Source organism: Barbus barbus (assembly GCF_936440315.1).
Source record: "Barbus barbus genome assembly, chromosome: 13".
Lineage (NCBI taxonomy): Eukaryota > Metazoa > Chordata > Actinopteri > Cypriniformes > Cyprinidae > Barbus > Barbus barbus.
The window spans coordinates 8357146-8429234 of record NC_136741.1 but is presented as its reverse complement, the minus strand read 5'-3'; positions in this window follow the sequence as shown (position 1 = coordinate 8429234).

Genomic DNA, 72089 nt, shown 5'->3' with positions numbered 1-72089 from the left:
TTTCCAGAAGGACAACAATTCACTAAAAATGTTTTTTTTTTTATTGGTCTTATGAAGTATTCTAATTTGTTGAGATAGTGAATTGGTGGGTTTTTGTTAAATGTGAGCCTAAATAATCACAATTAAAAGAACCAAAGACTTAAACTACTTCAGTCTGTGTGCACTGAATTTATTTAATACACAAGTTTCACAATTTGAATTACTGAAATAAATGAACTTTTCCACGACATTCTAATTTATTGAGATGTACCTGTATGTTTTGAAACAAACTACATGTTAATACTGGTCATACAGTAATGACCCAGTAAGTGATTTATTTTTTTGGTTGTGTTGCTAAAACTAGATTAAACTTTAAGACACTCTTAATTATAGATTTTACCCTGGACCAGGGCATAGTTTTTGAGGAGAAATTATTGGCCTGGGAGGAACATACAGTTGGACTTTATTATGTCTTTGTTATTGTGCCAGACATCGTGTCTAGTGGTACAAGCTGTGGCCACAGCTGTACGAACCTGCCCTGTATGGAGCTTCAGTAACCAATCAGGGCATGATGTAACCCAGGCATTATAATGACCGCGTGCAAATCACACAGACTAGCCATGAGGTCATGTCTCAACGCTCTTTCTGTCTCACTCTCACTCTCCCTTTCCCTCCCTTTAATGTATCCTTTCAATAAAAATGTGGTGAGGAAAACATTCATGGTGAATAAAATAGATCAGCCTACACTCTTCCTGGTGCGAGCGGAGAGAGGGGGGCAGAGAAAGACACAGATTCGTGGCTTCACTCAAAACCAGCCTCTGCTCATCTCTGCCTGTTCAACTGCTCCAGGAGTGACTGTGTGACTCTTCCGCTAATTGCATCTGTGCTAAATTTAGCACATGTGACAAGAAATCCTTTTGATTGGGGGAGTAAAAATCTTAAAAACATACCCTGCCTGCCAGGAAACTGTAGCAGCCCCTCAGTGTGTTTCTCTTTATCACTGTCTCTCTTCCTTTTTGTTTCTCTCTCTCTCCATCTGCCTATCACCTGGGAATAAATGTACTATTTCATATGTCAGACTTGTCAATCAAAAGGAGTTGTGGGAAGTCATTTGGTGATGGTGGAGACTGTTCTCTCTAGCAGCAGTAATCTCTCTCTTTATGAGGTTGTTTATTAGCCTATCAGCATGGGTTGTACCCCACCTCCTGTCAGTCAAAGTCTGCATACCAGCACAAATCAATCAGTTTTTAAGGAGTTTAGTAGCCTCTGCAAAGCTCTCAAATTTGACTGACCTCAAACATTTTTTCCAAAACAGAGTAAATATAGTATCTTCTTCCTGTTCCTCCTACTTTTAAATGGCTTGGAAAACTGCTTAAACTATTTATTTCTTCTTGAACTTTTGTGACTCTATTCAGTTAGTGTCACATATGTACATGAAAAATGTTGACACGTAGATGTGTTTTTGAAAGGCTATACAAATTTTGGTGACTACAGTGGTGTTAGGTGTCAAATTGACCCCCCATTGGTTTCTATACAGTTCATTAAAAATCAACACCATGAAAAAAGTAAAGAGACAGGTTAAAAAAAAAATAGAAATTGTTTATTGTAGACTGAGGCCCAGCCTCCCTAAAATACACAAACATGTGTCTGATTATCCTCTGTGGTCGGCTACACAGACGTGCCATGCTATGCACATGACTAAAATTTGCTTTGTTACTAGTGTTCTAACACTGTCCTTACCAGACACGACATGCCAATCAATAAAAACTCACCATCTAATTCTGTTTTTGTGGTCACAACAAGTGGTAGGACATTTTGTTTATTTATTGATTTCTGTTCTAAAGTGTCATTCTTGGTAGCCCCAATGTAATCCCACTGGTCCAAAATTGCATTTGTTTATATATCAACTTGAGGTCATTTATTCTAAATAAAAATGATGAAAACATTTGAAAAGTGGATATATAGTGCCTAATGGGTATTTCATAAAGTGTTTTTAACAAAACTGAAATTAGATGTGGTGTTGATCAGGCTGGCACATTGACTGACGTACGCCATATTTGCTGATCAGCAGGTTCAATGTGGTTAGGGGTCGGTAGGTGTAGGGGTGGGCTTTGGGGAGAGGAACAAGTAAGGTCCTAAAAAGTAGTATTTTGGTATTATTCCAAATTGTTTTGTGATGTACTACAATACACCATTTCTTGTTCTTTGTGCCTTTTAGAATTTGATTTGCAAGCTAATTGCTAGTTTTGTTTATTTTCTAGGCCATATCCAACCCTGCTCCTGGAGACTTTATTTCCAACCCTGCTCCAACACATCTGCCTGTAATTATCAGGTAAACCTGAACACCTTAATTAATCTTTTCACTAGTTATTGTGCCACATCCAACAGCCATATCACCCTGCAGCCCAAGACTGGTTGCCCACTGAACCTAAGCATGGTTGAGCCAGGTCAGTACCTGGATGGGAGACCTCCGGTGAAAACTAGGTTGCTGTTGGAAGAGTTGTTAGTGAGGCCAGCAGGGGGTGCTCACCCTGTGGTCTGTGTGGGTCCTAACGCCCTGGTATAGTGACGGGGACAATATGCTGTCAAAAAGAGCACCGTCTTTCGGATGAGATATTAAACCGAGGTCCTGACTCTCTGTGGTCATTAAAAATCCCATGGCACTTCTCGTAAAGAGTAGGGGTGTAACCCCGGTGTCCTGGATAAATTCCCTCTACTGGCCCTTGTCTATCATGGCCTCCTAATAATCCCCATCCACTTGATTGGCTCTATCTCTCTCTCCTGTCCACCTGTAGCTGGTGTGTGGTGTGTGGAACGCACTGGCACTGTTGTACTGTGGCTGCCGTCGCATCATCCAAGTGGATGCTGCACATTGGTGGTGGTTGAGGAGAGACCCCCCCCTCATGATTGTAAAGCTCTTTAGGTGTACAGCAATACACAATAAAGCGCTATATAAATGCATCATTCATTCATTCACATGACGTATTTTCAGTGATGACAGACTTGTGGACGAAAACATGTCTTGTTGTGTCTGGTTAGGACACGCTTCGGTTTCGAGTTCTTATGTAAAATCATTAGTTTTTCAAAAACAAATAATTATCTTTCAATAATGGCATAATCAATTGGGCATTAATCAATTTGTTTTTAGGACAACAGCCAGTTTTTTCCAGTGCTAGTGGTGATGTTGGTATTTCATTTTTGTCGCTGGTGATGGTAAATTGTAAAAGCGTGTCATGATTATTTATACTCTCTTTGGGATATTATTATTATTATTAACTCTCGTTCTCACATGCCAACCATATCAATTTGATGTCACATACACAATGACCATTTCCAGAGTGAGAAATCAGCTTCTAAACACGCCATCCCCAAAGTCTCTCTTTCACACCCTGTCTGATTCATTCATTAAAAAATGAGTGTGAAAGGGAGAAAACATAGAGAAAAAAAAGACAGAAAACATCAAACCCATGTGTGTCAACCTCAGTACAGACCTCTGGGGGAATCACCTCTTCAGTGCCTTCAGAGCGACTCTGAGGACATCAAACACTCCAATCACCAACCAGATGAAAAAGAGCCCCGCTAATCACAAAACTTGTCATTTCTCACAAGTGTCAAAATCAAGGTCCTCACTTGAAACAGCATGGAAATAACACTGCACTGATTTCCTAAGCGCAAAAAGGAGTGGAAAGCTGTTGCACTCTGTGATGTGTCATATCAAGTCTGACACTATAATGTAAATAATGTTGGGCTCTGAGACTATCTGCAGTGATTAATTAAAAATCATAAGGGATGAAATTTTGTTTATGGCAAATGTTTGCTGTCTTTATTTCTAGAAAACAGTAATAGGGCATTTTATGTCATCTTTTAGGACACGCGTGTGTGTGTGTGTGCTTGTTTATGCTACATTGTGGTCGCTACAATGCTACAGTCTCCACGAGGGAAAAAAATTATAAAAAATAGTAAATGATGTTTATCTGAAAGTGTAGCAATGCAAACAGGTTTTCTGTAAGGGGTAGGTTTAGGGTTAGTTTAAAAATATAGTTTGGTCAGTAAGAAGTCTATGAAAAATCCCCACAATTGACAGAAACCAACATTACTCTGAGCTTTATAAATAAATACATAAATAAATACCCCCTCATGCAGAATTGATCATGTATTGATACATGTATTCATGTATTGATGTATTGATACATGTACAAGGCTCAATTCGTGCACTGCTCTTGTTTAGCTTGCATGTACAGTACATAACAGTGTAAAGAAATACTCTTTGAGAGAAACAGTCTTTATCAGCGGAAGTTAAAAGTAGCTCGTAAGTGTATTTACTTATCTTATTAGTGTTTAGCGCAGTTGTCGTTGCTAGGAAAGGCTTGTTTTGTTTACTGTGTGGAGACGTGCTGATATCGCGTTTGGTCTTGTTCTGTATCGCGTATCTTGTCAGTGTCTGCACTTGCTTGGTCATTTGTTGTGAAAAAATAAGGAAAGTGTGTTCAGCTAAATTCAATTAGTATTTTGTTAGATGGGTATAAAAAAGCTTAGTTTACCGCGGCAGTTGTCGTGTGAAGACCGAAGATTGTAAAGACCATCGACTCCACCGGGCAGGGACACCGACAGAGGATATAAGTATCACTTTTTATTTCTCCTCTTTTCTACTACTTGTTTCACTTCTGTTTGAGTTTTTATAACCATTTCTTACTATGTGTAAGTAAGTTGTTGTTTTTAGCATGTGTGTTTGGCAGTGTTATTTCTTAGAATTACTGATAAACTATACTGTCGTGATTTGTATTTTTAATATATTTTAATTTTAGTTAAACGACGTCTGAATTTATTATGTCTCTATAGGTCTTTTATTAAGTTTTATTTTTATTTAATTTGAGTTATTTTAATACTTCAACAAACTAAATGGAAATGAAATTATATATGTCTATATATATATATATATATATATATATATATTGAATTTATAAATGTGTATGTATATATATTTATGTATGTATGTATGTCACAGTACTTCACAGTACTTTACACACATGCATTTGCACTACTCATATTTTGCACAGTCTGCACATTGTTAAAGTTATTACACTATAAACTGTATAAAGTTGTTACTATACAAAGCACAGTAAACTATTTCTATAAAATATTGCACTACTGCTATTTTGCATAGAATACATTGTTCTATCAATATTTTGCACACTCATCCAGCTGTATTTATTTATTACCACTGTTCTCACGTCTCTGCTGTTCATAATGTATATATATAATCCTACATTGCTCTGTTCATAATGTACATACAATCCCTACATTGCATTCCTATTTATATTCTGTATATACTCTGCTCAAAACTGTATATAGCAATTCCACTGTACATTCTGTAAATCATATCTTCATTTACTCTGCACTTATATGTATATAAAACACTATATTCTTGCACTTCTGGTTAGATGCTAACTGCATTTCATTAGCTCTGTACTTGTACTCTGCATAAATGACAATAAAGTTGAATCTAATCTAATCTAATCTAATGTGTGTGTGGTTGTACATATACATATATATAGTTTTTTTGTGTGTTTGTCTTAGTGTTATGTTACAATCATTATTATACTCTTATGCCTTTTGTTCTTTAATATTTTGAATTGTTTTTAGCTTTATTTCTTTTTTTTTCATTTAAATGTTAAGTTTTGAAATTTTGTTGTATGCATTTGTCATTTTTATTTAATTTCTTTATTTTTAAAATGTGTATAGGTAATATTTATAAAGTTTTAGCTTTTAGTTTTGGATCTGTTTTTAGTTGGTTTAATACTATAATTGATTGCTTCTGTTGTCCTCATTTGTAAGTCACTTTGGATAAAAGCGTCTGCTAAATGACTAAATAATAATAATAATAATAATGTGCTCCCACTAAGTCAGATAATGAGGAAGAACCAAATTGCTAACAATTGCAGCTATGATACCCAGATTTAGCTAGCCTTATCTCCAAATGACTACAGCCCCATTGACTCCCTCTGCCAATATATTGATGAAATTAAGCGTTAGATGTGCCAAAACTTTCTTCAGTTAAACAAGGAGAAAACTGAAGTCATTGCATTTGGAAACAAAGATGAAGTTCTCCAGGTGAATGCATACCTTGACTCTAGGGGTCAAACAACTAAAAATCAAGTCAAAAATCTTGGGGTGATTCTGGAGACAGACCTTAGTTTCAGAAGTCATGTCAAAGCAGTAACTAAATCAGCATACTATCATCTCAAAAACATTGCAAGAATTAGATGTTTTGTTTCCAGTCAAGACTTGGAGAAACTTGTTCATGCTTTTATCACCAGCAGGGTGGATTATTGTATTGATCTCCTCACCAGCCTTCCCAAGAAGCCCATTAGACAGCTGCAGCTCATCCAGAACGCTGCTGCTGAAAATCTGAGCACCAGTCCTCAGGTCCTTACACTGGCTTCCAGTTACATTTAGGATTGATTTTAAAGTACTTTTACTCATTTATAAGTCACTCAATGGCCCAGGACCTAAATATATTGCTGATATGCTCACTGAATATAAACCTAACAGACCACTCAGATCATTAGGATCGAGTCAGTTAGAAATACCAAGGGTTCACACAAAACAAGGGGAGTCTGCTTTTAGTTATTATGCCACCCACAGTTGGAACCGGCTTCCAGAAGAGATCAGATGTGCTAAAACATTAGCCACATTTAAATCAAGACTCAAAACTCATCTGTTTAGAAGTGCATTTGTTGAATGAGCAATATGTCCGAACTGACTGCACTGTATTTTATGTATAATCATATTCTCTTAACTGTTTTAAATTCATTTTAAATCAATTTCTATATCATTTTAAAATTTCTATATCATTTATTATTTTTAATTCCTTGTTTTTATTGCTGTGATTATTATTTTTAATGACTATTTCACTTTCTATTATGTAAAGCACTTTGAATTACCACTGTGTATGAAATGTGCTATATAAATAAACTTGCCTTGCCTGCCTTGCCTTGTCTTGTATCATGTACATACATTTTTACCAGGATTTGCTGAAGACACTCACTAAAATATAATTAATTGTAACAATATAGCTTTTAATCTTTAATCAAGTTTTTAATCATTTAAAATATAATAACATTTTGTATAATCACATTTTCTATTATATTTCTTTTGTACTGTTCAGAATAAGTTTTTTGTTTTATTTGTACATAAATATATATGTTACATTGAATGACGGTGGAGCATTATTTTGACCATATTTTGCCATTTTTATATTCCCAAAATAATTTTGAAACATTAAAGGAGACACTTCACTTGCATTTAATATGCTTTCTATGTATATAAAATCACACTTGTAAATTTAATTGGATGCAGACACCAAAGTGTGTGTGTGTGTGTGTGTGTGCGCACGCGCGCGTGTGTGTGTGTGTGTTGAAATATTTATGCCTAAATATTTATTTATATACTGATAATAAATATTATAATTTTTATGTTGTTTTCACTGTTCTTTTTTTAATGTTATTATTGTTATTTTTTATTTATTTATTTTTAGTTTGATTTAAATTGCTCTTGGAGCAAGCATCCTTTGCTTGACATGGTTTTACTAGGATGATGCATCCCTATGAATAAGCAAACGCTTCTTCACATCTCATCTAGAGAGGAAGAAGAATTTTAGGTTTTCTTTGCATTGCCTTTCAAGAAAGGAGGGAGGGATAAAATTGAGAAAGAAAATGAAAAAGAGAGAGCGAAAGAGCACTGCAGTAACCTTGCTGTTGGCTACAGAGCACCCTGCCCTGACACTACCTCATCTAACGCACTGAGGCACTGCCCTGCTTGACTCTCGCCGTGTGTGTGTCTGTATCTGTGTGTGTAGATGTGCATCAGCTACACTTAACCTTCATTCCAACTAGGATCTGCAAAACAGATCACACACAATATACTTCAAAGCATACCCCAGGTTTCCTCTTTCTTTTGAACACACACACACACACACACACACACGCTCGCTCCAGGACCCTTCACTGGCACCCTACACGAGCGAATCACAATAATCCATCAGTGGAAACCAGTGAAGTATGAAATATGAAGATTGAGGCCCAGCCTCCCTAAAATACACAAACATGTGTCTGATTATCCTCTGTGGTCGGCTACACAGACGCGCCATGCTATGCACATGACATCACCACCTCATCAGGAACTGTAAACAAAAGAAGCTGTAGACGTTGTGTCCATACACAAGCCAGGAAGCTTTCCAAACACTGTGTGAGGCAACTGCTGCATTTTTTAGCCTTAAGGGAGACAAAATGTGTCCCCTCAAGAGAACAGGAAAAAAAATTATCTGATCTCCTGGTATAACATTTTGCCAGAAGAGCTTGAAAAGGCTGAAAGGGAATATTTGCTCTGTTCAAGGAGATTACAAAAATAAATAAATAAAAAAAAAGAATTAATTATTTGTAGGTATCCGCTTCTGAACCATATTAGATTCAGTGTCTTCAGTGTTTAACTTCTGGATCTTCACTATTTTCAGGTATTTAAAAGTTTCATTTATACAATATTTCTTTCCAAAGTAGACAAGGTCTTATTGTGGCCTAGAATTCCAGTTATAAATAATGCAGGGATGATATTCCACTTTATAATTAATGCTGTACATATACTATATGCCCATTCCTAAATTAATGGCTGTCTGCTGTGCATCATATTGAGTTGGCTATGGTTCAATCCAGTAGGTGACGATACATTATAGGTTGTTCAGTCAAGCATGTAGGTTTATGGTTTGTAGAACACATGCTACTTCAATTTCCCAATTTTGGGCTAAAAACAGAATTCAGCTGCCTTGGAAACTGTTTTATCATAGATTTATTTTTGCTGCTTTTCAGATAACCTTAATGTATGTATAGATGTTTCCACACTACTAGTCTTAAACAGTCAATCATTAAATTATGAATTATTGCATGTTTAAGATTATGATAATCCAAACAAATTGCCCAGTGTGCTGAAAATGATGCCTCGACTGTTGTAGTTCCCTTCCAGGAACTTCGAGCTGCGTCGAAACGCATATGGGAACGCCTTCAGCGTGACCAGGCTCTGAATATGATGTGTAATCAGTCAAACAAGGGCGAGGCGTCACGGGCGGGGTGACGTCACGACCAGGAAGCATATAAGTACGTGCGGCGGAGCCGGCTTCAGCTTTTTGTCATTCAGCGAAGCGCTCTGTGTGTGTCAGTCTTACTTTACTGTTGTTTGTCCTAGTTTTAAGTGGAAAGCATTCAGTATCATGCCAAAGCCAAGGGCAAGCTCAGGGGTGAAGCTTTCAGACCACGTTTTGAGTCGTGTGTGCATCCTTGCCCTCGCTATATCAGGAGCGAGGACACACACGATTTGTGCGTGGCCTGCCTGGGTGCGGAGCACGCAGAATCGGTCTCCGCACCCGGGGGGCTCTCTTCGAGAAGGGAGCCTTCGCGAGCTCCCCACGCGGTGCCGGTCCCGCTGCTGCCGAGGCAGAGCGGCGGCTGCACTCGTGGGGCTCGCAGGCTGATCTGGCTGGTGAGACGGGCATGTCCATATCTCCTCCCGTATCCGCCAGATCTGGCGCCCCGTCTCTCGGTGTGGAAGCTGTCTCTTCCCCCGAGACGAGGGCTCAATGCTTCGTCTCTCTTCCTCTGAGGAGGTTGATGTGACGAGCGTTCACGAGGTTTCGCCGCCTCTGTCACCCCAATATGATATAACTATGAGCTTTGTAAGCTGCAGTGTTTGCACAAGCATAAAATGAATAAAGCCGGTCCCGCTTCTGCCTTTAAATCAGAGAGAAAAAAAGGCAGAGCGGCGGCTGCGCTCGCGGGGCTTGCAGAGAGAAAAAAAAAAAGAGAAAAAGGCTGATCTGGCTGGCGAGAGTCAGACGGGCATGTCCCTATCTCCTCCCGTATCCGCCAGATCTGGCACCCCGTCTCTCGGTTCGGAAGCGGTCTCTTCCCCCCGAGACGAGGGCTCAACGCTTCGTCTCTCTTCCTCCGAGGAGGTTGATGTGACGAGCGTTGACGAGGTTTCGCCGCCTCTCTCGCCCCAGAGAGCTACTTCTACACAGGAGCCTTCCGTTTTCCCCGATCTCCTCAACGAGGTGTCGAGATCGCGGGTGAAATCTTTTCGTCCCGGCCATTCGTTTCCGCGGGAACTGAATGAGCGTGGGTATGCGGCGATGCCACGGGTTGAACATATGCTTGCGAGCTATCTGTCTCCCTCTACGGCATCGCCTTTGAAGGCTCCTGCTCTGCTTACAACATCTTTGGTGGGCAGAGGGTATGCGCACTCTCTAAACTCAGGTGGCTGCTGGGCGGGCGCAGCCTCCTCCGCATACCAGCTCCTCGCGCAAAAGGTCCTGACGGGCGAGCCCTACTGGGGTGGAGTGGCTTGCACCGCGGCACTCGGTGACCACTTCACCTCGGTGCCCTCCAGGGACTTGTCTGCTGACCCTGCCGCTGTTCCAGGGCACAGCCGGTCCCAGCGAGTATATTTCTCAGGTTTGTCCGCCCGGCAGCGCGGAGCCGAGAAACTCGCCTCAGCCGCCAGATTACGCGTCTCATTCCGGTGCGCCGCATCGAGACAGCGGTCTGGTCCCGTTGCGACTGCAGGGCATCCGCATACTCAATTATATTGACGATTGGTCGATCCTCGCTCAATTAGAGCGGGCGGCGATTCGGCATCGAGGTGTCGTTCTCGCCCACATGAAAGATTTGGGGGGTTAAGACTAAACGCCAAGGAAAGTGTGCTTTCTCCAGCTCAGAGAACCACTTATCCAGGTGTAGTGTGGGATTCGACCACGATGCAGGCTCGTTTGACCCCTGCTCGGATCGAGTCGATCCTCACGGCAGTCGAGAGAGTGTGAGAAGGCCATTCACTGTCAAGCAGTTTCAGAGACTGCTTGGGCTCATGGCAGCTGCGTCCAGCGTGATTCCTTCTGGCCTGCTGTACATGAGGCCCCTACAGTGGTGGCTCAAGACCAAGGGGGTCTCCCTGAGGGGAGACTCGCTCCGCGCTGTCAAAGTGTCACGCCGCTGTCTGTGCCTTAGACATGTGGAGAAATCCTTGGTTCTTGTCCCGGGGCCCGGTGCTGGGAGCTCCTTGTCGCCGCGTCTCGCTAGCGACGGACGCTTCCCTCACCGGTTGGGGTGCGGTCATGAGTGGCCACCCTGCCCGCGGTCTGTGGAGTGGTCGCCACCTGACGTGGCATATCAACCAGCTAGAGATCCTAGCTGTGTTCCGTGCGCTCAAGCACTTCCTCCCGGACCTAAGAGATCACCGAGGGGTGAAGCAGATGTGGAAGGTTTGGCCAGGCACAAGTGGACCTCTTCGCCACTCGAGAGTCAGCGCAATGTCCCCTCTGGTTCCTCCAGCTCCTCCGGGACTGGACGCTATGGTATAGACGTGGCCGAGGCTCCATCTGTACGCCTTCCCCCCGATCGCTCTGCTCCCTGGAGTTCTGGCGAGAGTGCGCCGGGACGAGGTCAGTCTACTGTTAGTGGCACCGTTCTGGCCGGGCCGAGTATGGTTCTCGGACCTGATATCTCTCCTCGACGGCACTCCGTGGGAAGTGCCCGTCAGGAGGGACCTCCTCTCACAGGCCAGGGGCACCGAGGTGCACCCTCGCCCGGAGTTATGGAAGCGGTGTGTGTGGCCCCTGAGGGGGCACAGCTCAGCTTCCGGTCTGTCAACCGAGGTTGTCGAGACCATCCTCCAATCCAGAGCTCCCTCTACGAGGAAACTGTACGCCTTGAAGTGGAGGCTCTTCACTTCTTGGTGCGGGGACCGCCAGCTCGACCCAGTCAACTGCCCCGTTGGTGCAGTACTGGAGTTCCTGCAGGCCCGTTTCTCCGCAGGGGTAACCCATTCCACTGTTAAGGTCTACGTGGCAGCTATTTCGTCATACCACGCCCTTATTGGTGGCCAGTCAGTGGGTAGACACCCCCTAGTTACACGTTTCCTCCGCGGTGCGCTGAGGCTGAGGCCTCCAGTACGATCTCGCGTCCCTACGTGGGATCTGGCTGTGGTTCTGGAGGCTCTGTGTATTGCACCTTTCGAGCCCATTCAGGAGATAACTGAGAGACTCCTCACTATCAAGACCGTCTTCCTATTGGCTATCACCTCTCTGAGGAGGGTGGGTGACCTTCAGGCCCTGACAACGGCTTCTATTCACTTTGCGCCCGGTTCGGCGAAAGTATTCCTCTACCCCCGCGTGGGGTATGTTCCGAAGGTCCCGTTGGTCGTTCCACAGCCGGTCGTACCGCAGGCCTTCTGTCCTCCTCCCTTCGGGGAGCCAGACCAGGAGAAGCACAACCGTGTGTGTCCAGTGCGAGCACTGGACGCATACATCCACAGGTCCTCCCTGTGGAGAAAGTCGGACCAGCTGCCCGTGTGCTATGGTTCGCCTAGGAGGGGTCTTCCTGCTATGAAGCCGTCTCTTAGTAGGTGGATTGTGGGTGCCATGGCTTTGGCATACGAGGCCTCTGAGCTCCCCCCGCCGGTGGGAGTCAGAGCGCACTCAACCCGAGGTGTGGTGGCCTCCAAGGCCTTCTGGGCAGGTGTTCCATGCAGGACATCTGCAACGCAGCTGGGTGGTCCACGCCCCTGACTTTCGTTAGGTTCTATGACCTCGACATCCGAGCCACTCCCAGCTCCTCTGTCCTTTCGTCCTGACACCAGGCAGGGACTTGTCAGTCTGGCGGCGTTGGTATCTCGTTCCCATATGCGTTTTGATGCTCTCGAAGTTCCTGGAAGGGAACGTCTCAGGTTACGTATGTAACCATGGTTCCCTGAAGGGAACGAGACGCTGCGTCGCGTTGCCACACTTCCGGCATCCCTGCCAGCGCTTGCTTCATGACTTAAAGCTGAAGCCGGCTCCGCCACACGTGCTTATATGCTTCCTGGTCGTGACGTCACCCCGCCCGTGACGCCTCGCCCTTGTTTGACTGATTACACATCATATTCAGAGCCTCGCCCTTGTTTGACTGATTACACATCATATTCAGAGCCTGGTCACGCTGAAGGCGTTCCCATATGCGTTTCGACGCAGCGTCTCGTTCCCTTCAGGGAACCATGGTTACATATGTAACCTGAGACGTTTTGGAGTGTGGGGTATAGTAATATAGTTCACAATAATTATTTTTTTTTTTTATTCTTTACATAAAACATGTTGATAATTGTGTGAACAAATTTCAAAACACTGAACAATTTAACCCCCAATAAGATAGTGTACTTGTTTACCAAGACGACTCATTTCAGCGATGAAAATATATATTTTTTTTTTATTTTAATCGCTGAAAGCCTCTAAAAACAATGCATAATTTCAGATGTGGTGGAAGTAATACAGTTTTATTTATTCAGTAAATGAGTTTACTTTACATTTGCTAGTGAACTTATCGTGGTAAAATTCTAATATCATGGTAATATTCTAAAATTAACCAAACTGTCAGCCAACATCAGGTTTTGCCTTTTGGATTAATACTATTAAAAATAAATAATAATAAATCATTTAATATAAAGTCCCCCCATTATGCCTTTTTTTTTTCTTTTTACACACTTTATCAAATCATCACAGAATTTACTTGTCTGCAAATCAGCCCCATTCATCCGCTGGATTGTGATGGATTGCTTCTGGTCATCTCCCAAGTTTCTGCTTTTTACAGAGAGAGGAAGTCCTCGGTATAGCCTAGCTGAGCACTTTGGATCATATTCTCCCTCTCGTTCATCAGAGATCCATAGCCGTGCGACACCGAGTCAAAGAAACTGGGATTTTCCTCTCTGTGTCACACAGAGATATAATTTGGTAATTTGTGTGTCTTTATTGAGGAAATTAAAGGTCTTTCAGAGAGTGACATTAGAGATGTGAACTCCATTACAAATGATGCTCTTTCTGCTTCACTGTACATCACTCTACACTGCTCTCTCTATGCCATCTTTTTGGTGACAGCTTGCTCTTTCTATCTCTCTCCCTCCTCGTTTTTCTTTACACACACACACTTGTGCTTTAAGAGGCCAGGGGTAGAATCTACTGAGTGTATGTGTGCCTAATCTATTTAAACCTCATTCCACCTATCATTAGAAATGTTCGTTTTTATTTGATGGATGGATGGATAGAGTTTGAATTTTTCTTCTCAAGACCTCCATAATACATTGGAAAAACAAAAGTGCTGTGATTGGACAAGTCCACCCAGCGGCCCCAAACGAGTGATGAGCTTTAAGCTTTTTTTGGGAAGTTATTACATTCTTTCACCTCATTACTAGGATCCCACATGAGCAAAACTATACAAGACTTCTCTGTTTAAGCAAATATGTCCTAGAACACATCCGCCCATTAAAATAGCTCTCTTTGCCATTGTCTCCCCCATTTCCCCTACAACACTACAAAAAAAAAAAAAAGTAATAAATAAATTAGTGTTGGACAATGATTAATCGCAATTAATCTAAAATAAAAGTTTTTGTTTATATAATATATATGTGTGTACTGTGTATATTTATTATGAATACAGTATATAAATACTCATGCATGTGTATTAAATAAATATATTTATATATAATATAAATTGTATGAATATAAATCTATACATGTAAATACATGTAAATATTTTCAAAATATATACTGTATGTGTGTCTTTATACATTTGTCTACTCCGAGTCACCGTAGCACCATTTTGTAGAGTATCTATAAGTTTTCTACGTTTATTTACACTTTGATTTGAACAAAAGCAGCGTATCCGTGTGGTGCGGCTGACACAGAACAGCATACACTGTTTGCGTTCAGTGGACTACGGTGACGCGGAGGAGACGAATTGTTGAATAAAGTCATTATTTTTAAGTATTCTCATAGCTTCGTAAAATTACGGTTGAACCACTGAAGGCAGATAGGACTATTTTGATGATGTCTTTCAAACTTTTCTGGGCCTTAACAGTGTTATTTACTTGGCAGTCAATGGGACAGTCACAAGCCTCCCAGTTTTCATCCAAAATATCTTAAATTGTGTTCCGAAGACGAACGAAGCTTTTACGGGTTTGGAACGACATGGGGGGAAATGATTATTGACTAAATTTTCCTTTTAGGGTGGAGTAACCCTTTAAAACGAGATAAAGTAAATGTACCTAAATTTACTTGTGTAAGATAAGGGTTGTATATTTAATATGAGTTGCTTTGCCTTTTGTCTTGTTGTAACACTGAAAAAAAATATTTTTCGAATTTATGAGTAAAACAATAAAACAAGAAAATACTATTTCAGTCTTTCTAGTTTCTCATTATTGATCGAGTGTTACTTGCTGTATCTTGTAAAATTAACTCGCAAATTGAACATTTCAAAATAAATTCCACACCATTTTTTTCTTTTTTTACTGAATAATGATGAGACAAAGATTTTATTTAGTCATGACAAAATCTATCATGAATTAATCTTCAGTATCAAACGAAAGACTACATTCCTTGAGCGATAAATAATATAAGTAATATAAGTTCTTCATGCCAGGCTGGAATATAACATGTTTGAAAAGCATAAAACAGCAGTACTTTTACGAGATGATGTTAACAGAATCCTGCTATTTTTACTCTCCCTTTTGGATATCACTACACCACTAATATGGTCCTTCCGAATGAAATAACACTTCCTGTCACACCTCATACATGCACACATACCAGGACTCTGGATGGTTATTTTAGAATATGTGTATACGTTTTTTTCAGGCCTGGTGTGAAATAATGTTCGTTAAAAGTGACAAATACCTGATTTCTAAAGAGCTGCTTTAAGGCTGCAGGGTGAGGTACGGGAGGGAGGCGGCAGATCGCTCTTCCTCAGTACCTGAGCACAGCACTTTGTTTTGACACCACAGATGAGACGAGAGAAATATCACGCACAAACACACACAAACACACACACACACATCACCCTAATGCTTAGTTTATTGCCACTGTCTTAGACTTCATATTAGATATAATCCCATTGTAGTGTTGCTGATATAATCTGTGATAAAGCTATTTGGATTGAAACACATTTGTCCATGTAGATCTGTTTTTTATCTCCACTGAGTGGTAAGTTTTGAACAGTATAATACACATATATATATATATTTTAATTTTTTTAAGTAAATTGTTTGAAAGGGTCTCAGTTCACGTATTAGACAGAATAACATTCTCTCTCTCTATCTCTCTCAGGGTCACTTCTTTCTGTCTCACCTCAAAGTGTCAGTTTCACATTAAATATAACAAACAGGTTTTATCCATTTTGAGGTTTGTCACTTTAGTGAAACAGCACCTTTAAGGAAGTTAATAAAAAAAATGAGTAGTGCTTTGGAGACAAGTACTATTTACTCATCGAAGTATTGGATGTGAGATCTTGTAAAAGTTGCTTCTGTTTTGTTTTTTGCTTCTGTTATGACTGCAGCACTTTATTTGCATAAAATATCCTCATCCACATTGCATGCACCAGAAAATAAAAAGTAATCAAATTAACTATATTTGCTGTGTTAGCCTATCAAACAGAACAAATTTTACTATGACTGAAATGTTCTTGCATCATACTGAATAAAGTGGTTATATGATGTGTTATTTCAAAATAAGGATTATGGTGTTTATGCATTAGCATAGACAATATTGTAACATATTATTTAATATAACTATTAAAGTTGGTGCAGTTTTCCTCAGTAAAACCAGCACATCACTCATATACTGATATGACTGCATATGCCCACATTGATAGGAATGAATTATGAGACTGTCAGTGAAAAATACATGATTTTATATAATTTTTGTTTGTTACTTGGATAATTTCACTCTTAGATGAACAGTTAACTAATATGATTTTGTAGCTAAAACATTTTTTATGATTGTGTATTCAACTAATAATACTCAAGGCTTTGTCAGCATGTGCATTTCCAAGATACCGTTTAAGTTACTGCTTAGATGTAGATTTTTGAAGAAAGAATATAACTGCATGCTCCTTTAAGCACTGTTTATTTGTGGATAACGTTTCGGCCAGACAAATAGCCTTTGTCAAGGGTTTCTAAATGGAGAACAATGTAAATAAGGGTGGAATCAATGTTATTTTTTTTGTATAACATTTCACTTTACAGATTCTAAAAACCAAGAACATCCTAAGCCATTAAAACCTCCTTTAGGGATGAACTCTAAGATTAAATAAACCCCTATGGCTTGAACATCCTATAAGACAGTCCTATTTGCATGATGACTCTCTACTTTGAAGCTGGAATCACCCAGCTAACAGTCAATATGTTGACCTTCAATGTAACATCCACCTGCACATCATGGCCCAAAAAGTAATATGTGGATTTGGCAGTCCTGTAGTCTTGAATCACTAGCACATATTTACAGTAGCATTAATTCAGATGCCAATAAAGCACTTTAAAGTTTGTTTAGATTAGATCAAAAGTGTCAAGATCTAAAGCTGCATTCACACTGGCAGCAGCTAAATCACTGAAGTTCTCAGTCTTTGATCTGTTGGCTTTTTAGTAGGCAGTCATACAGTATTTTACTGCAGTATCCAATTGCATCAGGTGGCGGATCACTTTCTACATTCCCATTTGTTTTTACCACATCACTTTGCTGTTCTTTTGCATAAAGTTAACTGCAGCTCTCATTCAAAAGGAATGATGTCTGATCACTTTGTCTCAGCAAATCACTGCCCCTCCTAACTCTAACCACTAACTGTAACACTACCGCTAAGAGCTAGTTATACAAATTAGCAGGAAACTAAAGCAACAAATAAACCCTCTATGGGACATAATATGATATCAATATGGTTTTTCCTGCTTAAAATTGGACTCAATAACAATATCAATATACATTTTCATATTTTTTTTTTTTTTTTAAGTTTGTTGCCTCAAGGCAACATTGTACCACAACCGACAAATTTAAACATTTGACATTTTCATGCATAAAAAATAAATATATTTATTGTTAACATCATTTTCTTTAACCAAATACTAGTTTTATCTAGTTTTTAATGTATTGCATATCTCATATTTAATAAAATGCAATTTCATATCCAGATGTTGCTCTCAGGCAACATTGTACCATCGTGGATCACAAGTATAACCAAACCATCATATCAGTTATCATATCAAAACATTACAATCAGAGTTGTTTCAAGGTAAAAAGTAAAAAATCAGCATAACCTCATCCCAATATGCACCTTACCTTACAAGCATGCACTTACACACACAAGCACATGCATGTAAAATCTCCTTCCTTACTAATGACACCTCACTGCTTGTGAAAGCTGAAAAAGCAATTCCTCTCAACAGAAAAAAATCATAATATGTGCAGATATAGTATCTGAATTACTATTTTTACAAATGCATTACAACATTTTGCAAAAATGCAAATACCTTTAGATAATTCTAACTCTTTTCCATACAAATATCATATACATGTATTATAACCTAGCAGGCCTGCATGGCCTCATGGGATTCCATTACGGTACAATGTTGCCTTGAGGCAACATGAAGTATTTGTAATTTCCTAAAATACATTTGATGATATATATAATGTAAAGTTTTGGAAAATACTTCTTTACTTACTAATGAAGGTGACTCAGATTTTTTGTGGGCAATTATATGGATGACAATTGATGATAAATGCACTTTTCATTGGAGAAAATAGGGAGTCATGTGACATGTGCACATGTCCTTAAATTGGAAGCAAAATGGACCCCTGTGGGTCATGTGACCACTTTTTTGCATTTTCATTAATTAGTATTTGAGTTCTACTACCCTGAGATAGCATTTATCAATTAAATGGATGTCTCATTTTATTTAAAAAAACTAAAATAAAGTATGTTGCCTGGAGGCAACACGGTACCATAGAGGGTTAACAACACTATAACAAATGTAATACTACAACAAAACTAATGTGAGGAAAGTATCAAATTTAACTCAAAAGGGTCAATTGAATCCATATAAAACAAACCAACTACAATAAGCATAAGTTTAATCAAAACAAAAGGGAACTGAAGACACAAACTAAAGCAACTTCAACTTCTGAACCATTCCACCATAGCATCCAGTGTTATCATATCTTTAAGGTGAGAAAGACCACCCACCATTGAATTTTACATTCAAAAGCAAAAATCCATCCAGCTGCACTTTGCACAACAATGGAAAGCTTGACATATAAGAATAACCTTACATGTTTCCCATATGTTCTGTCACATCATGCTGCTTCTCAGAGCTGTCAGATACATGGCACTGCAAAGGACACCTAAAACACAAGACACGACTCAATAAACACAGAATACCAGACACTACAATAAACACAGGCAACAAAACACTCCTCACATCACACTAATTACAGCATTTCAAAAACTACTTCTATCTCACCAAACACAAATAAACTGCACTCCCTCAATTGCACACCACTTACAGTACAATGACCAATTACATCCATATAGTACATCAAACACTTCTTATCAAGAGCGGTATACTAGATACTGATGTGTTTGTGTGATTATCCCATCTCAGAAACTTGCTGGAGACTTCCTTCGCTCTTGAAAATAAAGGTTCTTTGTTGGCACCTGTGGTTCCATAAAGATTATTTAACATCCATAGAACCTTCCCATTGCACAGGAGGTTCTTTAGAGTGGAAAAGGGTTCTTCAGATGAATAAAATGTTCTTCACACTACCATAACTGAAAGGTAAAGGTCACTGAAACGTTCTTTGGGGGATCTAAAAGGATTCTTCTATGGCATCGCTGCTAAAGCCCCCTTTTAGAACTTTAAGAGTGTTTGCAACTAATATTTTTGACCAGATAGAGTGTTGGTTTGTCTATATTTGAAGTAACTTTCCAAAATGACATAAACCACTCAGTGTCTTTGTTTGCATGTTAATTCAATGCATTCGCAGTGGTCAATGGAGAGGTCTTGGTGTTTAATTCAGACCTCAGCCTATTGTGTAGGTCCAGCTGCCTGAGCATCATTAAGATTTAAACCAGATCTCGGTCAATATGAATGACAAACCCAAGCCTTAAATACCTGTCCTCTTTTAATTATCACAGCTCATGTCTTTTAAAGATCAGATTCCTGCATCTAAACTCTGGCCAGCCTTCCTGGCAGGCTCGTCTGTCACTGCAAATGTCATCACTGTATTCCTCCTCGGCTGACCGTGACAGGCCCCACTTTCAGCCTTTATCGCCTTCTCCATCCTTTCTTCCACCACAAAGATCCCTTCTTTTTTTCCGTCGCTCACTGCTGTATCCGCTTTCTACACGTGGCAAATGATTGCCCGGGTAAAGGTATTTTCTGTTTCAATCTTGCATTTTCCCAAGGGGGAACAAAAGGGACAAGCTCAGTGCAGCTGGTTTCACTGAGAAAATGGCACCGAATTGCCTCATTCCTCGGCAGATTAGCGATTGCATACAAACCTGTGTTAAGTGCTATTGTGTGCCTCAATTTGGCCATTATACTTTGTCTTTTTCCATTTAGAGCACCCCTAACCAATTAAAGTAATACAGCCTCCAATACCTGCTCCCAATTAAATCTGGGCGGTATTACCTGCCTTGATGCTGCTCACCATGGATTCTTACCACTTAGCCACATTCATTAGGCCTATTCATACTGAAGGGGCTGGTGACAAGGATTCAAGGCTTACCCGGTCCTCCCCACTCCCCTTTCTCTCTCTCTCTCTCTCTCTCTCACACACACACACACACACACATTCGCTCTCTCAGGCTGTCATTCACTCATAGTACTCAGAGAGTTGGCTGTGGCAAAAACATGGAGAGTGTCAGATGGTGACACTCATTTTTTTGTCTTTTCTTTTCTCTCGCTCCCTCTCTCTCGGGTGGATATTTCCCGCCTGTTCCTGGTTTTGTTTCACAGGTAGCCAGGTTTTTTCCAGCTCATTGTGTTCTTTCCTAAAGCCGTCGCCCGTGCAGCTTGCTTGGCAGTGTCCAAAAGCCACACCGCACAATGTGAAGGCCTCTTCAGGCCACTGAGTCGATTGACAAATCCACAGTGTTAAAAGTCGACAAAAGCCAGGCGGGGAACTCTGTCAGCCGCACTTGGGGAAACTGTCAGTCTGATGGCCCTGCCATCTCAACCCAAACATGCTAGTCAGGTTCACAAAAGCCATTATTCATTCATATTCTTTTTATAGTTCTAATTATAAAAACGGGCTGTGAAATGACGAAAGTATATTTTCTTTGTATTTGTCTTACATTACTGTCTATTAAAGTTGACAACTGCTACAGATAATTCAATTATATTTAATTCAAGGCAAACTACTTTAGTATAGTGCCTACAAAGACACGGCAGGATCGCTTTGCGTCCTATCTGAAAACCATATCAGTGGAGATCCTTTTTTATGGTTGCTGCTGTTGTTTGATTCCTCTATTCAAGCAAAGCCAGTTGCCCATGACTGATTTCCATGGTTGCGTTTAGAAAAACAGTCTTGATGTGAAATAACGGGGGAAATATGGACCTTTCCTGTATGAGAAAGGATGCCCATGCTCTTCCAATCCCTCAATCCCCTCACCACCTCCCCCTTCTCCCCACAACAGCCCCTCTAACCACTCTACAGTTCAGATGAGAGATACAATAGAGAGTCTCTTTTATGAGAGAGAGGAAGGAGAGAGGGGAGATAAAGATAAAAAAGAGAGAGAAAGTAAACGCAGACCACATGTCTTTATTAGGAGAAATGCAGCTCTGGAATCTGAAAGCTGACTTTGAGCTTTATAGATTTACAGACGAAAGCATAGGAGAGATGACCATGGGCTGTGAGTAAAATGGAGGTTTGTTTACATTGCCGTTTTCAAATTAATGCACATCCGAACAGGTCAGATCAGGAAATAGGTGGCTGGAGGGTTCAACAGTTCTTCAGCTAACAGCAGAGCTTTAACCCATCACTGCTAAGAGCTGCATCGGAAGCTTTGTCAAATCAAAACATTCAGCTTTGAATTAGCTTGTTTACTCACCATATAATCTCTCCCTTTTTTCAGAGAATGAATTGTACATCCAACTCACCATTTTTAGTAATTGAATTGTGCAATTAGCTAAATCAGTTATTAATTTTTAGTGGGCTACCTCAGGAAGTCTACACAAAACCCAACAAGTTATGATAACTCATTTCACTTAAGGAAACCAATCGTCTCAATTCAAGTTTAGAAACTTAAAAGTGAACTTGAAAGTGTTAACTTATTTAATTTGTGTAAAAGAATGTTTCCTAAAACACAATTAAACTTAATTATTTTATATTGCTGAAACTTAACTGTATTGATTAAAACCATTTGATAACACTGTCTTATAGTTACATTCTAGCTGCTTAGCTAGCTATTTAGCAGGCTAAAGCACACATGTGCTAATACATCAAGAGACTAGCACTGCATCAGCAAGTGGCATTACAAATTTTAATCAAAGCAGTACAGAGATAGTCCTAAATGCTTTAGCTCTTCAGCAAAATGGTAACCCCCCAAAACTCAGACATAACAACAATAAACACTAACAGATCTTCATTCATATTAGTCTTGTACAAAACACATAACATGTATTTTCAACATTTATTTTCCTTACTGAGTCTGAAGAAAAGCATGCAAGATTTAGTTCTGCTTAATGTAATCAGTAATATTATTAGTCAGAAATATAATTTTAAGTTGTTGTTTTTTTTGTTTATTATTTATTTGTTATTTATGTGTTGCATGTTTCTGCACATTGGTCAGATTTTAAAAGTTTTATCAGACATTTAATAAGCAACAATACAAATGTAACAGTTATACAGCAAAGAAGATTTTATAAGAAATAATAATAACATATTATGCCAAATATGTGAATTCAGAAATTAAGAACACGTATATTAATATCTTTCAAGTATTCAAGCATTTTTAATGTACTTACGTAAATTATTAGATAGCATAAAAAAATACTGTCATGTCATTACTTCTTATATAGAATATTTTTAGCATTAGTTTTGATAATTTGCATTAAAACATGTTGAACTTTTATTTATTGTGCAGGTCACGCGGTTAGCATTGGTTGTGTTAGCATTAGCACAACCAGTGACATGAGCCAGATTTTAATTAATTTCACACATGCAGTGCAGGGCTGACCCTGCAACAACAGGACATGAGGCATCCCCTAATCATCATATGCCCTGTGACATCATCCACGGACCTGGCAGCCCATAGAAAACAAGAGAAATGGTGGTAGTTTAGCATGGATACAAAGCGCCAATTTATCACCATAAGCAAATCCTAACCTGGGAGCATAGCCCCCAGCAGAATTAATTGGCTCACTCGCTGTCTGTGAAGTGTTTGGCCTTGTTTTAATAGGCAGGCTGCCCCAGAGACACTCTCAAACGTTGCTTCTCCAAGCCACGTGATTGGCTACTAGATCGCCATTGAAACTCTGATTCATGAACCAGGAAGTATTTTACTTTAGGACCTTCTGCTAGCCATCTGTACCCCATCAGTCCCTCTAGTACGGCATGAAACAAGAATATTTTAGAGCAATTAGTAAAGTTTGTGTTAGTAATTAGTTCTAAAGGCTATTTATTTTGTGTGTGCGTGTGACTATGACTGTGTGTTTAGCTTTTGAGTGTTTCTTCGGACACAGGAGTTGATTTTTATTTATGCTTTTACTATTCCTTAATCCCTCCCTGTTCTTGAACTATTTCATATGATTTCTGAAACTTTGTATTATTATTATAACTCAAAACTTTGGGTTATTGTTATTGTATTATTATTTCTCGTGTTTATTTATCCTTCAGATTTAATTGCTTGCTGAATTATTCATTTATAACTCACTTTGGATAAAAGTTTTATACTAAATGAATCAATTAAATATTAATACATACAGTATATACAGTATATTATTTAATTTCCTTTTTGTTAATGTGTATATAGTATTTATAACATTTTAGCTTTTAATTTTGGATCTGTTTTAGTTATTTTAACACTACAATTGATTGCTTCTGTTGTCCTCATTTGTAAGTCGCTTTGGATAAAAGCGTCTGCTAAATGACTAAATAATAATAATAATAATAATATACAGTAGTATTAAATGTAATATAAATATGCATTAGTACAGTATATGTAAATGTACTCACCCTACTAATTTGACATAATGTTATATTGCATATTGTGTGTTATAACTCTGAAATTATGTTAAAAAAAATGGTGAATATATTATCTTTATGCATTTAGAATACAAAAAAAAGTAGTCTAAATGTAGTCAGCCATTTATGTATTCATTCATTCATTTATTCAAATAAATAATATGTTGTGGTGGAAATAACACTAGCAGACATACTATTTATTACAAAAATTTAAAAAGGCTGATTTTCCTTTAAGATGCATATTTGTCCAGTGTTGCATATTGTTAGTAGACAAATGTTAATATAACCTATTAACAGTTTGAAAAGTTTTAAGAGAGTTCATTTTTTAAAGCTTCACATCGCTAATAGTGCCTAAAGTTGAAGAAACATCTATTTATAGCTTATAGAGTTCCGTTAAAACATGACATTCATGCATTGTTTTTTCAGTGTTTGAGGAAATGAGGCCAAAAGGACCATTATATCCACTACTTTCACAGGCTGTTTAACAGAGAGAGGAGATGTGCATGCATGCGTGTGGGTGTTTGTGCATGAAAGTGACACAAAATGTAGAAGAAACAGTGTGTGTGTGTGTGTGTGTGTGTTGGGGTGCTTAAACTTGGCTGACCAGTCATGGTAATCAAAGTGTGCTGTGCCGTTTTTAATGGAGTTCCTGGTCACAGCACTGCCTGTTTCCTGCCAGCTCACTCATCTGAATGCTATACTCCACCATCCACGGCCCAGTAGAACACAGCGGAACACTGTCCGCTCACGTGTGCCGCCACTGCCAGCGAGAGAGAGCAATGATTAACATCACTAGTCTAGATGTCCCCCCCCCCACTCACTCTAGTGTGACTAAGAAAGTGTGAGGACTCTGTCGGAGGAACTTTCTAGAGCATTAGCCATAGCAGAGCACCGACGGGGTGGCGGAGGGAGGATGAACGAGAGAGAAAGAGTAATAGAAAGCGAGTGTAAAAAAGGAGGGAGGCCTAGTCTTTACTTGGGCGGCGTGTTATTGAGTTGAGCCTATCTGCCGGTCCATCCACAGTGTCACCTTTCGGTCAGCGCGGAGAGAGAGAATGGTAAATGTGAGAGGGCGTAAGAGATACCCAGCAGTGGCATGAGAGCTGCACTCCCAGGCTTTGTGTGCGTAGTTCCACGGTGAAATGGATCTGTCTGCACTTAGCGAACGCAGCCTTTTATTCAGGAGGTATGAGGGGAGGAGGGAGCAACATCCAACACGGAGAAACATCTAACACACACATATACATAAACACACAGAGAATAGGGCAACAAGCCAGATTCACTAAGGTGACCAGATTTCAGAAACTAACTGGAGACATTTCTAGTTAAACAAATTTGAAATATCCAGTGTTGTAGTTTAATTAAAAAAGGGTGGTAATTGCAGTTTTGTGCATTTTGACCACGGTAAATGGTGTTGTGATGGACTATGGTATATTATGTCATACTTCACAAAACTACATTTTGCCATCCACTTATGAACTGTAAAAATGTGTCGATTGAAAATGACGTCAATGCACATCCAAAACAATGCCTGGGTACTTACAATTACAAAACTGAATTGTGACCCAGGACCACAAAACCATTCATAAGGGTAATTTTTTTGACATTGAGATTTATAAATCATCTGAAAGATGAATAAACAAGCTTTCCATTGATGTGTGGATTGTTAGGATAGGACAATATCTGGCCGAGATACAACTATTTGACAATCTGGAATCTGAGTGTGCAAAAAAATCTAAATATTGAGAAAATCGCCTTTAAAGTTGTCCAAATGAAGTCCTTAGCAATGCATATTACTAATCAAAAATTAAGTTTTGATATATATACGGTAGGAAATTTACAAAATATCTTAATGAAACATGATCTTTACTTAATATGCTAATGATTTTTGGCATAAAAGAAAAATCTTTAATTTTGACCCATTAAATGTATTGTTGGCTAATGCTACAAATATACCCGTGCGACTTATGACTAGTTTTGTGTTCCAGGGTCACAATTGCATAATGCAGCAGTATCTAATGCAATAATGTTTAAATAATTATTGCATTAATTTAATTCATGTATATATTATGTTTTGTCCAGTCTTAATTTCGTGATCTTTCATGATTTGTGATATTTCATGATCAGTTTTCTTAATATCCATTCATATCAAAGATAACTATAACAATGACTATTACATTGACAGCCAATCAGAATCCACCCAATATTAAAGCATTTAAATCAGCAGATGATATAACAACTTTGTAATAAACAGAATGTTATTGTCTGTTGGTGTGGACGCTAATAAACTTATTGCTATAGTTTTTTATTTTTTTTATTTTTATTATTATTATTCTTGGTTCTAACAGGATTTTAGAACAGTGAAAATAATAAAAAATAAAACTGTTATTAGAAACTGTATATAGCTGTGGATGGATGGATGGATGGATGGATGGATGGATGGATGGATGGATGGATAGATATATAGTTAGACACACACACAAATGTGCAATATTAAGCACCTTAATTATATTTGACGTTTAAACTAATAAATAAATAACTAAGCAAGCTTTCCAAAGTCTGCTCCAGCCAAGAAGAGTGCATTAAAAAGGACGACTGCACCTAAAAAAAAGGGATGCATCACTCTAACATTTATAGATTCTCAGGTACTCTTTATGATCCTGTTTATGTGTGATTTGTAGGATATGCCATCTCTCACTTTTCTTTCTCTGTCCATTCCTCTTTTTTTGCCCTCTGTCACTCTTAAACTAACACTCGCATACACAGACAGAAGGCCCAGCAGCTGAATGAGTGGGTTAAAGCTGTCACTTTTCTCACTGCCTACCTGAACAACCTGATGAGTCATATTGTATTCCGAACAAGCAGCATTATAAAAACTCACCTACAGACATGCATAAACATATATAGAGGGTGAGAGAGAAAGCGAGACAGATAGATGGAGAAGTGGGGGTGGAGTTAACAAAACAGCAGAGAGGATCCCGGAGGGCAGGCAACAGGTGCAGGTGTCATGGAGTGGCAGGTCGAATAAGCAATACGGTGACACACCACCCATAATTTCAATATTCATGTGTTTAGTGGTAAATATGCAGTGTAGGTTCACAGATTACACAGTACCGTACATAAAGCGCTCAGATACACACAAACAAACAGCCCATCTTATCACACTTCAGCTAGCACGCTCATTCACTGCATCGCTCGTTGCCTGCACAGACTGTATGACATGCTACCCTAACCACCAATGTGGATTCGTGAGATTTTCAAACAAGTATGCCTTGGATGTATCTGGGTTATGAGAAGACAGATGTGTTTGAGTGTGTATATGTGTGTCTTCTCTCTCTCTCTCTTTCGCTCTGTCTGCAGTGGACTTTTCTTTAGTCGTGCCTCCCCCTACTGGCTACACTATTTCTCTCCCTCATCCATCTTTCCTCATTCCCCCTTCCACCCTCTTCAGCTCTACTATTGCTTGTCTTCTTTCTTCCATCCCATACTTATTTTCTTTCCTACCAAATTCCTACTCTGTTTCCTTCCTGCCTTCACAGCTGACTTTTCTCGGCGCAGCTACAGGGGCTACACAACCTGCTGCCCCTCTTGGACAAACATATCGACGTTCTATCTATTCCACTCGCTTTGTTTATTTTCCTCGGAAAATATCAATTTTTCTTTATAAGATATAGCACTTTTTTATTTTATCTGAAGGTTTGAATCTGTTTGAAGTGAGGAATTTATTTTAAAAAAATCAATAAATAGCAACAAATATGTCATCCATACAGTTTTTTTTTTATCGCATTTGTCTCATTAAGGTGGTAAGCATCCTCTGCTGATACAGCCATGAGCAATTCTAATAGAAAACTTGTTGCGTTTTTCTCCTTTAAAGGCCTGAAAGGAATATGCATCTAATTTTCTCAATCGCTCTTCTATATAATTTGAATAAATTACGCCTTGGATCGGAAATAAATGCTCCCTGACTTCCCCTCAAATCCTCTGATAGTTGTATCTTTAATTATTATTTAATTTAGCAGTTATGAGTGGTTTTCAGTTAAAGAGGATACTGCTGACAAATTCAATTAAATGAAAATAGAGAACTTAATGGTCCATGTTAATGATTCATTTCATACATAATATTAAGTTTTTTTTTTTTTTTCTTCTGTAAATTTCTAATCAGGGCTCACTTTAATATTGGTTACAGGGGCCTAGACACAACCAAGGTGTGCACGCATCCACAAACACACTCACACGCCACATCTATTAACCCTGTGTGTCCCAACGCCTGCTTCGGATAGAGTTTGTCATTTATAATAACACATTTCTTGCTTATTAAAGTAGGACCTAATGGAAAATGGCACATAGGAGATGAAAGATCTAAAGTACAGCTACAGGAAAAGCCCAGGGCACGGTATAAGTGGAACGGTCAGGGGTGCCGGGTGCGGGCCGCGGGACTCGGGTGCACCCCCACTTCTCCATCTATCTGTTAAGAACACATGTGCGGGAGGAGGCCATAAAGGGTGAGACTTAGTGGGCAGAGGGGGTCAGTGACAAGTGGCCCATGTTTGGTGTGTGTGTGCATGTGAAGTGGGGTGGAACAAGTGCCGCAGAGAGGTGCAGGGCGGTGTTTTTCCCATGGTCCACTGCCCCTGCCCCCCAACACACACACTCACACACATACTCTCACTCACACCGGCCTGTCAGACAGGGTCCAGCTCAGTTACAGACCCCAGGGCCAATGTGCTCTCAATGAACTGATACAGATGGAGAATTTAAGCACAATGGATGGATTACCACTGCCAGAATAGAGCTTCTCACTCCCTCACACATGTACACACACACATTCGGGCATGCACATGCACACATACGCTACCAGTCAAATGTTCGGAATGATTATGAATTTTTCTAAGATGTTTTTGAGATAAGTATCTTGTATTCATCAGAGCTGCATTTATGTAATCAAAAATACAGTAAAACAGTAATAATGTGAAATAGTATTGCATTTATTCATGTGATGGAAAAGTTAAATTTTCACAAGCCATTATACTTAAGTGTCACATGAATCTTCAGAAATCATTCTAATGTTGATTTGGTGCTCAATAAACATTTCTTATTATCAATGTTAAAAACAGTATTTGCTGCTTAATATTTTTGTTGAAACTGTGATATACTATACTGTTCAAAATGTTGGGTAAGCACTTTTTTTAAAAAGTTTATTTAAGGATGCATTAAATTGACCAAAAGCGACAGTAAATACATTTATAATGTTACAAATATTATATTTATTACAAAGCATATCTCTTGGAATATTCTTCGTCAAATAATCCTGAAACACAAACATATTTTCAACATTGATAACAATTAGAACAATTATTACTATTTGAGCACCAAATTAGCATATTAGAATGATTTTTGAAAGGTCATGTGACACTAGAATAATGAATGCTAAAACAGTTTTCCATCACATTAATAAATTACATTTTAAAATAGATTAAAATATAAACAGTCTATTTAAATTGGATTATTGGAATATTTATATATATATATATATATATATATATATATATTACTGTTTTTATTGTATTCTTAATCAAGTAAATGCAGCCATGGTGAGACATTAAAAACATTTAAAAAAAGATATACAAATCTCAATTATTCAAAACTTTTGACCAGCAGTGTTAATTAACACCATCACACACAAAGAGTTCCCTCTGCCAGCATGGCTTTTCAATGCTAATCAAACTTGCACTTGTAATCATAGTTTCTCTAACTTTTGCTTTCATCCTTGACTAAACTATGCTTGTGTGTTAGAGTGCATGTTTCAGTTCATATCTTTTCACCGACATGTCTGTATGTTAGCAATGTGTGCCGAGTGTCCTTAACTGTCCGGTGTGTAAAGACTACGGCGCATCTTTAATGGAGGATAGGCTTTATAAATCATGGCCGCAGGTCTGTTTAGACATTCACCAGCTTGGCCCACTCTCTCTCTCCAATGGAGGAGGGTAGATTAATGGCATAGGGCCTATTTAGCACCAGCCCCTGTAAAACATGACACTTTCTCCCCACAAGATGCTCCAGCCTGGCCCGTCAGCCAGCCAGCGAGCGGTCCCACCCCACCCTGGACAAATAGCTCATCACAAACGGCCCAGCCAATGTCAAAAAGGCAAACTCCACAGTGACGAATGATGCGAGTTTTGGCAATAATAATAGGCAGGAATTTGATTCATGTAATTATTGGGGAGAATATGTGGAGGACATGCACACACTCGCTGCCTATAAAATATTTGTGTGCAATATCCACACTGGTAAAAAAAAAAAAAAAAACCTTGCAAGAATGAAAAGTTGTTGCTTTCTGTTTAATATATTTAATGAAATATAAATTAATAAGGTATTCATTTGTATATGATATTTGGGCAAATTTGTTTGCGGGCTATTGTATTATTATTATTGTTTTGTTTAACTTTGTGTAATTGTTAAGCTTAAAATTGTATCCATCTTGAGAATGAATGGCTGCTACATAAAAGGTTAAGTGAATTATGTAATCAATGCGTTAAATTAAGTAAGTTACATCACCACCGAGGTGACATCATTTATCAGTGAACCGAAAAACCATTTACATACAAAAGTGTGAATATCAGTACATCAAACCGGTTAGTGTGTCTCTAGTGTAAAATAATCCAACTGGGAATCTTGCATGGCAGTCATCATCTTCCAAAATACAACATATTGAAATTATGTGTGATACTGTTAGGCTATATGTAATAAAATAAATAAATAAATATATATATATATATTATTTGTTGATTTTTGTTTGCTTGTTTTTTGTTTTTAAATAGGGGATGTGAATTTAGTTAATTTATCTATTAACTATCTACACAAATGACAGGAAATTATAAATTGAAGTTTCAGGCAAGTTAAAAGTGTTATATTGGGAATGTGCTCTTCCTGCTGGTAAAAGATTTTATTGTCGACTGACTTGTGTCTCAGGTTTCACTCGACATTTTGTTTAAATACGAGAGCATTGTACTTGAAGTGAAGTTATATAACAGCTTAATGATGCACATCTTGCACTGAACTGTACTTTCATCTGCTTTATCAAAGTGATTCCAGACATCACAGCATGCTTTCAAACCCATAGTTTCACTTTAGTTTTCCAGTCTGCATGATGTCCCTACACTGACCAATCCGATCTCAAAGTATCGGCCAAAATGCAGCAATAATAAAAATAATAATAACAACAACAAAAACAAATTCTAATAATAATGACTTTCATAATAAATCATTGTTGTCACTTCCAACTGGTATTCATGCTCAACCCTTTTTGTTTAAAATTTTTTGGGGGAAATAATGTGTTAAAGTAAATAAAGTTATTAGCCTGGGTCAGATCTTCTCACGTCAACAGAAAAACAGGTTTTATATATGTGTCTTTTTTTTAACTAGATTTCTCATTTTAAAAAAATAAAATGCTTTCATTTGAAACCGAATGTTCCTCTTCAGGAACTCGAGCTGCGTCAACGACGCTTTGGGGGAACGCCAACAGCGTAACCGGCTCTGAATACCAATCAAATCTGTCCAGAAATGGGAAGGGATGTCACGGGCGAGGTGACGTAATGACCAGCTGGTACAAAAGCACGTGCGGTGAAACCGGCATCAGCTTTTTGTCATTCAGCGAAGCGCTCTGTGACTGGTGAGTCCTATTTACCGTTGTCTGTCTGTTTGTAAAACATGTCAAAGCGAAGTGGGGAAAGGAGTGAGGCGCAATACGGGCTGTGTGTTCCTCCGTGCAAAACGCTGTTTGTGTGCGGAGGATACACACAGTCTGTGTGTTTTGCTTGGGAGCGAGGCATGCGGAGGCAGCCCTCGAGGGGGCTGATTGTCCGCACTGCGAGGGTTTTCCTCTGCGTGTGCTTCGCTCCCGAAAGGCTCTTTTCTCCGGAGAGGGCTCTTTCACTAGCGTTCCCCGCGGCACTGACCCGCTTCCGCTAAGGCGGAGCGGAGACGGCGTTCGTGGGGTTCGCAACGGGATCTGGCAGAGGGATCGGAGACGAGCGAGTCTCTTTCTCCATCCACACCTGCCGGATCCCGCGACCGCTCCCCGAGTCCGGAAGCACGCGTGGCGGTTTCTTCCCCTCGGGCAGCGGCATCGGCGCTTCTCGCGTCTTCCTCCGAGGAGGTTGACATGGGAGGCGTCGAGCATGTTGCACCCACTCTGTCGTCCCATATGAGGAGCCTGTGGAGTGTTTTGTCGAACCGCAGAGAGGGTTATACTGCGTTCTCTGCGGTTTCAGACTCACCTCCACATCTGAGCCTGCCCTTTTTTTCCCCGACCTCCACACTGAGGTGTCGAGGTTGTAGGGAAAATATTTCGGCCCGCCTCTTCGTCCCCTCATTCTGTTACTTCGGTAGTGTCATGGGGACGAGTGAGCGCGGTTACAGAGCGATGCCGTGGGTGGAACAGACGCTTGCGAGCTATCTGTCCCCTGACGCTGCGTCGTCTCTGAAGGCAAGGGGTATGCGTCAGCAGGTGGGGGTGGCTTATGTCTGCACATCATGGTGGCATGCCAGGCTGACCTGCTCAAGGAATTGGATGAGGGCGGGGGATTAGTGCGGAGCACATCTGTGTGCTCCGCAAAACCGCTGATTTGTCTCTCCGCGCCGCCAGGGAGAGGGAGAGGCATCTTTGGTGGACCCTGTTGGATTTATGGAAAGCCGCGACAGGGCCTTCCTTCTGGACGCCCCACTTTGCCGTCTGGCCTGTTTTGGTTCAGGAGGCAGGTGGCGGCGTTCCAGCGGTTTCTCCCTCGCCGCTCTCTAGCTCATGGGGCTGCTGGGCGAGAGCAGCCCCTGCCGCGTGCTGGCTCCTCGTATAGGCAAGCGTGCCCCCGCGGGAGCGGGTTGGGGCGGTAAGAAGGGTGCACGGTCAAAGACCTCCCAGCCAAGCAGGCGAAGACGTCTTCGGCCAAGAAGCCCTGATGTGAGTGGGATCAGGGCTTATGAGGGTAGCCCCCGCTGGGGTAGAGCGACGATCGCACGGCGCCCGGTATCGTAGCAGAGCTGAGACGCTCGCCACCCCTTCGCGGGTCTCTGGAGCAGCTAGTTCGGCCGTTCCCTGCCGGGGTTCCGCTTCAGGGCACCAAACTAGCCGCTTCGGGTTACACCAGAGGCCAGTCTCGAGAGACTGGTTCCCTTAGTAGACTATTTCGCAGCGTGTATACTACTGCCAAATGTGTCTCGAAGGGTCCTGCGCACTGTAGAGAGAGGCTACAGAATCCAGTTTGATTCTCATCCGCCTCAATTCAATGGGGTGAATTCCACGTTGTGGGCCCCGAGCAGGCTCTGGTAATGGAACAAGAGGTAGATACTCTCTTAAGGAAAGATACCATCAAGGTGGGTCTTCCTTCCGAAGAGAGTCCGGGTACTACAGCCGGTACTTCATAGTTCCAAGGAGGATGGAGGTTTGCGTCCCTTTTTTAGATCTGCATCAATTGAACCGCTCAGTCTGCAAGACTGAAGTTCAAGATGCTCAGGTAAGTATCTCAGATCAAGTCCGAGGACTGGTTTGACACGTAGATCTAAAAGACGCATACTTCCATGTCTCCGTCCTTCCCACTCACAGGACGTTCCTGAGGTTTGCTTTTGGGGGCAAAAGCTTACCAATATCGGGTACTTCCCTTCGGCCTAGCACTCTCACCCCACACTTTTACGAGTGTGTGGGCGCCGCGTTAGCTACGGGGCGCCCGCATACTCAATTACATCGACCTTTGGTTGATTCTCGCTCTATCAGAGCGGAGGGCGGCTCAACATTGAGGTTTTGTTCTCGCTCACTTAAAAGTGTTGGGGTTAAGACTGAACCCCAAGGAAAGTGTGCTTTCTCCATTACAGAGAACCACTTATCTGGGGGTGGTGGGGATTTGACCACGGTGCAGGCACGTATGTCTCCTGCTCGGATCGAGTCAATCCTCACGAAAGTCAGGAGGGTGAAAGAAGGCCAGTCACTCACTGTCAAGCAGTTTAGATACTGCTGGGTCTGGTGGCAGCTGCGTCCAACGGGATACCTTTTGGCCTGCTGTACATGAGACCCCTACAGTGGTGGCTCAAGACCAAGGGGTTCTCCCCGAGGGGAAACCCGCTTCGTATGATCAAGGTCACGCGGCGGTGCCTACGTGCCTTGGACATGTGGAGACAACCTTGGTTCTTGTCCCAGGGCCTGGTGTTGGGAGCTCCTTGTCGCCGCGTACGCTAGCGACGGACGCATCCCTCACCGGTTGGGGAGCGGTCATGAGTGGCCACCCTGCCCACGGTCGGTGGAGGGGTTATCATCTCGCCTGGCACATCAACAGGCTCGAGATGCTGGCCGTATTTCAGGCTCTGAAGTACTTCTCCTAGATTTATGCCTTTCCCCCGATTGCTCTGCTCCCCGGAGTTCTGGAGGGAGTCAGGAGGGATCTCCTCTCACAGGCAGGAGGCACCCCTGCCTGGAGTTATAGAAGCTGTGGGTGTGGCCCCTGAGGGGGCACAGCTGATAGCCTCTGGTCTCTCAACCGAGGTCGTTGAGACCATTCTCCAGTCCAGAGCTCCCTCTACGAGGAAACTGTATGCCCTGAAGTGGAGACTCTTCACTTCATGGTGCAGAGATCGCCAGCTCGATCCAGTTAACTGCCCAGTAGGTACAGTGCTGGAGTTCCTGCAGGCTCGACTCTCCGCAGGGTTAGCCCACTCCACCTTGAAGGTCTATGTGGCGGCAACTTCTGCTTACCACACCCCTCTTGGTGGATTGACAGTGGGCGCACAACCCCTAGTTACATGTTTCCTCCGTGGTGCACTGAGGCTTAGTCCTCCTCCCTTTTGGGAGCCTGACCAGCTGAAGCTAAACCGTATGTGTCCAGTGCGAGCACTGGACGCGTACGTCCACAGAGCTGCCATGTGGAGAAGGACGGACCAGTTACTAGTGTGCTACGGTCCTTCTAAGAGGGGTCTGCCTGCTTCCAAGCAGACCCTCAGTCGGTGGATTGTGGATGCCATTCACATGGCTTATGAGTCTTCTGACCTCCCCTCGCCGATGGGAGTCAGGGCTCATTCCACTAGGAGTGTGGCGGCCTCCAAGGCCTTTCTCGCAGTTGTCCCTATTCAGGACATCTGCAACGCTGCGGGTTGGTCCACGTCTCTGACCTTGGCCTGATCCTTGGCCTGGACATGCGAGCCACTCCAGGTTCTTCCGTTCTCTTGCCCTAGCTGTACGCCTCTTTTGGACACACAGGGCAGGGGTGCGGAAGTCTGGAGCCGTTGGTATCTCGTTCCCCAAAGCGTCGTTGACACAGCTCGAGTTCCTGAAGAGGAACGTCTTAGGTTACTTGTGTAACCCTAGTTCCTCGAGGGAACGAGACGCTGCGTCACGGAGCCACACTTCCGGCATCCCTGCCAGCGCTTGCTTCATTCTAGAAGCTGATGCCGGTTTCACCGCACGTGCTTTTGTAACAGCTGGTCATTACGTCACCTCGCCCGTGACATCCCTTCCCATTTCTGGACAGATTTGATTGGTATTCAGAGCCGGTTACGCTGTTGGCGTTCCCCCAAAGCGTCGTTGACGCAGCGTCTCGTTCCCTCGAGGAACTAGGGTTACACAAGTAACCTAAGACGTTTTTTGGTTTTGTTTTTTTAAAGTACAAAAGTAATCTAAAATTTGATAAAACTGTTATAAATGAACAGAGGTGTAAAACTATAATCAAAAATATCACATTTTTGATCCAAACTTTGCTAAAAATGTTGTTGTTAAAAAAAAAGAAGATATAATATATGTTGAGATCCATCCTTCTTTGTGCTCATGACACCTGTTAATCAGATAGGACTGAATTCATTGACACCCGATGAGGAGAAGGAAGTTAACACAATCTCATGTGAGGCAGGTAAATATCAGCATACCCTAGAACGCTCTCTGTGCTGGCTCTGCATACATTATCAGATCAGGATATTACAGTCACAAAATATCTGCAAAATTTTGCACATTTGGAAAGTGTATAAACAGTTTTACTTCATTCTCAGCTGGCATGGGATCCTTTTAAATTCACTAGCAAATTTTAGCTCAAATGCAAGTCGAAAAGAGCATATTTTAGTATGATATTTCAACAGTGCCTTTTTATAAATTTTGCAAATGTTTTTCAGCATGTTTTTCAGCAAAAAAAAAACATGTTTGTTCAGCTTTTATCTGAACTAGTCAGTCTAATGAATTCTCATGTTTTTTCCCTTTAAGATCAGCATGTGTTTTACTAAATAGCTTGATAAAAGTCTATAAAACCGAACTATTGTGACAAGCTAAATATATACAGCACAGACAATAAACGATGCTATAATCCGGTTGTAAACTACATTATAGTCACAAATGAATTCAAAGAGAGATTTCTATGTATGAGAGCGAGAGACGTGTAACCTTATGCCAGCTCCACAGTTAGCGACTACAAAGGGGAACACCACAGCTGCGAGAGAGTGTTTACTTGTTGAATCTTCTATCAGTTTTTTCCTGTTTTTATCTGGGCTGGCTCTCCATGCTTGTGTGCGCTTATCTATGCAGCTGAAGCTGAGCTCGGAGTTAGTCTGCGTCCGCCTGATTACAGCTGTGATAGATGAAGTCAGGGATGACCTTACCTCCTCACTAAACACAAGGTTGGACATTTGTCTCCCTGCAGTATTTGCATGTTTTTCGCCTGTTTGAAGCTATTTGTCATGTTATTCACTTTGCCACTGGACATATGAGAGGTGTTTGAGAGAGGAGAGTGCTGCGCGAGCAAAGCCCATGATAAAAGCAGCCTTGATAATAAAGAGAAAAGTTCTTATTTATTCTTAATATTCCAGTTTTCAGGACTATAGAATCATTTCTTTAGTTGGCCATTTGGATAATATTGTCTTCATTATCTGCCTTTTAATTTCCATATTAATTTTTTTTTATTTTAGCTACAGTGTTATGGTGGTGTGATATCAGGTGTAAAAGAGCTGTCTTTACTTTTTCTTATAACTTTCATATGCCAGTTTAATATATGTGTTATGATCTGTCAGACGCATTTGCTATTTTTGAAAGCAAACAAACATGGATCGCTGCGCAATATCTTTGGACTCATTCCCTGTATCTGAATGTATGTCTGAGCTCGAGACTGTATCTACACATAATCCTGAGGCAGTGCTTAAATCTTATCCTGATATTAGGATTAATCCTGAGTCTGGGCCTAAACCTGTACCTAGGCGTAATTCTGGGTCTGAACCCTAGTGTTTGAGCTAAAGGAGGTTGGTGGGTAATAGAGAGTTGCTTCTGTGAGGTGGTTCAGAAGCAACACTGCAGAGCCACACAGCGTCTTTCCATTCACTTCATTCAGCTAATTAGCCCCTACTCATGAGACAGTTCAGCTGTAATCAACTAGCAGCAAGATCCGTCATCTCCTCCTAATCATTTTATTAGCTCTGTAGAGTGGTCTAGACATCTCCCTCCTACAGCCCGCTGCAGACAGGTCAGTATATAACTCCCACTAAATTCTGGGATATCAGCTGGACACAGTCCCAGCAATCAGACTGGATACTAAACTGTATGAGTGGTATGTCCATATACACAGTATTCATAACTAGCGGATAAAAAACCTGGAGACTGCTGCTGCTGATATTCTGAAGCGTGCATATGATGGAAAACTTACTATGCCACAACAAAGGCAACTGACACCATAGGATTTAGTGTATTCATCCTACACACATGCATGCTTACAGAACAGAGTTTATTTCATGGAATGCAGTACATACTACATACAGTAATTTGACAGTACAGTATGTGATTTAAAACACTGCTAGTGATTCTTATTATTGTTGATTTGGCTGACCAGGTTTTGTTAACTGTACATTCAGCCTCAGGTGAGTTTATAATTTTGTCAGTCTTTAAATGGAGTATTAATGAGTTCCGAGCACATGAATGGTCAAGCAAACATAATTAAAAGACCAAAACTCTTAATTCTAGTTGATACCCAAGAGTTGCAAGGGAGGTGTCGATGTGAAGCACGGCAGCAAGCAGGTCTGTTGTGAGTGATTGTGAATGGCATTGTAATTTTATTTTAATTTTCAGGCTGTATTTGAATAATATTAAGTTGCTGTAAAAGAAAGAGTGGTTACACTTTCGTATATGATTGTTACAGTGTAAGTATACAATTAAGCATAACATTATTGCATAACATTAATTAACAATATGTTCTTACTGTAGGGTTGGGTTTAGGGTTCATCTGAAATAAAAATGCGGCGTTGCAACAATATTTACTAAGAAATTGTTAGTAAATTTCACAAATAATTACAGCAAGTAACATTGAATTAAACATGAAATTTTAGAGTAGAGAGATTTTTTTTTTTCGTGAAACAATAATAATCGTTTTCACAACTTTGAAAAATCTTTTCCTTTTTTTTTACACTTCAGTTCCTTAAAATTGTGCTTAATTTACTGTTATTACTTTGGTAAGTACTATATTAAGTATTATAGTATGTAATGTATAACAGACACTAAAATAAAAAGAGTTTCTAAACAACAAATATTACAACACTATTAACTAGCATGCATTACTAGCATATTGGCTGTTTATTAATACTGACAAAGCACATATTAATGCCTTATTTTGCATGAATATATTTGAGATCTCTTAATATCAAACCCCATACCTAAACTTGACAACTACCTTACTAACAATTAATAAGCAGTAATAAGGAGTTTATTGTGGAGCAAAGTCGTTAACACTTTATTTTAAGCTGTCCTTATACCACGTTACATGTACTTGCTATTATAATATCAAATTATTATGCATAATTACATGCAAGTAACTCTAAGACAAACCCTAATCCTAACCCTAAACATTTAGTAAATACATGTAGTTAATTAATATTTCTCAGTCCTCAAATGTATAATTATACACTGGAACAAGGACAAAGTTAATAGTTAATACTGAGAATTGGACATTAGAATAAAGTGTGAACATTATACCATACATGCATAATAGGAACTAAAATTATACAAAAATAAATGTAAGAGATGATAAAAATGATACAAACATGTTCTGTATTATTTTTCCAGCTTGTATGCATGACATGTTGTTATAACAAATGGCCAAATAGGAGCTTCCCTGGTGCACTTGAAGGCAGCATTGATTACAGTACAAAAAAGAAAGAAAGGATTTCTTGTTACGTGTGAGAACGAGAGGGACAGAAAGAGTGAGAAGGGACAGAGACGCTCCAGACACTTCCAGGTCTCTAACGAGGTCGCTAATTAACTCTCACACTCCTGTTTGCTCGCTCTCATCAGAGGTGCACGGTGCTTTTTTGACAAGAGAAAATTGCAGGGCAATTAAATCATCTGAAGACGAACACTTCAGATGCTGGAATTAACAGCTAAATGTTACTTTTATCTCTCAAAATGTGACGGAGGGGAATAAAATGTTGGCCATGGAATGTTGGCTGATTTTCCAATTCTGTGGAATTAAATTATTTATTATTGAATAATCCCGTGCCTCAGCATTTCCTCTTTCTTTTCATATTTCCACCGCCGTTTTTGTCGAATCTCGAATTTTAACGAACGCAACGTGACTCCGCGATCCCAGCAGAGACAGTAACTTGTTTTCTGCGGCTGTTTGCTGTGTTGTGCTCCTGATTTCTCCTCTTTTGTGCTGAGCATTATTTGACAGGATGCCGTTTTTCCTCTCCTTTGAGCAGAATCCGAGTGATTCTTGCGCTTTATTTTCATAACCCTTTCCTCAATTAACCTCTCCTACTGCTCCCTACTGGCAGCTGGCTACGGGGGGACATGTGTGACTGAAACACAGGCTCAATCACGCCATTATTTGTCATCTGTCCTCAGAGAAAGGAGCGCGGGAGAAGAGAACTCGCCTAATTTTTGGGTCTATTCTTAAAGCCCATTCCCCACCCTACCGTCCCGACTGCTGGGGGCAGAGCATTAGTGGGGGCATGGAAGAGAGCTGACAGGCTTTTTTTTTTCGCAGGCTGAGGTGGGGCCGGGGGGGTGTGCAGGGCTTTTTTGTGTGGCCGTCAGGAGCAGCGGTGATGGCGTGAGTCTGGGGCCGCGGGGAGCCTTTGTGCTCACTCCATTCTCACTCCTCACACTGCTAACCCTCAATGCCTGGATTAGAGAATACTTTAGAGTTTTGATCTCTAATTCACGTCTCACACACACACATTTTCCCTTCCCTCACACACATAAACACGTACACCCACACACACACACACAAAAAAAATCTCACCCATTGAGTCCCAGACAAAGTGTGAAGGGAAGGCGATGAATAGTGGACTAAGAGCGGAGAGGTTAGATGTAAATGCAGCCATGGTTAAACGCTGGAACACCATCCGTAAGACTCATTAGCGGTGGTGAGTGTGAGGTAACGTGCTCGGCCGGCCCCCTGAACAACCAGGCCCCTTTCTTTCCAGCAAACTCTCCATCCTTTCCTCACAATAATGAGAGAAAAAGGTCACGTTTTCACAAGAGGGGAAATGAAGGCAGTGTTCGCGGTTGCTTTACAGTCCTAGTTCACCAACTCCAATAAATGAGCATGTACAACAAGCCAAAGGGCCTTTTATTGCAAATTTAATTCATTTCTCTAGACAACTGTGAAATTTGCCATTGACATTAGTTATTACCCTGAGGCCAAGGAAGAGATGATCTCAGTTAATAAATGATCCCTAACAAGAAGCGCTCCTCTTTTTCTCTCTCTGGCTCTCTCTCTTTCTCGCTCTCTCTGTTTTCCTTCTTCGCCTGCTGTGAGAAGCTCACTGCACAGAGACACTACTGTCAGTTCTTCCAGATACTCAGTTCTGCACCCTTCCACAAACACACACACGTACACACATACATACACACACACACACACACACACAGAGCGAGCATTGTGAGAAAAGCTTTAGTGGTCCTACAGCTGCTCCCTGTTACCCTGTTATCTCTGTTACCCAACAAAAAGAGCTGTGGTTACAGGTCAAACACACACAGAGGACCTTTCTTTCTGTCATATTGCGCGGACGGACACACACACACACACACGCGCACGCGTTTTTCTATCATGGTGGTAACTTTCCTTTGACTTGTATTGTTTTATATTGAGCTGCTTATCCATCCATCCAGATGCTGGAGCATACCGTAGGACTATTGAGCAATTGTTTATGTATTCATTTTACTTTTTATTAAAACATTATTTAGCATATTATTAAATTCACAGTGGATGTTAGTGGAGGATAAAGTACACAAATCCTGAATTTGAAGGACAAATACCTTAATTATATATTCCTTTTAAATTTCTTCTTCAGAAAAAACACAGAAGTACTTACTTTTTAATGTTGTTAAAATTTTGATGCATAATAATAATAGCTTTGTTTATTTATATAGATTTTTCGCTTGAGCTTAAATAGGTTAGAGTTTAGGCTGACATTATTATGGATTATTGAGACGTCAATTATAGGCAATAGTCAATAATCAAGTTTCCATCCAGATTTTGCGCTGTTTTGTTATCGACAAAGAGATATGCATTAAAAAAAAACTTTGTGAAATTTGCTGTCTACAGACTGTTTCCATCCACCTGGCCTTTTACTGATAAAATGGTGTGCGTCATGACGTCATCCCTAAAAAAAACAAATTTTCGCATACGTTTTGGTGTATCGCAAAAATGTTTCCATACATAATTTATCCTATTGCGTAAATTATAGGCTAGGCTAGCTGTTCTTCATCTATTTGAAACAAAAAAAAGCCTATATTAAATTGTATAGGCCTACATAAAATAATTTTTATTAAGTGTCATGAGTTTTTTGGGGGTTTTTTTGTACTTTGTTATAGACTAGATAGATAGGCCACTGTTGATAATCAAGCATTGATCATAAACAGTTGCAGTTGTATTATTATCATTTTTCTGATTAACGTTTATAGGAAATATGAATGTTCATTCCTGTTATTTTATTTCTCCTAACCGACGGTCGTTAAGTCATATTAACCATTAACCGACAAGATTGTTAAATTACAATTAAATTAAATTTAAGTTGATAGGTGGCTTGACCTATTACAAATACCTAAATTTGTTTTCCAGGGATTCATTTTATACACGAAAAACGGGGGTATGGTGGACTGTAAAAAAAAATACAAAATAATAATAATAATCATGTAAACGTAGGCTAGCCTGCTAACACCAAATTAAGATAAATATGTTTGAGAGGTAACTCGCCTTTTTCTTACCATGTATAAAATAATTTTGGATACAATTTAATAATACGAATAGGATTTAATGCGCTTTTGAACTACAGGGAAACGATGCTTTAACGTGAGCAACACGATGAACACAGACGCTGCCTATAGGCTAATTCTGTCATGTGACACCACATTTATTTGCGTTAAAGCCCCTTTTCGCGACAAAAACTGTTTCCAAACTAATTTTTGCGACATTTGAAGTATCGATATGAAATTTATGCGCTAAAGTTAAACGGAAAAAGATTTTGTTGACACATGAGAAATTGAATCGATAATTGGCATTTCCATCAGCTATATTGTAAATATTTTAAATCGCTAAATATTTTTTCGCAAAAAATCCTTGGATGGAAACCTGGTTAATAAGAATGTGTTGGTGCAGACATTCATTTTTTATATGATTAATTATGCATGATCTACAAATAAGCAAAACAAACCAAAACATTAAAACTTGTCATCATAGTTGAATGCTAAACTAACACCATCGGTTAAATTGGTCACATGCAACAAGGATCATTTTAGTCCTGATTATTTGATCAGTTTGTGTAAGACATAACCACATTGTGAGTTGTTATCTCCAGACTCGTTTTGACCGGTTATTGATTCAGTCAACACGTTCTCACTCCCAACTCGTCACATATTGACGCTTGGTCAAGACCCCTTGGCGTCACTTTTAAACGCACAGGGTACCTCTTTAGCGTCATTTTTCGACGTGTCCTCCGTTGCTTTAAAGGGGTCATATGATGCTATTTTAAAGATCATTATTTTGTGTATTTGTTGTAACGGAATATGTTGACTTGCTTTAAAACATTATTGTAGTTCCTCTATGCCCTGCCTCTCTCAAACGTGTCGTTTTCTACAAAGCCCCTCCTTCCAACAAGTGCAGTCTGCTTTGATTGGCCAACTGACCCAGTGCATTGTGATTGGCCAAACACCACAAGCACACGTCGGTAACGCCCCTTACCATAATCGCGAACTTCAGCTTTCAAGTTAGTTTTATAAGTTCAAGCCCGAAAGGTGAGTAGAAGTTAGTTTTATCAGTTCAAGCCTCGAAAGGGGAACAGAGGCGCTTGTCAGACACAGTGATGATGCTTGTATGTATTTGCAGTACACAAGCCACGGTTAAGACGATTTCTGACAGGCTGTACACTCCGCTGTGATGTGACCCTGGTCCCCTCTCACACACACGACGTGTTATGCGCAAAACTCCACATTTGAACAGTCAATAGCAAATACTTGAACTAATAACAAAACATACTTACAGGCACTGATTCAGAAGTGCCAGATTGCATAGCAAAGTCGGAATTGACCCTTTTTTTTTTTAGAAATAGCCTTCATGCATAGCCAGCCTTGTACTCTACTAGGTTCATGAAACTGTCGTCTATGGAATGCGTTGTACAAATTCGAACATTTGGGTTGTGCTGTTGTGTTGCAAACAAATCTTAACCAATGATTCCTAATTGCATCTACTTTCGGAAGCCCAAATAAAGTGCTTTTGCTTTCGTAAAGAAACACACAGCGTCTCCCTGACATGGCTGCATCAACACTAACTGTGGGGGCGTGTTTGAATGAGCCGTTTTAGGGGGGCGTGGACGAGTCTTAACTTTTATAAAGAATATCTCTTTGGGACTTTAGTCTTTGCAACTTCAGGGATCTCATCTATGCACGGACAGCTTGTAACACTCCAATGAGAAAGGAAAACTTGAAATTGCATCATATGACCCCTTTAAATAAGAAAACCTTGACATCAATATGCCGACACGAAAGGTACTGGTAATTTTATCGACATGATTAAATTATATATTGGGTAATAATATTGCCATTATTGCATATGTTGGGGTGTGAACAGTTTTATTTATATTACACTATTTACACATTTATGAGCATGTAACCCAACCCTGGTTCAAAAATAAAGTGTGGCCAAAATAATTGCCCAAAAGTATGGTTCAGGGCAAATTGGACATCAATTGGACAGCTCAACAGGTTGGTTGAAAAGATTTGGCACAAAATAATGACTCATCATGAATCCAGAATCACTAGCCTATGTTATACAAGTTTCCAAAAGTGAAAATACTAAAGTACAGATACTTGAAAAAGAGAAAAAATATCAGCCAATTTTGTTATTGTCCCCCATTGCTTTTAGGAACATTTGGTTCCCACAATTTAGGCTGAACCTGACCCACCCACACACAAACACACACACAGACGCAGGCACAACACTGTCCCAGTTTGCGAGTATTGCTGCACAGTTAATGATTCCATTAACCATTCATTTCTAGTGACAGTAATTCATAGTTTTATTTGTAATATTATATGTTGACTTCTTCTCCAGCAGCACCAATCCATCCAATATCAACCAATCCAAATGTTTGGTTTGAAAGCATTAAAAAAAAGTTCCCTAATCTAAAATTATTATTTCTTGACAAATGGAATCCATTATCAACTGATTCATGAATATTTGTCCAGTCCAGCAATGACAAGCTACACTTTCTCATCTAGGGGAAATAGAATTGTTCAAATTGTGTTTGAGAGAAGGCTCACACACTGGAGGCGGCCCATAATGCAATACGCCATCTTTTTCTTATTTTTTGCAGTTCCAATTTATTGAAGTAACAGAGCAGAAAATGCAGTGACAGCTGTAGCACTTTATTGCGAATTAGTACATACGTTCGGCAGAGAGAGACAGAGAAAAAGAGAGAGAGAGAGAGGGGACTCATTGTATTTCTGTAATTGCCACGGGCTCTGAAAATGGGCTAGCAATAGTACTGGAGCAATTACATATTGAAGACAGAAGATGACAGGATATACTTTGAACATCAGATCACATTTATACTGGGATTTGACCCCCCTCCTCAAAACAGAGCTGAGAGGAGAGGTACTATGACAATGACAGCCATACATGCTCACGACTCAGTGAGGCCGCTGGATGATTATAATTATTGTGTCTGACGTTTGACCCAGTATTGATGGTGTGGCTGCTGCATGTTTCTCCCTCTGTGTTTCAACCACAGATGTGTTTAACAGGCTGACACCATTTCTAGCAAGAGGTCAGTTCAGGTGAACAGAGAAATGAACGCTTGCCAAATGCTGTCAAACTTCCACAAATGCCTACACTCTAAATTGTCACCATAACGCCTTTGTTAGGACAGTATGGGGGTGTCCGATTTGGTTATGTTCGTACGGAAGGTTCATGAAGTCTGCTGCTATAAAGGTAATAGCATTAGTCAAAGGCTGGAGAAGGTTATTTAATTTTATTTTATTTTATTGTATTTTTTATATTAAATATTTTATTTTATTTCTACCTGATGGCAGAAATGAGCACAGTTTAGACTTAACAAGATTGTCCATACTCGTATGACAAAACACATTATTACGCGATAACACAGCCACTGTTCGCACCCCTCCATCTCATTCGCAAGAGACAGTCCATAGATTGTGCATTTCGATTTGCTACGCTGCCTTCCAAAATACACGTTCATTTCCTGTTCTTATTAGTTTGTAATGTTGCATGAATTGATAACATGACGCAGCTTGTCTACCGCCGCTCGTCTCCAGCATTGTGATGTGGGGTCAACGGCATGAATTATGAGCAAATGCAGTGAATAGAAGAGATGTCATTCAGCCATTACAGTCATTTTCCATTTCTGTGAATAAAAAAAAAAATAATAATAAGGTAGAAAAACACTCTTTTGGGCTTTACTTCAATATAGACCATCATTTCTTGCATATTCGTTTTTTTTTTTTTTCTGCCAGGTTATGGCTCAAGCCTCATTCTGAAGAAAATTAGGTGTGATTGTGTGAGAGTATTTGTTAACAAGGTAGTAAATTATTGGTTTATAACAACAGCAGTAGGTTTACTATCCTTAATTATAGGAAGCTGACACTGAAACTATTTACAGAGATGTAAGATAGCACTGTACGCAGTGAGGTTTTGATGTATTCATCATGACTGTGGCTTTTCTCTTTGAATACGTGTGTTTTACTGCAACATAAAAAGGATTTGAGCAGAACACTTATCACCCTTTACAGAGAGGAGACAGTCTGCTGTCAATAATCCTGAAACCACCTAAGCTCAGTCTGAAACCGCACCTAGCGAACACATTAAAAAGTAACAAAGCCCTCCTGTCAAGACATAATACTTGTGTCCGACAGATCATCTCTTATTGACAGACAGGGAAATACAGCTGGATTTTGTGTGTGCGTGTTTAAGAAATGGAGAACCAGAGACAAAAAGGTAGAGCACTCAGTTCATTTGCATGGCTCGTTTAGCTGCTGCACTTAATCATGGATTTTCCGCGGCGCAAGAGCAGTGTCTTTTTTCTCAAATGCCTGAGCTCCAGCAGGGCGAGTGCTGGAATCCTCTTAGTGCAAGCCCACCTTTTCCATACTCTTACACTGATGTGTGTGTGTGTGTGTGTGTGTGTGTGTGTGTGCGTCTGTGTGTGTGTGTGTGTGTGTGAGAGAAAGAGAGAAAGAAAGGGAGAAAGAGTATACAAATGTATACAATGGCTCTAAAAGTAACAGGAGCTGGCATGTCCATAGTTATTGTGAAATGACTTCATACGTTAATTAAAGAAATAAAATATAAAAATAGCTTTGGGAATGCCATCATTTGGAAGAAATTAAGTGACAGATTTATTTATATAATATATTAACAAATTACTGGTCAAAAGTTTAGAAGTAATATTGTAAAATATTATTACAATTTAAAATAAATGTTTTCTATATGAATATATTTCAAAATGTAATTTATTTCTGTGATGACAAAGCTGAATTTTCAGCAGCCATTACTCGAGTCTTCAGTGTCACATAATCCTTCAGAAATTATTTTAATATGCTGATTTGCTGCTCAAGAAACATTGATTAATTAATAATAATAACCATCAATGATAATTTATTTAAATAAAAAAATAAATAAAAAAAGCTCAAATTAAGCATATCAAAATCATTTCTAAATGATTATATAATACTGAAGACTGGAGCAAATTACATTTTGAAATATATTCAAACAGAAAACGGTTATTTTAAATTGTAATAATATCTCACAATGTACTGTGTTTTTGATCAAATAAATACAGCCTTGGTGAGCATATGGATACAAAAACACCATAATTATTCCAAACTTTTGATTATGTTAATTATATTAATTTGAGAAGAAGAAGCAGCTGCTGAAGAATTTTCTATTACTTCTAAAAAGCTTTGTTTTCTTTTTGGGTTAGAGTTTAAAGTAATTACACTTAGCTATATGAAACAACAGAAATCTTTTATATGTCCTCGTTTAAATAGCTTGTAAACATGTGCATGTGTATGTGTGTACTTTGCATTTAGAGCCATCTCTCCGTTGGGACTGACCTTCCCCACTACACAGCAGCCTCCATTAATACAGGTTTAATTAAACTGAGCCCGTCCGGGCGTCTCCCGCTGCCTGCTTTGCCCCGCAGGGGAGCACACACAGTCAGCTCTCCATTCCACACTAACAGGACCAGATACACACACACACACACACACATCCACACATACCCCACTTGTGTAACACAATACGATTGTTGAAATTACAAGATAGGAAAACTCATGCTGGAGTCCAGTTAATTTCCTAAACATTTACAGTCAGAGACATTCCTTTTCCAGAATAGGCCAAACAGAGGTTTCCACGTGTGCCAGAGAAGTCGATTGAGTGTCAGGCCAGGCCACGTCTGTAATGGAACGTGCCTTCAGTGGCCATATCTAATCAGCCATATCTAATCAACAAATTACAGTGATGTATGTGGTCTGCAAATTCTGTGACTAATAAAGTATAGTGTATTTAACATGTTTAAAGTGTGTCCCTGTGTGCCTCCTCTGTCTCCTTGATTAATGTAAATGTAATTAAGCACCATGCTAATTAAGCCATAAATAATGACAAGGTGCGCATTTATGCAAAGATAATGGCACACCTAGATAAAGTGATACATAGATGTATCTTCAACATCTTTCCAACAATGGAACCTACAGTATGATCTGCAACCAGTAAAATGGCTGTAAATTGCGAATTACTTGTTTCTTCATCATCATGTTGATTCACATGACTGTCTTTGAATCAACTGCATCACCTTTTCTAAAATGAAAGTGTTGCTGCAAACAACAGCACTTGACAGAGCGAATTTGAGGAAATTCACAAGGTGACGCCGGTGTTGCTTTCACAAGAAGAAAAACAACTGAAAAAAACCCTGCTAAAACATAATAAACTAAACATCACGCAAACTGACTTAAACAAGAGGTGTCTGTTTGAGTTTATCAGTATAGAGAAGCAACTCCATGAACACTGTCGCTGTACTGTAACACAGATACAAGCGTGATGAAAGCTGTTAGTTAAATTTCGATGGTCACATTTCAACTGCAAAGCTTGACATTTATAATGTTGCCTGTCATCTGCAGCATCTCTTTTTTCTAAGCAGAGCAATGTGCACAATAAATAGATTCCAGCTTGTTCAGTCAATTCAGCATCCACACTTGTCAGCTGTTTACCTCCACTCTCTCGTTCTCTCCTAATATGTGAATAACACGTATGCTTCTCTGATTAATGACACCTGGACTGTAGCTGACGGTGCACATGTGGCAGTGACAAATTTAGGTATCCATTGCCATAGTGATGGCATAAACACAGCCCTTAGCTGGAACTGCAGCCACAACACATTTATCAACAGCATGAGATGGGGGAGAAAATCTGTAACTGTATACTTACATTCAATGCTACAGTATAGGACCACCCTAAAGACAAGAAAAAGAAATCTAAGAAAGAAGAATCCATAGGGTCTAATCTGAAAGTGCAAGTATTTAATGACTTGATCATATAGAATACACATAATGTTTAGTTGTGCTACATGTTTTGTGACAGATATACTGACGCACATATTTCCCTTCAAATTGTTGTGCAATTTAATTCATTTTTGAATTAACATTTTTTTAGTTGCTTGCATGTGAAGATGTGAAGTATTTCATTTGTACTTTACTGTATATAGATTATTAAAAATGTATAGTTAATACAGATTTTTATTATAAACAAAACTAAAAAGAAAAGGAAAAGAACAGGCATTACTATTGTTATAACACACTGCTGTTCAAAAAGTAAGGGTCAGTAAGTTTTTTTACTCAAAAAGGATGCATTAAATTGTTCAAATTGGCAGTAGACTTTTAAATTTTTACAGTTTTTTAATAAATGCTGTTCTTTTGACATTTCTATATGCCAATGAATTCTGAAAAAAAAAGTATCATAATTTCCACACAAAATATTAAGCAGCATTTTATTCCTGTATTTTGTATTGAATATTTATATGCATGGTGAGACTTTTTTCAAAAACATATTTTTTTTTGGATTACATTACAACCCCAAACTTTTGAACAGTAATATATATTAAGATGTAAGATTTAAAATATTACTTGAATTTGAAGGAAAAATAACTATATCGTGATTTGTGATATACTGTTCCCCTGACATAAAGCCAACTACAGCAATTGAAACCCTTGGTAATATTGCATATCCCCCATTCTACTCTTCCATTAATATAAAACAATTACTATAAAAGTCAGAAGTTGCAGGTTTCATAGTATCAGCCTACCAAGGATTTGTTTACTTATTGTCAAAAAGGAGACTTAGTGCAAATAATTGTGCAGTGGTCTTCATTAACCAATAACCCATCTACTAAGTAAGAAATCCACAGCCTTAGTTATTTATTAATGACTATAAATGAGTGCAGAAAGGAAAGGGGTGGAAAAAGTTACCTGAATAAACCCCTGGCTGAAACCATTAATTGTTTGAATAATCAGTTTAACTGATACATGTAAAAGAATAGGAGGAATGATTTGAACATGAATTGGACTTCACTACCTCGAGTTAATACAAACTTTGTTCAAAGGCCACAGCTCCAACTGAGAAACTCACAATGCTCTCAATAAGCCTCAAGTTTCTGGATGATCCTTGCATGTGATTAAACCTGCAACCTTGAAGTATCCCAGATCTTTAAATATTAGGCTTTAATCATACCAGTGCATAAGGTGGAATTAAAAAGTGATGCCCACTGAATCACACCACCACATTTGAAAATGCAAAAGTGGATCCAGAAATTTGGTGGCCATGAGAGGGACCTCTAGATCAAGGTAAGTAGATGCATGAAATGCCTCTTAGTGCAACAGCTAGAACCCAATGTCTAATTTTCAACAGATACTGATTTTCATCTGAATTTGAATTAGTCATCTTGGCTTTATTCCACCAGGCCTTTTCACCAAATTACACAAAAACTAGTCTCTCATTAAACCAGCAATTAAGAAACAGACACCAATGTAATGTTATGCATACAATGAAAAAATTAGGTATAGAAAAACTTTTCACTCAGAAATTTCAACACAATTTTGTATCCTTCCAATTTATATTTAAATTTTTGGTAAATTGTTGGCTAATTTGAATGAATTCGTATGACGTCATTTGTATGTTTTCGTACAATACGCCCCAGTGGCAGTTAAGTTTCAGGGGTGGACCTTCATGCTTGCTTTTCTGAAGGGAAAAAAGAGCACATTTTTGTATGAGTCAAATGGTACAAATTCATATGAAATCAACCACCTTGTAAAATAGTTATGTTTTCCTGTGAGATCAGTTTGGAAATTGCTAGTAAATTTAGCAATTAATTACAAAGCAATGGCAAGTAACACACTGAATTAAACAAAGTTTGAATTAGAAAACTGAAATCTTGTGAAGCATGCTCCAATAATCTTTTGTTTCTTTTCTTCTTTTTAATTTTTTAATTTTTATAAACTTCAAAAAATACATATTTTTTTTGTAGTGTCATGCATGGTCGAAATAGCCTGCATGGTCTGCTGACTGGTTAAAAGTGGCCTGTGATCACATTTGAAATGATGTAAATGTATTTTTTAAACAATGCACTTGTGTAAGACCGTTAAGAGGCCTGCTTTGCCTCTGTTCCGGGGGCAGTTCAATAAATCCAAAGCTGTTATTCAATTAAATATTTACTACTGAAATTCAATTAAGTAATAATGATGGATTCAGAGGGGGACTGAAGCATGCTCCCTTCACTTACACTGCCGTCCAGTGACAGTTTCAATTTAATAACTGTCTTTCTTGTTTTTTTCCTCTATACGCCACTCTACATTTTATTTATTTGGTCGGAGTGGCATCCTGGTGGTGATCAGCATACCAATCAGCTGTCTCCGCTCAGTGTAAACAGAGCAAGTGTTGCAACAGCTCAGCAATGAACAGTTCCATATGAAAAAGTAAAATGAGTCACGTTAAATGGAAACTAGCAAGATCTTGAAGTAGGGGCAGGGAGCATTGATTATCTTGAATCATTTTGCTTCCTCTTGTGGTCTAACATATAGCCAGCACTTTCAATCTTTATAAAAGTATCTATCAGGCTGGATGTTGAAGTGATGGAGAGACTGCGGCGAGTATGACTGGACAGGAATGCCAATAGCCTCATTACTTGGCACGGCACATTGTAACTGGAAATTGCTTCTTTCAGGTTTTGTTTGCTCTGGCAATTACAATAAACTCTCTGCTTGACACGTTGTTTGCACAGATGTAGAGCATTAATAAACATGAGCGCTAATCTGAATTATTGAACCGCTCCCTATAATTCCGACAATGGATTTCCTGACTTCTACGGACATAGGGATGAGCGAAGGGAGATGGGCTGACTCTCCGGGACCGAACTAAGGTACAGGGCCTTATCACATGTGAAATCCTTTCATTTGGATGTGCTGGCGTGGAACGCGGCCCCCCTCAGGTATTTCCCAAGTTTCAGAGCCTTCACAGCACTCTTTCCACTACCACACACATACACATTCCCAGACACACACACACGCTCTACCACTTGCATACTCACTCAAGAGAGTGACATTTGTTCTCCAGTTGCCTGTCAAAAGAGGAGAGCTCTGTCTCTAAGTTAACAAGGTAAAGGTTATGGAGCAGGTGGATTTAAGAAAGCACGGATTTCACTTCCAGAGTACTTTTTATGAACACCCAACATGTTCCTCACTGTCAGAAGCGACAGTTCTGGAAATTGATAACTGATGTTGTGACCACCAGTGAGAATTATGGAACAGGCTGGCTTGTAAGCTCATTACAGCACTTTTTCAAATTTTAATTTGATACACTATTTGTTCCAAACAGTCCAGACTCACAGTTTATTCCACTGAAGTTTGACGTTAGCATGATGCTAAGCTAATTCTGTGCCCTAGTTCTGGATGGTATAGGATGGGTGAAAAGTATTAATACTTTTGGTACTGATGTTGTATCAAGTTGACTGATCCTAAGTATTTCAATAATAATTAGTGATGTTCATGTATTGACCAAAGCGATGCATAAAATAAACTTGAATTGGAAAGCAATGAACAATGAAAAGTCATTCAAACAGAGAAAGCTGAAAGAGTATTGCCAGTGCTAAATGCAACAATTATTGTGTTTATGTTCATGGTTTATACTCCTGAGACCCAGCTATGGAATTTTTGCCTCTGTAGTGGACATTCTATTTTAATTAATTTCTCTGAGACCTCACATGTCACAGTTGTAAGTCTGGATGTCCTTAGGAAGTCGTGGCCTAATGATTAGAGATTCGGACACGTAATCCAAAGGTCGCGGGTTCGAGTCTCAGGCCGGCAGGGATTGTAGGTGGGGGGAGTGAATGTCCAGCGCTCTCTCAATACCATGACTGAGGTGCCCTTGAGCAAGGCACCGAACCCCCAACTGCTCCCCGGGCGGCGCAACATAAATGGCTGCCTACTGATCTGGGTGTGTGTTCACTGCTGTGTGTGTGTGTGTGTGTGTGTGTGTGTGTTTACTGCTGTGTGTGTGCACTTTGGATGGGATAAATGCAGAGCACGAATTCCGAGTATGGGTCACCATACTTGGCTGTATGTCACTTCACTTTCAGAGCACATTCAGGGCTTTATAGAGATACTAAATGTTTGGAAGTTTCACTATGACCACACCCTCTCCTAGGTCTTTAAAGATGGCTCAATTTAATTTAGTGAAAAATGTTATGGAAATATGATTATATTTTGTAATTTTTATTTAAATCAGAATAATTTTCAATTTGTTTGTCATAAAGCAACATCTCAGGAAAATGTTATGGATTTTGAAATATTAGATATTATTATGAAAATCTGGCCATTTATTACTCCCATTATGACAATTATTTTTTCAACATGCTGTCCCAACAGCAACACATTAATATGCAAATTAGATACAGTGTATAGATACACTGTGTTTATTGGGAAAACCAGTTTATGAACATTTTTACACACATATTGCATAAAACAAAATGGTATATCAAATCATTTTGTTATATATTTTATAACATAGTTGAGAATCATCCTTAAACAAAGTTTAATATAAAAAAATCCGGAAACCTAAAAATTGATTGGTGATCCCAAAAGAAAATCCCATTGTTTTTGCCTTTTTGATGTCTATTCATGCCATTTTATTTTTTAGAAAAACTGAGGCATAGTGTCCTCTACAGAGGACATAGAATAAAATATGAATAAAATAGAATTTTTCACAAAAAAAAAATATATTTTTTTCTTATGGTCTAAACAATATAATGACATGAAAAAAAAAAAACTAAATTCACAAAACTTTTTTTGGGGGGGGGGGGGGGGGGGTCTCTCAGGAGGTTATGCTGCGGTTATTTTAATTTATTTAAATGTAAAAGTTATAAGATAGATCCTTTTCTTTAGTAGCCTAAATGTTACAAATTAGGACTTTCATAGCTATAATTAATCAATTTAAAAATAAATAAAAGTATTGATATTTGCCTTGACAGTACTGTCAGTACAGTATAATATTAAGATTATCTTAAGCAATTAAGATACAATTACTAAAATTGTACTTCCTTTATTTTGCTACAACATTAATAAGAGGCCCAGTGTCTTGATTAGTGTGTGTGTGTGTGTGTCAGCTTAGGCTTGTTTAAATTCTATTTTTTCTATTTAAATAAGGTACAGGGAGAAACAGAAATGGGAAAGACAGAGCTTAAGTGTTACAGTGCACATCGACAGTACAGTAAATTACTACTCGGGAAGGATTCAAGTAATTCCATTAAAATATCAGTATGGTACCTGGCCTGTGAAATCATTTTTACATATACATTATGTTCTACATTCAATTTATCTTTTCATTATTTTATGATATATTTTTCATTTTCCTTATATTTGCTTTTCATTCTATCTGGTTTTGCTGTGGGTTACTTTTAATGCATGACAGTGATTGAACAAATATTTGTTGGTATGTAGATTTTTTCAGCCAACTTTTGGATATTATTTGATTCTGTATTTCAGAATTTCTGAACAGGCATGTTCTTGACAGCTGTCATGTGACTCAAATAGTGACACTAATCTGTAAGGCACTAAATAATATCCTCTCTAACTAGTAAGAATAGCCACAATATTGCATGTCTCAGCAGTCTCACTCTCTCACTTTTTTTCTCCATCTCACTATTCCCGTCCCTCTTTCCTGTTCTTCTGCTGTAGTAATTGTAAGAGCCTGTTCAAGAGTCACAATGCCTAACAGTAATCAAAGTACTGACAAAAGGCTTCTTTCATTCTTTGCCTGGTTTTGTGAATATTATTATACGTTTCCATTTCACCAGCATGTCTTAAAGTCGAGAAGTGCCGTGCCATAATTTCGCATTGAATAAGATACCACTGATCAAAGTCACCAGGAGTCTGTTTGATACCTTAGACTAGCCGGCCCTCCCTCTGTTATGCCTTTTGAACATCTTAGACCTCTTAAGAAGAGAGAATGAGAGAGAAAAAGGCAGTCTTCTCTTGCATTCCTCTTGTAGATATTCCCTCTGCTACTCACACAGTAAGCTGTATCCTCAGTATTTTGATGTGACTAAGTGACATGAAATTATGGCTGTCAATCAATAAACATTTTAACTGAATGTACTGTATATCACAACACTATCATATATGTCAAAATTTTCTGTGAGATAAACACAGTCTGAAGAAATTACTTTATTGTGGCAGACTAGTAAAGCATTAAATAGATGCTCAATGTGTTTGTGCATTTTTTTTATTTTATTTAATTTTATTTATTGTCGGTTTCGTATACAAGTGTGAGATGGACGAGATTTGACTATAAATGTTTTTTTCTGTGTCTTAATGAGCACACATTTTTTAAACGTCAATTTTTATAAATAAAACTCAAGATCCCTGTATTCTGTTGCATGTTTTTGAAATATGTGACCTCTGTGAATGTCTCCTACATTATGTGCAACTGTATATGCTGTGGTTTGCTAAGACAAGTTGTTTGTACAGTAATAGATACTGGGGCAGTCTAAATTACTGTAATGATATATAGGAAAATGCAGGGGAAATACAGTTGTCACTTTATATATTTGACAATTTTTTGATAATTATTTTATATTTATTTAATTTCAGATGAATCCATTCAACTGACAACCCTAATTTTTGTAATTGTCTGGAGATAATTGATTGATTCGTTGCTTTTGTTCGTTTTTGCTCATATTTGTACCACACAGGGAAGAAGACATCTGCAGAAGACTTGAAAATGTAGTTCGTATCCATACTATTCCATATAATTTATTGCAAGTCATTTTGCGGATGTAAAACTAATTGTAATATAGGGTAATTCTGGTCCATTCCATCATATTTGAGTCCATTCATTAGTAAAATGACTCTGGGAATGATTTGTTCTTGGTCATTATGGTGCAGTTGGTGTTACGTCACAGTTTTGGTCATGTACTTATTCTCCCCTCAGTGTGCTGTCCTTGCTAGCACAACCTTTTCTAAACACAAAACAAGCCAGTGTCCACATGCTGTTTTAATGACTATCAATAATGATATTATTATTATTTAGTACCATTCATTACAAGTAAAACTCTTTAACTTGTAAACATACATACTTTTGTGATCAACATTATTAGGCTAAGTGGGTAGTGGATAGTGTAGTGGTACTAATCTAAATTTTATTCATAATTTCACCATTACGGAGCATGTGATACTGATGTAGCTCTCCAACATAAAGCATAACCAATCAAAAATGGACAAAGAAATTGTATTGCATCATGAGTCCGCTTTTGTATTTGCTAAGTTGAGTAATATTGATAAGACTGTAATCAAGCCATTAGTCTGGATTAGCCTCAACAGTCCTGTATGACCTCTTTTAGAGTATATTGTCCGTGCGATCATGGGTACAGAGCATTATTATGGCTCTCTTTATTGAATCAGACTCTGGATTCAGTTTGTCAACAGTAGACCTGTTTACTCTAGTGCAGGCAGCACTGGCTCATTACTCTCGTATGGATTTTTCTTCCTTTTTTGTTTACTGTGTAACTTAATACGTACATTAGAAGTTATTTGTCTGCACCTGGCTCAGTCATTGCATCACCATGTGACTCTGAAAGATTCTCATTACAGTAATGAGAGACTTTCTGCTGATGCGCAAAACAAGTCAAAACAGGCAAACAGAATAGTAAACAACTTGAGCAACAGTAAACAGAATGTCCATAGTTAAAAAGCAAATAATGGTTTCACCTGTTTCTAGAACAATTATGTCGCAATTACTCAGTAATTGACACAGATGCAGTGTATAGTTAAATGTTTTTATTGTTAAAGTAATCTATAATTCATCTTGATATAGTGAAAGGTTAATGGCAGGAGTAGATGGACTGAGTGCAGCGGGTGACACTATGAATTCCTCTGCACAATGGCTAGCTATTCCATCTCATTTCCATATTCTTCACCAGCTGATCTCTTAAAGACCAACAGATGATATGCAGAATCATTTCACACGTTGATGTATGAAAGCATTAGAGGCACAGATCCCATGTTTTTGTTTTGAAGTTTTAGATTTAAACATAGAAAGTCCCACTACTATGGAAGCCCATTTCCACCACAGAATAAATAAATAAACAACGTACTTGCGACTTAAGAGTTAATATCTTACCATTCAGACCTTTTTTTTTTAAACTTTGCTAGTTTATATGCAATATACATTAACAATTCAATGGGAGAGAAAAAAAAAACTGAATTGTGAATTGTGTTAAACTCCCGATTCGGAATTGTGAGATATTAACTCAGAATTGTGAGATAAAAAGTTGCAAAAAAGTTACATTGATTGATTGATGTGTTCGCTGTATTCATTTGGCACCCTATAAATTATCATTATTACAATAAAAATGATCCCAAAGTTTTTTTGTTTTGTTTTTTTCTTTAATAAAGTGGTAAATCTAACTTTAATTATGGATACAAATCAACTTTTGGTCTCAAACGATGTTGCCTCTATCCCATTTGTTAAATTTGCAGCCCTGCCAGGAACAACCCTTTTTATCCTCTCTATCTTCTCTAGTTGTAATTCATTTTTACAAGTCTTTATAAATGCTGTCTAATTAGTTTTATTATTTATATAATGTGTTTAACAAGAAAATGTCCAAATCACTCAAATCAAGGTTTAAACTCTTGTTAATACCTCATTTTTATAACAGGGTTGCAAAAATCACAAACCTCATATAAAATGAGTGGAAAACAAAACAGCTCATATAATATTTATATAATACTCCTGGTTTTCTAAAGGTCAAGCACCTCCTTTCACTGACAATTTGTTAAATAAAGGAAAAAAGGACGTATTTTTGGCCCTATTTGGTACCTTGCTCGTGGAAGTGCCAAATTAACTGCTGATAAAATAAATAAATAAATAAATAAAATCCCAGTTCAACCACTTCCAAAAAAAGGGAGATTTCCCCAATGAGCAGCGCAGAGTCTGAAGACACAGCACATAAGTCATCAGGGAGTAGGTAATTTATTTTCCCTGCGTTTAATATGTCACAGCCCAATGCTTGTGTGTCTGTGGTGTGCGAGCTGCTTGGCACAGGCCGCTGTCGTAGCCGGCTGCCTCCTCCACTGATACCTGTGGTGTTCTTCATGGTTCAGGGGCTCCTAATTTAAATAGGAAGTTGCACATATTTCACAGAAACACTGGGAGCTGAGGAGCGGGTTGAGGTAGGGGGTGCTTTAACACAGGATGGGGCAGATGATGTACTACTGCATGACGTGTGGATGATCCCTCCGAACGTGCCGGAGAGGGTCACGGATCAGAGCGGGCAGAGGTGTAGCACGGCTACAAATGGCAAAACATGCTGGTAGCTGGCAGGAGCGTGCTGATGGGCCATAGCCTGCTCGGAGTGCTCAGCGAAGCACTGGGAAATATGACGGTAATTCACTCACCATGCACCCAAACGAGTTCTTCCTCCAGTTATACTGGATTCACAGCGTTCCACTGCAACCATTCAATAATATGCAGGATTTAAACATGATGCGACCTTCAAAATAAATCAAATAATAATCAGCAATCAATGAATGTAGTTTCATCCTTTTTTATCACAGTGTTCTAGCAAAATATAAACATTCTTGTCTCGTAGTAGAGTACATATATGTAATTTTTTTTTCTTTATTCTTTTTTTTTTTTTACTGACCAGAATAAATATGAGATAAATTCACAAGACACAGTTGTCCCTTGTTCATCAATATTAATTTTTAAATGTGCTAATTTAGCCATAGCACTGAAAACAATTACTTCAAAACAAATTTCACTCAGATATTGTTAATACATTTTATAAATAATTACTAATGGCAAGTAACACATTGAACTGAATGTGAAATTCTGAAGCAGAAGGACTGAGATATTATTGTTCTCCAATAAAATGTATTTTTAATTTAATTAAATGTTCCCTTCACATTTTTATATTCTCATTATTTCAAATATTTGTATGCATGAATCCGTTCAAATTTATGCTCTTAATCATTTTTACATTGGTCAGTAGTCCCAGCTGACAAACTTTTTGTTTGCCTGGTTATTTCAGTGAAATTGTATGCTAGCATTTCCCCCAAAAAATATTCATTTGAAGAAGACAAATCAGGAATCACAATAGGCATAGTTTGTTTTTATTATCAGACAGGAAAAATGATCTAAACACAATAAAAGAAATGACAAAGTAAAAAATATTCCCCAAAAAGTCTTTCTCAAAGATATTTGCAGGGATGTAGGCGATGCGCTTCACATTTTCCACACAAAGAGAGAATGCCGAAGTGAATGTGCAAATAGATGATGACAGTTCAAACTTGCTTGAGAAGGGAAATATTCAGTGTTACAACTGTACCCGGTCTACACATGGTCAAAACGGGATCGAAGTCTCTCTCACATTATACAGATATCAAATAGAAGCCCCAAACTAAACTGTAATTTCATTATCAGCCCCCTCTGTCGTGAGCTAATATTGCACTTTCAAGTTTAGCCGTTTCATCTGAAGCAACTGCACCTAAAATCATTTAAAGGTCCTTTACTCTGGGCTAAAATAGCACAGTAACCCAATCAATAGATTGCACCTTGCCTCATGTGGCACAGATAATCTATTCAGAGCTGTATCTCACTGGGCTCTCTGCTCAGACCAATATTTATCTGAGCTCAGAATCAGCATCATCTCTTATACTGAACACGCATACACATATATACAAGTACACCAACTAGGCTAGACCAAGCTAGCAATGACCTCTGACACTTGACCTCTGACATTGTGACCTGTTGTCTAATGGCCTATCGATTACGTCTGGGCTTTACTGGGTAAATGCTGGATTGTAATTACATTACATTTTATTTAGCCCATTAAATTTATTTATTTATTTTTAAAAGATGCTTTGACTTCCACCTCTTTTTGTGTGCCATTTTCATGTCCAACTGATTCAAAATTGTAGTTTTTTGTAGTATACTCACACTGAAGCAGCAATACTAAGTCTGACAGAAAAATAATCAGGCATGTCTCTGTCTTACCCTCAAGGACCCCTTTAGTGGGACTTAGAATTTTCCATTAGGCACAGAGGGCTTGGTTCCCGTTGCCATGTTTCCAGGCTCATTGACTGCGTAACCATGGGGAAATGAGAGACAAAGACTTGCGTCTTCCGGCGGGAGTTGTCTTGGGAAACTCGGGGTTCAGGTCAATGATTAGCTGATTTGAAATCAACTTCGTAAACTGGAAATTGGATGAAGGAACCTGTGCATTTTTATTTATTATGTAGTTATTATTTTTAAGCATGGTTAAAATAGAATGCCATTGTTTTATTGAATGCTGGGTGCATATTTGGTACATATGTGAGTACACAGATATTTCAATAATCTATAATCTCTCTGGTATCACTGCAACATGAAATAACATAAAAATTAAAAACTAACAGAAAACATTTTCATACCACTGGTAATAATTATGAAAACAGAACTTCCAGAAGGAGAATTAGAAAAATTACGTTCTGTTGAATCTCTCAACTTGACATGAAAGATGCGAAACCTTTTTGCCACGGTATTAAAACTGAAACAGCAGTTCTTTGATGTTGGCCACTGATGCTGCAGTGAAAGACTTCAAAACCTTAGCGTAAATTGAGTTTGGTGTGTATACAAGCACCTGCCAGATTTAATATTGAACGGATGATCCAAAATGGATTTTTGATCCCAGTAAAATGAGGAAAGATGTCTGAAACAACAGGAACAGGGAGGGGGAATATCTATAGCCCTCCAAAGCTGAGATTTCTGCTCCCATGTGAAGAATATATCTCTTCTCGTTCTTCTGTGGTTCCTTTTGATGGGCGGGTTTCCATGTAAAGAAAAACCTATAGGTCTGACCTTCTTACTACTTTGCCTGTGGCTATTCACAGATTGCATGTTTTTTGTGTGTCTCATCCTTAGGGGGGTGATCCAAATCAAAGCGGCATAAATATTTCAGTGCATTTTTCCTGCTCCTCTGGACCTCTTGTTAATACACTTGCTGTGTTTGACAAGAAAAATTCTGTCTGTTTACATTAGCGGTTAAATTGTCCCCTTCATACTAAAATGTATGAACTATATTATCATTAGTGTATCGGTGATATAACATATATTCATTGTATTGAATGAAGTCAAAACCAATCTACAAAATATAATATAAACTAAATGAAGATTGATTAGTTAATAAAAAATGGTATCCATTCATTGTTAAAATAAATGTTATTATTATCATTATTTAAGCACTTAGTATAAGAACTGATCACATATAAGCTGTGTTTACATGTATAAATATTTTTTTTTATTGTGAGGCAGAGATCAAATTTCATCCAAATGAAATAAAATATAGCAAGTCTTTGGAGATGTGTCTGGACATCTGGTAGCCATCTCAGAGTAACTGGAGCTACGCCAAGGGTACTCAAAAATGAAAATGACTTCATTATGATGGTGTAATCAGAGTGAATATAACTCTGAGTCTGCATAGCTAAGTTTAACCATCCTTCAATGTAACAGCAGTTTGGATTCCTTGAAATTCCAGAAGTCAAAGGTCACTCAAAGGAAACCGAAAACACCTCAAGCTGTAAATCCAGATACTTTAAACAATAAAAATACATTTATCCTGTGGCTGTCGTACCGGTGTTATGAGAAAAGTCTGAATCAATTCCAGTGTTTATTTATATAAACGACACATATTATTGGACATGAATTAAATGGCCACTTAGCGGAGATGAAACAGTACTCAAAAACTCTCTCCAGTGTGTCAAAATGGACAGTCCATTAGACAAATAGTATGAAACGACTGAAGAGTCGCATGTGCTGATGAGAGGCCTGCCGAAGAGCCATATCGTCACTGTCGGGAGCTTGACAAACACATTATGGGAATAAACTCTTGGACTCAATCCATTTTGTCAATTCAGCTGTTGAAACAGTTCACACAAACAAATGCTCAGAGTAAAGGGAGGTCACGCAGGTGTCAGTTCAACTAGCTACCAGATACTAGATAGTCAAAATCTCTCATTTTGGACTATTGTATTGGATTAAAAAGAGTCAGGACACAGTGTATTATCCAACAATAATCAGTCTCCCAATGGAAACGCTGCTGTAGCTATGGTTAACTGCACACCAAAATCTTGTTTTGGTAAGACATCAGATTATCTTCTGATGTGTTACATTCAAAGCATAGTCATTTATTATATTATATTATATTATAAACTTTTGGAAATACTGAAACAGATATAATACACCATGGCTGCATGTGGAAAAACATAAGTCTATACTTACATACAGTACATGACACCATGAGGCAGAAGTTATATTGTATATAGAAAATATTGTTCCAAGTAGCTCTTTCTTGTTTAAAAATATTGTTGTTTCTCATTACGGGCTGTTCCAAGTACACCTGACAATACAAATTGCTCATTTAAAACAATGGCTTATACTTAAGTACAGTGACTGTAATTGCAAACCTGACTGAGATATTGACAGGAAAACAGGTTGCTGGGAATAAATGGACCTGTGTTTTTCAGCGATTGTAAACAGGGTTACCATCGGCACGCAAAGGAAAGTAGATACAAACAGTCTGCTCTGAACAGACTGCACGAAGATTGAAATCTCCTTTAATGAACTGCTGTTGTTGAAATTGTCAGCTACAGCTGGGCTAAAGCAGGAGAGAGCTGGACAAATAAAGAAGCTCAATGAAGGCAGAGTGTCTGTCAGTACACATTGCCACAACTCTGGTTGGATTTACATAATTATCAAGCTTAGTCGAGATATAAGACACAATATAGGAAGATTTACTCTTAAAGATACCAGCTAACAAAGAATATCCCTCCTGAGGGCTGAAAGTAAACTCGACTGTCGCATCCACACCCTGTAATTTTTCTGAGACATCAACACCTTTGAACATGGTGTAATTTTTCACGAGCTAGAACCGAGAGTTTGTTTCCTGATGACCTACAGCTGCAATCAGTTCAATCAAACACTTTGCCTTTATTAGGAGTCCAAAGATGTCCTGAAAACAACCCTGAATGATGTGTTTAGAGGGCAATTAATGGCACCTGACGGTTTCAGTGAGGGACAAGCAATTCCTGCTGCAATCCATCTGAAGTAATTATGCCACGGGGCTGAAAGAGCCATTTCTTCTCTCCCCACCCCTCGCGCAGACAGAGGAGGCTGCCGTGATGGAGCGGGGTAGGACAAAACCAAGCGTCCTCTCCAAATGATCCACTACCGTGTTTAACGGACGCTTTTCTACTTTGTAATATTAATGAAGTTCTCCACTTGGCATCCTCCACCTGTGCTCCTGAAGAGCTTCCTGAAGAGGATGAGAGGAAAAGGCAAATGGCACAGATAAAAAAAATAACATTGTGATACATTTTTCTTTCCAAAATATTTGGTGTCAGCTATTCATCAGGAGAAGCCAGTAAATCATGGATGTACGAGTGAAGATCGAAAGCAATTACCATTAGGGCAGTGGTGGTGCGCACGGGCTCCCTGTGCCCTGTGTCTGAATCTCAATGCTCTTCAGAATGTGTGTGTGCACTTTAAGCGTGCGATCAATATGGCCAAGCGGTTAGCTTCCACGAACTCCCTTCAAGTGCTTTCATACAGCGCAGCCCCGGACCCTTCCTCCACAAAAAAATGTCAATTCATTTCAACGTCGACTATTCTGGGGGAAAAATTGTTCTTGTGAAACATTATTGACATACTTTAACCCATCCAGCATGGGTTAAAGTATCCAGCATCTAAGGCAAGGAAAGTCAATTCTCATTTGGAGACAGCTGTAATGCTTTTCCCCGTGGACTGTCCACATGGCAGGATTACGGAGGTTGGCAGTTGGGGTTATAGGGTCGAAGGTCACAAGGCTAGTCCTGGCCCAAGGTCAAGGTGACAGTGGGATATCAGACCGGCCCTCATCTGCTTCTGTAGCCTTGTAGCCAATCAATACCATTAAAAAGTCTGACTGATCTATTGGTCTGCCCCTCCTCTTCCTCCCTTGCCTCGGTGTCCCTCTTTCTATGTTCACTTGAAATCATTCATTTATCCTCTTATATTCTTCTGACTGTGTAACAGGTCTCATCTAAATAGAGCCCAGGTGCAGATGGACAGCCCCGGCAAGATCGGTCCTGTATTGTTTGAACAATGTTTTATTAAGCCTCTGCTCTCTTTAATATTTACATTGGTGCATTTGAGGGTCTGAGGCAGCATGAAGCAATTACACACATGACCAAGCCGATAGCCAGAGAAATAGCAAAGGCCTTTATCATTGCGGCAAAAAGAATATTAGCAATTCTCTGGCACAGCCATAGATGTAGTTTGCATTTCAATTAAACAGGAGGAAAATACTGGTCTTTTCTTCAAAGTCTATGTCAATCGTTAAAGCAGCATAAAGCATGGAGGGCAAGTTGGGTCTCAGTGCATTGTGGCGGCATACGGAATTAAACAAGTGGGGAAACACAAAAACCTACACCAGTGTCCTTGATCTTCAGTTGTGTGGTACACATTGAGTACAAATTCATCTGAGGCCTCACCTGCACAGTAGAATCACATCTTTTCAGTGTCCTTAATGTGACATTCCATAACATAACATTATAAATACTAGTAAATTACTTAATGTTTAGATGTAAATGTTTATATGTAAATTATAATCTTAAACATTTAACCTAATTATTTTCACTATATAACTTTGGTATTATTTTTGTACAGAACAAAATCACTTCTTCGTTCATCGGTTGCCGGTTTAATCAGAGAGGTGCAAGCTTCCAGGGTCAGTGGGGATATGGAAACTGTAGTTACCCATTGAGATCATGTGACTGATCATAGCACTGACACAAACATTAATATAATGACACATGCCATGTTTGTCGAGTATTGTGGAGTGCACATTAGGAAGCAGAAGCTGTGCTTCAATGGCCATTAAAAGTGACAATGGGATTATGCTTTGTTTTAAGGTGATATTGTTACTGTGTAATTACTCAAATAATTTCCCCCTTGAGTATAACATCTCCACCAACTGAATTGAAATTCATTGTCTGCAAAAGTAATGCCACCACTTATGTTTGTACAATGGTTGTGCACCAGGGTTATTCCTGAATTAGAATTTAATTTGAATGAATTAAAGTAAATACAACATTATATACTCTGACTATATTTCTTTACTATAAATGCCAAATCAAGATGAAATTAGAAATTGAACTCTGTATGTATAGTGTGTAAAGTGTAAGTATCATAGCTATATTTCCAATATTAATGTAATTTTGTGGCTGTCTTGCAGGTGGCTGCAAGCGTCTATCTCACGCTACAATTACTCCAGAGCACTCGTAGATCTAAGACGATTTTCAAGTGCTACTTAAATTATGATGCTTTTGGGAAACAGCCTGTAATTCTAAGATGATCCGTACGATCATTTTTACGATTTATTTTGGCTTACAGTGCTTATGGGAAATGCGGCCCAGAAGGTTTTGTTGGTTAAATAAGTGCTGAGCGACCTGGATTGATACTTCAGCTTCAAAAAGAATTATGTGTCCACAACACATGACACATTTCCCAACAGAGAGTGAAATATTTAGCTCCCTCTTCTCCAGGACTTCAGGGAGTGTTGAGGGTTGAGTGTGTGTTGCTTTGATAATCAAATTGCCGTGCTCCTCCAAAACACATTACGGAAAGTAATTGCATGAGTTAGAGGTAGAGGTAGAAGTTAGTTTCTCCTGTGTGCTGACAGTGCTGCAAGCGTGGACCGGAATCAGCCCGTGACGACAGATACGAGGTTGGTTGTGTGATGGAGTGTGAATGTTCGTGTGTACGTGTGTTGTGAATTTATTTGACAGGTGATTTGAGACAGTAAGACATGGCTCTGAGGGATGTGACACCCTTTGTGACCCGTCATTTATCAGACAATAAACAGCAGGTCATGTGATCACAACCCTTGTATTCCTATTGGCCTCTTAAGCTGATTAGTATGCAGGTGACAGTGCGTGGCCTCAGCCCCCCATGTTCACTCCATGGAGCCTCCATCACAATGAATTATCGGCCTTAGCAGTGATCAATTCGAGCAGGCCACTTCCTCAGCACCGGACGGGGGCAAGAGCCTCAAAGAGTCGGTGGAAAGTTTAACATTTTAGAGCATCACAAAAATGGATGGATACAGAAAGAGAGCGAGACGGAGACGGAATGGGTGAGAGGGTGGGGAGAGACACCAGATGTGCTCCTTTTCTGAGCGACTCATTGGATGGCGACAGCCAAGCGTGGCATGTAGCCTGAGGTGCTAACAGTAAATATTACAATATCACAAGATTCTGCCTGCAAACACCATTTTGTGGTCTCTGAGTCAATTCCCTTTTCCCCCCTGGTGTTGAGCGTTGATGGAACTAACTCTGTGAGAAAGAAAATATATACACCAACCCCATATTTCAAATGTAAAATGCACCGAGAGCTTCTTTGCTGCACATTAGAGTCAACTTAAGTCATGATGGAACTGAAAGTAAATCAACAAGCCACCATAAGGACAGAGATAGCACTTTTAAGGCATTCTGAGGAATAATAGCAATGCCGGGATTCATGGGATTGCATTTGGCTTCCTGTGGCGTCAGAGCTTTTTTTGTCATTTGGCAAAGATGTCGTCCCACCATGGGTGCCCGGCAGATGGGCTTCTGTGTAGAGAAATGAGCCGGGAGCAACCTCTATCACTTCTGCTCTCTCTCTGACTTTTTCTCTCTCTCTGTCTATCTGGCTCTCTCCCTGAGCCCCCTCCCTTTTTCATGTCCTAGGGCTGCTGTATCTCTTCTCTGAGCTGTAACAGTGGGAGCTCTGTGGGAGGTGAGTTGGTCGAGCCAGCCCCAGATGCATGAGCCCATCTCAAGCTTGTGCTACCGGAAAATCTGCCTCTTCACGCTCTGCCGAGTACACACGCTCGCTCTGATGAGAAAGCGCCACGGCTGAATATTCTGGTGGAAAAACATATACCTTGTGGTGCTGGCTAGAACCTGCCAGAGGTCCTTTCACAGCAGTGTGTGGGTTCAGTCTCCAGTCTAGCCATAGGTGCACCGCACACCCCTCACGGCCTTTCAGTTAAGCTTGTCTTTCTCAATTCTCTCCCAAATATCCACTGCGAGTCTCATGTCATGCATGCACAGACCACCTCAGCCGTACAGCATCTGTACCAGATTTCCACACGGATGCTATAACCAGAAAATCCATAAACTCATATAGTTGTTATTTGGACAACACCATCACCAGTTTGTGGATTAAAGAGCACAGTTGCTAGAGTTTCAATGATATAAAGCCAATATAATGTAACACTGTGGCCATAAAGGTCAATTTTTTTCAGTCCTTTTGAAACTCCATTACATTTCTAATGATTTCTGAGTACAAACAGTTACCATCGACTTGTAAATCTGTTCCAACATTTTAGGCATGTCTATACAAATAGAACCACATATGTTCAAACCCCATTTTTAATGCAGTTCTATTTAATTTATAGTAAGGGAAGAGTTGATCCAGCCCGATCTCACGGCAATTCGTACATATTTTACGAGGTGGCTAATTCGTACGACCTCACTCATACAAATTCATATGATTTTTGCTTAATCGTACGTATTTTACAAGTTGCCAATTCATATGAATTTGTACGAATGACCTACACCTAACCCTGCCCCTAAACCTACCCATCACTGGGGTTTAGACTAATCTTACTAAATCGTACGAGTGAGGACGTATGAATTCGTACGAATTAGCCACCTCGTAAAATATGTGCGAATTGCTGTGAGATAGCGTTGGTTGATCCAATACTCAGTATTTGATTATTATTGTTTAATAAAAACCTCTCCGAGGCCTGACGCCACACCCACTGTGTCTGTCGTTTGCTCCTCCCGCCACAATATATATATATATATATATATATATATATATATATATATATATATATATATATACAGTATATATATATATATATATATATATATTGATTGATTTAATTATCATAGTGTGACGAGTCGGCTGCCTCCCCCCTGTCCATCATCACCACCCCGTCCCATATTCGCCGCCCTTCACCAGGCTCCCGACAGGAGTGGGTGTGTGAGAGAGGAGGGGCGCTGAAACAGCCAGGGCTGGCGGCGTGTGATGAGGCGCACCTGACGTGAATAGAGCCTCATCACCGCCGCCGTTAAATGCCGAACGCGCCTCTCCTCGGGAGACCGGTCTCTTCCCCGTGCATGCACGCTGGTGTCCTCGTGGGTCCAGGAAAGGGTGCGTAGAGGGAACTACCCGCCGCCGCCAGAGACGCGAGCGGCCGGACCCGCAGTCCGGCCGACACCGCAGCCGCGATACGGCCGTCGGGCGAGGACGCCGGGCCGTGGAATCCCGTCGAGCACCCGGGGATCAAGGAGTTGGACGAAGCCGCCACAGAAGCCGCCGTCACCCGCGCCCCGGGACCTCCAGACGGGAGCGCGTGCGGCCGCCGGACTCCGCCCCTTACCTGGACCCTTCCCTCCTGAACACTGCCTTCCTTCACGAGCCCCGCAGCACAACGAGGACACCAGATCCCTGTTTATTTTGGACACTTTTCCCCCTTTGGACACTTTATTTTAATATTTTGTTTAATAAAAACCTCTCCGGGGCTTGACGCCACGCCCACTGTGTCTGTCGTTGGCTCCTCCCGCCACAATAGCTATTATGTAAAATGTATGTTAAAATAGAAATACAAATATTATTCTCTTCAGCAAAATTCGTTATTCGTTTTGAAGTCATTATTAGTTGTTCCTTTCTCAACAAAGTATTTGACACACAGTTAAAGTAACTCTCCAGCAGTTGTTGCATTATTTGTAACCTCACAAATGTAGCTTGGAGTGTTCAGTCTGACAGTCATGTAGTCAGTATAAATCAAGAATTCTCACAAACACACTCATAGCCGCACTCTTCACAACAACAGCACAGTCACCTCAAGAGTACTTTATAGAAAAGAGAGTGTCTCAAAGGTTTAATGGTGAGCCTTCACACACAAACACAATTTCAGCCCTCCCTCTCTCATTCTTTCTCATACTCAAATTCACACAAAAAGTCTTTCCTGGTGCAGTTTTCTTTTAAGCACCTTGCTCTTTTTTTTTTTTCTTTCTTTTAATGTGTATTTTTGTCATAGATGAAGGTAAGAGTTTACAGGCACAAGTCAAACCTGTCTTCAAAATCCCGGTCGAGCCCCCAAAATTTTTCCCGGTCCTTTCTTAATTGATGATTCATGATGTTTTAATGCAATCAGTGTCTAAAGCAATCGTGGAGATAAGTGGTTGGAGAAGGAGGGTCTTTGGAGACGAGACACCCAGGGTCCTGAGGTCAACCTGTTAAAGTTTCATTTCAGGAAATAAGACCCAAGTCAGCAGTCTCTCTTCAGCAGTGTCAGGCGACTATGGCAGCTTATCAAATTCCCACACCTTCTGCTTTAAATTACAAATCACTCCCACTGCAGAAACCTTCTGTATTACTCCACAAAGTGCTTATGCTTCAATACAAATAATGGTTTGATTACTTTGTTATAAATTAATCTAATTAATCTAAAATCAAATTCCTGTTGACTTTTTGCACAGAGATCAAAATGAGTCTAAGTCAAATTTAGGAGCCATACCTTGAATGCTATACACCGTTCATCGATACCTCTTGGGTACTATGAAATATTTAGCACTTAGATTGTGCATTTTATGTGTGCATACACATACACAATTTCCTGACTTACTGGGCTTTGACAAAGACAAGGACAAAACATGCATTGCTATGCAGATCCTGACTCTCATACCCATGACATGGGACTCATTATTCAACATGCAAGCACTTTCTGACTCCAGTATCTAATCTAATGTCTTTCACATATTCATGAGCGGTAACACGATGCTGTAAGCATTTACACTAACATATGGTCATTTAAGTGTCATTACATGCTGGTTACATTACAAAAGTAAATCCAGCCAGTATGCAATCAGGTTAGACTTAATTACGCAGTTTGAGTACAGTTCTGCTAACAATGTTTGTTTGTAAAGGAAAGTTTGAAATTCATACACCTGGACTTATTGTGTTTGTGTGTGCGTGATGGATATACAGTATGTACGTTAACAGGCACCATGTCCCTCCCTGAGGGAGGACTATTTTATAATGCCTCTATATATGAGCACACACTCCCTCTCGCTCTCTTTTTCTGTGTCTCCTCTCTAAAAATGCACTGGGAGATCCTATCAGGCCGACAATGGTGCGACAGCATTGAGGTGTGAAAAGTAGCCAAAGCAGAACAATTGTGCTGCGATTAAGCCTTGGTTACAGTTCATTCCCGCCTCTCTGCCTCTATCTGGAAAATTCAATAGAGTAACCTTAAGAATTTAATTGATGCTGCCAACAGGATTACAAAGCCGGGGCTCGATGGAGGCCAGGGACAGCTGATTAGCAACAGGGTAATTGTTAATTGATTGATGTATCCCCTTACCACTCTCCATGGGCCTTTTATAAAGTGTTTTGTTTGCAGCCAGGCGGCTCAGTACAGCTGGACAGCGCATTACCATACATCTTCCTTTCCCTGCTTCTCCAGACTCTGAGAGAGCAGGGCAGGACAAAAGACGGCAGAGAGACAGGAGTGGAGGTCGTTTGTGAGGGCTGTCCAGTGCCCCATGACTCAACAAACAAAGGCAACTGACAATCTACTGCCACAGGTTTACCAGCACCTTCCCTCTTCTCTGAAATCCTACTTCCGTGGAAGGCAATTCATTTAACCAGTGTTTTTCAGTGTCCATTACCTTATGAATTTGCTGAACATTCTGATTAAGATATCTGGTGAGCTTTTATAAGGATGCCAACCATTCCTAACCCATTCTTTCACTCCCATTAGCATTCTAATTTTAAGTCTCAAGAGCATGTTCATCAGAGGATTACATGCTAACTCGGGAGCCTGCACCAAATAGTACAGTGAGGGACCTTTTTTTATAACTGCAGGCTTGTTATTGGAGTTTCTGTTTATTTCACTTTTACAATACACTGGCTTCTGATAGAACAGACACTGTAAAACCAATCTGAGTCATGAAAGAGAAATTGCTGTGGTATTTTTATGTTGTTGTATGTGTTTGCTTTCTCATTTCAATGGTATGTAGCCAAGCTTAGGTTAGTTAAGTCCAGCTCTGTATATCCCATCCCAGCTAGTCTTGCCCTGTCAGGTGTAACCCTCCCCAACCAAGCAATATTTGCAAGCAATATATATTACATTTATTCCTGCAAGTTCTCCTAAATACCCTCAGTGTCTCAAGGGGATCAAGGGGATCAATGGATGCTTAATAATGAAGAATTTATTCTGGCTTCCTACTGGATTTATTGTATTCAGGCTTGATTAAAGGAGATGTTGCCAGAGAAGCAGTTTTCCAAATGAAAGGCTTGAAAACTTTATAACCTTGTTGGGAAAGATTTTTCAAACTCAAGGTCCCTCCCCATGGCGCTGCAGCTAGTTTGTTAACACAGCGTTTTCCTTTTCAATAAAAGTGATGAGTAAAACTAGATAAACAGACCTATAATCTGTTTTTACCTGTTAACTTTTTCAAACCTGTTTACAATGAAACAAAACATGTCAGGGTTGGGCTAAAGATAGTCCTCCCGTAACGCCAAAGAATGCCCTAATTTCACAGCTACATTAATAAAACGCAACTTGTACTGTACGGTCATGGGGGACATGTTTTCAGTGGTGCTCTAATTGAAACAGTGGCCATAGACAGCTTGTTTCTGCACTTGCTTGCAATGAACCATATCTGATTCGTCATTAAGTAATTATAAATGCTAATGCAAATAAAGCACCTTTCAAATGGAGCACCCCTTACGAGAAAATTAATCACAGGAGTGCCGGCGACAGAGCCACCATTAAGGCTGGCAGTTTATGGACCGTCACTAGACCTTACATGCTGATATGAAAGAAGAGACAGATCTTAATGATCTCTGGAGGATTCCATCATACAGGGATTTTTATAAAAATAAGGGTCTCTCTT